Below are 54,997 nucleotides of genomic sequence, written 5' to 3'. Positions count from 1 at the left end.
GCAGCATGGAGGATGCAAAACGAAAAAAAAGGCATCAGGACCTTTCACAACATCATGTGATTTCACTCAATTTTGACCACAATCAGAAGAAAATTTCATTTTCTTTTCTGGCAAATGATATAGACATATATACTATGTTGCTCGAACTCCTCAAAAATGTCAAGGAGTGCATGTCGAATTCTCTACAAGGAGTGTATTTTTGGAGAATCCGACACGGATGCAGCATCGAAAGTGAAGTTACACGCAACTTAGCATATATTCAACAACAATGAAAGCCACCAACTTGCTTAAATATACTATCAAACAGTGTCTTTTCTGAAAGCAACATGGTACCAGAAACTGGAGTGTATTACTGAAAATGAGATTCTTGATTTATATACTCTATGTACAATATACACTGCGTATAAGGTGATTCATATATGGTTAGTACTAGTGAACAACTAAAAGAAAACGAGACGAAAAAATATTCCTGTATATCCAAAATAAAATAAGATGTATTAGTTATTATCGATTAAGATGATGGATCGTTCCTTTGCTTGCGCATCCGTGCTCCCCAAGACATACTGTTACCGGATTCTTTGTGCATGCTTCTTCTCTTGAGCTCTGATAGCTGAGACTGCCAACGATTTTTCCACTCACCTTTCTCCTCCATTGACTAAAGCATAAGAAAAAACCCGAATTAACAAAGAGGATAGCAAGAATTCAGAAACAAAAAGACATGTCATAGAGCATACAAGCAAAGAAAAATCAATTACATGAATGTCAAAGAAACAGAGTGGTTGTCTGAGAAAAATCTTATGTATGCACATATGAGTAACAAGTTTTGATGAGATAAATGAGGCAGAAGGTCAAACAACTTGTGATCATTTAAACATTGGAATCTAAGCTAAAGAACATCGCATATTAAAGTCTCTTGGAACCAACCAAGATTACACGCGAAGTAGCTTTGTATTTCAGAAAAGGAGTAAAAAAAAAGGGCACAGACTGAAAGGCCGCGTTCTGTACTATAAGAGAATCTAGTTATTGAAGTAATTATAGAACAGTTATCATCATTTACATGAAAAAAGTTAGTTCTATTATTCGATAGATTAATAGAAAACAGAAGTTCCATTCACTCCTCCTGTCCCAAGAATTAGAAAATTGAAGTATCTCATACTCAGACGAAAGACAATTTTCCTTTAAGATTCCACTAATTGAGTTATTCCATGAAACAGTAGACTGTCTCATACACTATCAATGAGATCTATCATGATAACATTCATTTAGTCCATCAAATGGACAAGACAGTGGAAACGCCAAAGATTACAAGTATCAACAGTGCAAGGAAACACCACCATCGAACACCATACTATATATGAGAAAGATCAATAACTAAACCATCTGTTCCTAATTTCCAGCAGTTCTATCGATCCCAGTAGATGCATGTAGTTGACTAGTTTCTGCCTAATGCTAAAGTGGACGCCTCAACAAAGTTCTTTTGTTGGTTATATTGTGCACTCATCCGACCAAATGGCAAACCTACTTGAGTTGACCCCGAGAACGATCATTTTAAGACTTCCCATGCCTCAGGCATCTAGATACCAACAATTTAAAGACAATTGTTTCAGACTACTTTCCAAAATATTCCACTAATCTTTACATTATTTCTTTTTTGAACTCAACAGTTAGCCAAATATACTTAGATTCTACTTTCTTGAAACATGTAGGCAAATTCTTATCCTCAGCATATAAGCCTTTATGATGTGGATAAGTGTCATAACCTTGCGTATGAATCCTAGTATAGGCGACACCACTAGGTGATCTCTCCAGCAGAATCCCAGTAGAGTTCACACTATTAGTCCCATCTGCCTTAGCCTCAGTGGAGAGAGAGAGAGTGCAGCACACACTCCGTTGATTAGTCGAGGTGCATACAAGCTGCTCGGACACCACCGGTATAAAGAGAAGCTAAACTAGAACAAATAAAATAAAAACAATATGCAAGTCCTCACTGGATAGATCTTCAGATTTGCATACTCTACTATGCCTACTTTTTTTCATTGACCTTTCTTTATGTGCAATAACCCTTAAATCATTTTCACCTATTAGCATTTGTATTTAAGCATATAATACCCCAATCATGCCTAACCAGACCAAATTATAAATGAAACCCCCAGAATTGAAGTTTATTTCTTATATAGTCACTCAACTAGTAATAATTAGTATTTCAAAAAATCACTTTCTTCTTCTTTATTTCAAATGTTTTACAACAAAGAACGTGACTTTTTAAGATAACTATTAAACTCCCTACAATTGCACACAGTAGCACATACTCCGTCAATTTTAATATGTTTATCTGATTTTGACTTAGACTCAATCTGCACGGAGTTCAAGAAACTAAAAAGCTGTTAAACTAAAGATATTCAGAATATACTAAAATAGCATTTAATCATGTGATGGTAATCATATAAGCTAGAAAGTTAGAATTAAAGAAGAAACATTATTATTATTTTAAACTAACTAAAAAGGAGAGTAGGAGGAACAAATTTAATAGAAAAAGCAAAATTGCCCTCAAATTGAGCATTTTTTCATGCATTCAATAATTCACAAATTGAACAAACTTTCAAGAGAAAAAAGAACAAACATACCTCATCAGTTTGATAACGCCTACGAGAAGAAAAAGCAAAGTTAATTCCTTTAGCCATATCTCTATCATACATAGCTCTCATTCCAGGATCCGATAACGTTTCATAAGCTTCCTGAACCCGAATAAACCTCTGTGTATACTCCTCAACCCGATCCGGTGGCGAAACATCCGGATGGTACTTCCTTGCTAATTGCTTGTACGCTTGCTTGATTTCCAACAACGACCCAGTTTCCGGTATACCCAGAAGATCGTAAAAGCTCTTATCTGTATCAGTATATGAAACGACATCGTTTAGGTTTGATTTAGCTTTGAATGACTCAAATTTTGTCTTCAAAACTTGATGATTCGAAGTATAATTAGGGCAAAATAGACGAGAATTTGGGGAAATTGTGCGTGGGTAGGTAGGGAAAAGGGGAAAGCGAAGGTCGCTTGTAGGGATTACGCCATGGGAGTTGCAGCACATTTTTTCTTCTCTTTCTACGGAAGATTTTGGATTAAACTTTTTTTCAATGTGTTTTCTTGGGTTTGAACTTTGATCCACATAATATGTATATATAGTGCATAGACAAAAAGGACAATATTGTCATTTTGAATAGGAAAACATGTTTAACTATACGCGGTGAATAAGCGAGTTGGATTGAATTTAGGCGAATTAAGATAAATTATATTAATAAATAAGTGAGTTGATGATCCGCATAAAAAGTTATACGAGTTGATCAACAAAATAATTATGTATATATTTAGTGTATCGATATATGATATATAATTATACATCAAAGATATGTATAAATTATGTTTATACAATACTTAATACATTGGAAATGTTCATTTTTCTTTTTCTCAAAGTGTGCTGCGAACAGTTTCCTAGGGAGTGGAAAAAGAGACTTGAAGTGGAGGAACAAACGAAGACAAACAATAATTTAAAATATCTATTATTATAATTTAACTCAAATTCAAAAATTCTGATTAAAATTGAATTCTTATTTTATTTTAAATTTATATTTTATTTTATTTTTTAAAAAAGAAGAAATAAAGACAAAAATTATAAAATACAGAATCGAATACTCACCAATACTATGAAAATTCAGATACTCAATTGATGGTTCTACCAAATTTGAGTTGGTATTGACTATTGAAGAATCTTTGTAGAGAAATATTTTTGAGGAAAATCTTTTTATTTTTTGTGACTTAAAATTTTGGGAGAAACTTCTTGGAACAATTTTCTAAAGCAATATTTTTGAAGATAATATACTTTTTTTTTAATAACTTAGAAATTTCAAAAGCAAGTTTTTACTATAAAAAGTATACCCTGCCAAACATTACCAAATAATTAAAACAAATTAATAATAGTATTACTTAGACGTAAGTGTTTTATTTTCCTGTTTCGTTCGTTTGGTCATGGATAATTTTTACTTTATTCAAAAAAATAAATATTAAAAACTGTTTGGACATAAAATTGTTATAATTTGAAAAACTCCAAAAAGTTATTTTCATAATTTTCATTTTAAATTATTCACAAAAATTCAAAAATAATTTTAATCTGTATTCATATTCGAACACATCTTTCATTTTCAATTATCATATAAATACTTTTTTTCCTTTCAAATTTCACAATTTTATGTCCAAACACACACCAATGACTTGAATTTTTATATTATGTGCATTGCCAATGGTTCAAACTAATATTTGTTCAAAATATCCGAATCCTTTGATAGATTAAGGGATTTTAGTAATTACTCATCTTAAACGTGATAAAAATTTATTAATATTGATGTTTGTATCAAATTAATAAATGCATAATATGTGTTTATAAATAATATTTCAATTAATTATAATTAATATATATATTCTCGCTTTATTAAATCTCTTGATCATGATACGTTAATAGGATTTAGTGCAACAATTAAACACCTATGCACATAGCTTGTAAGAAACTAAGTATATATTGATAATTTAGTTTATACTAAACTTCAATTAACGTAATTGTGAAAGAAGATGACATGAATTTTCTTTCAATACGTAGTATACAATTTGGTTATGTGAAAAAGCTCATTTAACTAACAAAAATATCATATGGTATCTTATAAAAAAAGTTAGAGATAGATTTTTTCTGTCAACATTTTTTCATAACCCTTAGTTTTTTAAGTAGGGAGACATGAATATATATATATATATATATATATATAGGTAAATTGAAGTGTATTTCTCAAAGTACATGAACTAATGCTTTTTTTTCCATTTATGTTCAAAGATATGATGATATAATTTTCTTTATAATCAATTTCTCATGTTATATTTTATTTCTTTATAATAATAATAATTTTTATATAGCAATACAATATTTACAAAATTACTCCTATATAATAATTATATTCAAATATTATGTTTATAAAAAATATATTATGTATAAAATAAAATATTAAATGATCATTTTCACTAGATTCATTTTTTTTACAAAAAATATTACATAGATAATCAATCAATAAAACACAATTTTTTATATAAGATATAGGAAATCATTTCTCGTTTAGATGGCTGTGAGAGTGAGGTGGATAATTAAGCAGGTTGTTTGGTTGCTAGTTGAAATTATGTAGAAATTAGTAATGCGAGAATTAATGATATAGAGTCTAGTTATTCATGTATTATTTACTTCTTCTTTTATCATGTACAAAATAATATGAAGATTTTTCATAATTTATGCATATATTAATTTTACGAAATTATAAACGCATAACTGTTGAACACCATATATATTTGGTGTGCTAAATTTAATATATAACCTCTAAAACACTACCAAATTTTATATATAGCGTCTAAAACATTACCAAACATTATACTAATTATGTTAATAATTTAAATATATGATGAATAATTTGTTTTCCTAACTAGCGACCAAACGACCCTCACAACTTGAAGAAGTTATTAATTAGGTAATACAACTAATCAAAGATATGATGTTTAGTTTTAACTTTTATAGATTCATTCACCTAATCAAATTTAGTATTTATCATAATTTTTTTTACTTTTAAATAGGTTCCATCCGTACTTTTACCTTCATATCTTTATATAATATACTTGTCAATTTAGGAGAAATAAAAAAATATTATATTAGTCCGTCGTTTTATTAAAAGAATTTAGGATACTATACAGTCTATACGAAGTCGTTGTCATAAAAAAATTACTAATTATGCTTGATGGTCAATTTGGAATTCATAAATCACAATTTAATTAACCTCATACTCAATCTGTTTCAAATTATTTATCGTCCTAACTAAAATATGTTTATATCAAAATACTTGTCATTTTAGAAGTTCAAGAAAAATTAATTATTTTTTTCTCATTTTACCTTTAATATTCCCCTCGTTCATTTTTTACTTATCCAATATATATATATATATATATATATATATATATATATTTATCATTTTATCAATTACTTCTTAAAGGATATGTTAAACCAAAAATGAACGGAGATGTACTAGAGTAGTAATAGCTCTTACAATAACAATAACATATTCAGTGGAATCTCACGTAGTGGGGTCTGGAGAGAGTAAAGTGTACTCAGACCTTACTACTATCTCGAGAAGGTAGAAAGACTGTTTCCGAAAGACCCTCGCCTCAAGTGCCTCAAACAATAGTAATAGCTCTTGAAGACTATAAATATATCTCAATTATGACATATTAATAGATTAGATATTTAATAAAAAAAATTATATCTCAAAACATAAATAACGATAAAACAATCAAACATCTTTTTTTTTTAATTAATATTTTTTTAAAGACATGTAAATGAAAAACACAACTAATATTTTTGTGACAGATAGAGACATAGAGTAGCTATCTAGCTTCTCAAAAGCCATGTGGATTTAACATTTTGAGATTTGTATTAAGTAAAACTTAACTTTTTGGACTTTTATTTTAACGCCATGATTTTGATATCCTTAATTTATCATTTTTTTGATTCGTTTAATCTAAAGCTAGATTTGTTTGTCACATGATATGCAATATTTTTTCTTGATAAAAAAGTGAAAAGTAATTTACGATCACAAATCGAATTGAATAACATTTTAATATTGAAATTGTCTTATACTTTATGGTTAATTAGCCAATCAAGCATAAGACAACCTATATTTCTCACAAAAAGTAATTTTTTAGAAAATATATTTTTTAAAAATAAATTAATTTTAAAAGTTTGGTAAAAAAATTATTAATGAATATCAACCCCAAGTCGAGTTGATATTGTTTGCTTGTTAAACATTTTTTTTATATATAATTAAAGATCTTGTTGGGGCATGCAATAGAGATAGGGTGAATATTTATCTGCATCCGGTGTTACATTACATTAATGTTATTTATTATAATTAAATAATTTTGTAAAGTAAACATATACGTTAGTTAGTCATAATTAAGTGATATAAATTCAAACACATATTATTCATCTATTAATTTTATGTAAATCGCCGATGCAAATATATATATTTATTGTTTATCAGTATAGATTTAGTGTGTAAACACCAAATGCTTAGGTAAGTTTTTACCCCTATTTTGTCCATATTCATATTGGAATATATTCTAAATCAAGTATAAAATATTTTCGTCATATTAAAAAATGATGCAAAATCTTCATCAAATCAAAATAGGAATTCCAAAAAAAACAAAAAAAGTGAGCAGAATGTACGCATATTTATTTGTTTAACGTGACAAATGTAGTGGCAGTTTTGGAATATATTCTAAATTCAATATAAAATATTCCGTCATATTATAAAAATGATGCAAAATCTTCATAAAATCAAATCGTTTTCCATAAAAAAATAAGATACACATTTTCATTTGTTTAATTTGGCAACTGTAGTGGAAATTTTAGAATATATTCTTAATCAAGTAGTATAAACTATATCGTCATATTAAATAATGATGTAAAGTCTGCATCGTCATTTTATTTCTTCAAATGTAGGTTAATATATCCATAGCCTTTTAAATTTGTCAGCAAATTTTATTCACATATTTGATAAAATACTCTTTTTTTACGGACTTAAAAAATCAAAATGACCCGGAAATTAAATTGATTTTTCATCAAAACACCAACACCCCTATTTGCAGGTGCAAGTAGTCGTGCATAGGGACGAAGTCAAGAAGGACCAAGGGGTTCATCTGAACCTTTTTCGACAGAAAATTACATTGTTTATATATATATAAAATTATTTTTTGTGTATATATATTATAAGTTGAATTTCGTTAATTCTTTATATATATTTACTTTTTTATATTTTGTGTTCTCTTAATAAAAATCCTGACTCCGTCAGATCGTTCAATTTCCCATGGAATTATGTCGATTTCTTTAGTTGTATTTTTAAAATTCCCCCTCAGCCCTCGTTATTGAATGAAAACAGCTAATAAAAATATAAATAATATTGCTATATAAACAATAAGGTTAACTAGTTAGTCAGAACTTTGAATGCTTTATGTTTACGTCTTCTCTAATAATTTATTTTTTGAAAACACAAAAGCAATTGTATTAGGTGTTACTTCTATTTAATTAGTTAAACACTTAATTGACCTCGTGGTTCATTCCCTATTGACATTATTGATGAATTGAAAATTGCAACATTCTAATTACTTAACTATTAAATGAGAAAAATGTAAGATTCAAATTACCAAATACAATTGCTTTTGTCGTTTATTTTATGTTAGTACATTTTGTTTCTTAATTACTTTTTATGTGATTCATCGTTTTTATAAAAACGTAAATTTATTAGCTGAAACATATATAGAGTATTCATAATTTTTTTCAAAAGTTACTTGCTTCTGTTCATAATAAATGTATTTTTGGCCTTTTATTTTGGTCCCAAATAAGTGTCTATTTACATAATAATAAGATATTAATTTTTTTCATTCAACTGTTACATTTACACCTATATAGATAAATGAGTGTTTACGTAATTAAAAAATATATTAAATATATATTATTCGTTAGAACTGTCTAAAAGTTCACCGTGATCGATGACATGCATTATAAAAACAAATATATAAAATTAAAGGCAAGTCAATAATGGAATTAAAAAAATAAGACCTGTACAACCCAATGATTTTATTTAACATACATAATTAAGTACTTTTTATGTTTTATATTTCTTGACCCAGATTGACCTGATGAATCTTTAAAGAGAGTTTTAATTAAATATATATTTTACTAAATTAAACTTATTAATGATATCTTAAAACTCATCTATTTTTACTTTATGTAATTATTTAATACTATCTACAAAATAGGGAAAAACATAATAAAATTATTTTGATTTCATAATTTGAACAAGTAAAATGAAATATATACTTTTGGTATAGGCGCCAAGTAAAATGAAATGAAGGGGATAAGAGGGAGCTATTCAGATGGTAAATACCCTCACTTCCTATCCAAAAATTGTGAGTTTGAGACAAAAAAACAAAAAAGGTGAAAGCTTCTACGAAGGGTAAAACAAAAAAGCTACTTATTCAACTTTGACTCACGCTTAGTATTGTGGAGGAATTGGTTGGCCATAGTGCTTGTTGTTTTCTTCATCACTTTCATAGTCAAATTTTTCTATGATCTCTTTTCTTGTCACTGTCTAAAAGCAATTAATCAATACACTTCACTCAGTAGCGCAGTTAGAATTCGTCTGCTTTTCTTTCGTTTTACAACGAAGTTGGCAAAGATTTGGAGCACATTTATGAATTCTAGAAGATCAAAATAAACTTAAAAAAAGGATGAAGTACATTAATTTTTTCATCGGATATTCAGAACCTGCATTAGAGCTTCAATTAAATTTAAATCGCATGTAGGGCTCATTTAGACTTCAGAGCACAACTTATGTTGGTGAGAGTGTATATTACTCCCTCTCTTCCTTTGCAATATATGTTATATAAATTGGGGCGAAGAAAGCCGTTATTAGTAATATATGGACTTGTGTTGTTTTGCACATACTACTAAAAGTAGACTGATAGCTCTACAATCATACTTCAAAACTGTCACCTCTCTGTATTATTGACAATATTTTCATGTCCAATAAGTATTCCAAAAACTCGTTCACCACACTTTCTAATGACTAAAGAGATTTCTAACTTTTTATGAATGAAAACAAAGATAAGCCAAGTTTCCATTTAGAAGCAAGAAATCTCGATCAATACATCACACCTAACTTCTTTTAGTAAGACCAACATGTGTGGTACAGTTGGTGAGGTTACTCTTTTTTTAATCAAAGGTCACTTTTGGGCTGGCTAAGCCCAAAAATTGGGAGATTCTTAGAACTCCACAAGAGGAGATGCAGTTTAATGAATCAGAAAACCCGGGGCGGCTCAACATAATTGGGGGTCTAAAACAAAATTTCAATTAGAGGCCTAAAATTTCAACAAACTTTATATGTATTTATTTTTCTAGCTTTTTAGATGCAAATTATTACTTAATATTTTTTCATAAATGATTTCTTTAATTTTTTTTCTATTTTAGGTAAGATTTTATCAATTTAACGTTGAAAAATATCTTTTCATTAACGCAGTCATTATTTTAATTGTTAACATAATTTATACTATAAACAATAAGTTGAGTAATTTTAGATAAAAATAAGAGTTATAAGCATAGAATTTGATTCAAGAAGTTGATAATTTGGTATACCCTCACTTTAACATGCTTGTTGTAATACTTAAAAAATCTAAGAAGAAATAAAAAAAGAGAATTTGTAATTCACTTGTTCAACATTTTCGACTATTGATTCTTATTTTTGACAAAGTATTATGTATCTTATTAAAGATTTGAAGAAAGAAAGTACAAAAGACAAAATGTAAGAATGCTAAATAACGTTTTCGTGATTTCTTCTATTTGAAAAGGTTTAGAGAGATAAATAATATAAAAAATTTTAAAAAATTATATTTTTTTATTATAAATAATAATTTTATTCTATGTAAATACTAAAACATAATTAATTTTTGATAAAAATTTGAGGCCCCCAATTTATGCCTTATATCTTCAAGCATAGAGCTGGCACTGAGAAAACCAATAAGAGCATTAGACGATTACAACAACAACATACCCTGGGAGGGTAGAGTGTACCAAACCTCACCTCTACCTCAGAGGAGAAGTAGAGAAGGTGTTTCCAATAGACCCTCGGCTCAAGACAAAAATAGCTTAGAAAAAATCATAATGAAAGTACAAGAGACAATAGATAATAATTAAAAAAACAGATAGTAGCATAACAAGCTACAACAATAATCCTGTAATTGAGCTACACGAAACAACAAATAGTAACATAAATTGAAGAACAAGAAACTACAAGATGTCACGATTCAAAATTGGCCATGAGTGGCACTTACACTTAATCTCATAGGTAGGAGAACCAACGATACAAACTCCAACTTATATTAGCAACTCAACTTATAAAATACGACAATAATACGAAAGTCCAACATACGAAGGTAAAAAACAACAATCCACTAGGGTCGATTACATATCATTCCCAAAACCTGAAAGTCATCACTTGAAGGACATTTAATTCTAAAATACTAAGTCTGAAAATATCAAACACCATAATAAATAAATAACTTAATGTGTCCAAAAACTATGGACATCATGCCATGCTCGAGAGAATCCAACACGAGCTAGAAGGAATAGCTCACCCTGAAACTTGATGTGCTGGACACTAGCTAAAGCTGAGGTTGAGTCGAAGTCGATGGAACACTCGTTGCACTCCACAAAATAATTAAAATAAAGAAAAGTACAAATAGGGGTCAGTACAGGACAACATGTACTGAGTAGGTATCATCGGTCGACTCAAAATAAAAATCAATTTGCATAAAGTAATAGCGGGAAATCAACCTTAGCACTTAACAGGTGGCAACTAACAAGATCAATACCAAGTGACAATACAATGAACCATTACATAATTAGTCAACAAAATCAAAAGTATACATGAGGACCCATGCCTCCACACCACGACCTTTTGGAAAATGAGTTATTTGAGATTGGATAGTATTAAGTCATTTTAATATATTTTCCTTTAATATTATCGTGTCGAAATGTGACACCCGATCCAAATATATCGCGTCGAAACGTGACACCCGATCTAAATATACCGTGTCCGAATGTGACACCCGATTCAAATATACTGTATCGGAATGTGATCCAAATATACTGTATCGGAATGTGACACCTGATCTAAATATACTATGTCGGAACGTGACACCCGATCCAAATGTACCGTGTCAGAACGTGACACCCGATCCAAATATAATTAATTTATCATTCTTTATTATCACATTTCACTTAATTAACAATATTCCATCAAACTTTCTTTATTCAAGGCATCACTTTTGATAGGACAAGTTCAAAATTATGGATTTCATGGTTTTGGGATTGCAGACCAATCACAACAACATATCCACCATTCAAACCACAACAATTAAATGCATAGTAAACTTCACACATTACTCAATGACTATCCATCGCTATTAAGAGTCTATCTATGATATAGTTTTACACACATCCATCTCAGGACTAATTACACTGGAAAAGTTGACTGTTTCGATCTGGACGATGATCATGATCCTCATGGTATGAGTGGTTGGGATTGGTAGGTATGGTGATGATAAATATACACTCTCTTGCTTAGTTGTTCAAAATTTGAGTTCTTAGGTCAGAAAAGGATGTGTTCCTATAGAAATTCCTTCCGACTAGGTTGTTTTTATCTTTCCTACAACGTCTACAAACATGCACTTGGATGATTATGCCTATGGCAATTAACAGGATGACTAGTATGTTTTCAGAGTTCTATTATGACCCAAAGTCGAATGAAGAGTTCGCAGTGCTTGAAAGATTTTCATGTCAAACCCAGGCCGGCATGAATAACAATTGAATCTGGTGGACATGTATGACAATATGCAAAGCTTTATCAATGCTTTGTACATTCTTTAGAGTTCCATGGAAAATTTATTGGATATGCTGTTGTTATTATTTCTGTATGCTGAGTTGATGTGTAAAGTGCCTGTGACCTCATCAACTCAACTTCCGATTGGTTATTCATGATTGATGCCAATTATAACCATCTCTCCCTTTCTTCTTTTGGTTTAATTTACTAGTAAATCCTGCTAATTGCACAGGATGGGGTAAGCACATTACTACCATCTTAAGTGCCACAACCCACATGTTTTTTCAGTAAGAATGACAATCATTTGGAACACTTGCTTTCTTGTTTTTATGGTTTCTTCTATTTAAATTTTGACCTTAACTTAGTGATGGCTTCCTGCTTTCCTCTTTTCGCCTTTATAGCTAGTGCGCAGGCAGCCATTTAGGCTCTTAGGTCTTTTTATTAAACTTCAACTTCATGAAGTTGCACATTCAGCTACTGATACTCTATTAATTAACTTCCTCACAACATACCAGTATCATCTCACCCTCACTTGTGAGGGTGGTGCGTACGCAGCCTTACACTCGGCTCAAGTAAAGCATAATAAAATCACGTATAGAAATGAATAAACAGTAATGCAGAAGAGAACAGCACACAATACTATTAACTTCTCCGCTAGTAAATATTAAGTTATAGTGAAAACACAAAATCTCAACTATTTATATGTGATGAAAGTTTTGACAATGAGAGTGCAGGCTTAGTAAAGTAGCTTATGTGAGTAGGTAACAAAAAGCCCCTATAGAGGGCACTCCAACTTCTAGAGGAAATCATTTGTCTTGAGAGAAGGAACTCCAAGTCCCTCGTCTTTTGTTTTTATCTATCCACCAATTGTATCATCTGTCATATGTGTTTCTATTCTCTGTTATTATATTTGATTACCCTGAAAGTTACATCACAGAAAACATTTGCTAGTTGATGAACCATTGATTGAACATAAGATCATGATCAACTTTCTACTGATAAAAAAAAGATCATAATCACTTTTATGTCGCTCAAAGTTTTTTTTCCTGATACAGAAATTCCAAATGTTGTTATTTTCAACAAAACAACTGACGTTTACAGGGGTATACATATTCAAAAAGTTGGACAACGAGGACATGGGTAGACCAAACTTCAAACGTAGGATATATCTAAACATTTTTGCAAAGTTTTGGGGTATATACGAGCCTTTTCCCTGGTACATATTTCATTTAACTTTTAAGGGATATAAGTGACCGATTGCATATGGAAGTGTAATACCTTTTGTTTCCCTATTTATTTTGTGATAGCAAAAGCAAAAGAAATCACTGAGTTAGCGGCGAGTTATGAAATGAAGTTTCTAACGACAGCGTTGCGGCGCACAACCTGCCATGGTACCCGCCGTCTCCGCCCTTTCTCCACGGCGGCAGCGGCGGTTGAAGAACAGGATACTACTGGCGGCGGCATCACGATGAAAGGTGTAAAAATATCCGGCAGACCTCTATACCTAGATATGCAGGCAACTTCTCCGATGGATCCTAGGGTTCTTGACGCTATGCTTCCTTACCATATCTCCCGTTTCGGAAATCCCCATTCCCGAACTCACTATTACGGGTGGGAATCGGATCAGGCCGTTGAGGTGGCCCGAGCTCTAGTCGCCACCCTAGTTAAAGCTTCTCCAAAGGAGATAATTTTCACCTCAGGTGCTACTGAATCAAACAATATCTCCGTCAAGGGAGTTTTGCATTTTTATAGAGAAAAGAAGCGACATGTTATTACTACTCAGACGGAGCACAAATGCATTCTGGATTCTTGCCGTCATCTACAGCAAGAGGGTTTCGATGTAACTTACCTTCCCGTTGAGTCTGATGGACTTGTTGACCTAGAGAAGCTTCGGGCTGCGATACGGCCTGGTCATACGGGCTTGGTATCAGTTATGATGGTGAATAATGAAATTGGTGTGATTCAGCCTATGGAGGAAATTGGGAAAATTTGCAAGGAATTTAATGTTCCTTTTCATACTGATGCTGCACAAGCTTTGGGGAAGATTCCAATTGATGTAGAGAAGATGAATATAAGTTTGATGTCGTTAAGTGGGCATAAAATTTATGGACCGAAAGGTGTTGGAGCTTTGTATATGAGGCGTAGGCCAAGGATTAGGGTTGAGCCCCAGATGAATGGCGGTGGACAAGAGAGAGGAATTAGGAGTGGGACAGTACCTACTCCGTTAGTGGTGGGGTTTGGGGCAGCTTGTGAACTTGCAATGAAGGAAATGGAATATGATGACCAGAGGATTAAAGCTTTGCAGGAGAGGTTACTGAATGGTATAATGTCTAAGATTGACGGGGTTGTTATAAATGGAAGTGTTGAAAGGCGATATGCTGGGAATTTGAACTTATCTTTTGCGTATGTGGAAGGTGAGAGCTTGTTGATGGGGCTGAAGGAGGTTGCAGTGTCAAGTGGGAGTGCGTGTACCAGTGCAAGTTTGGAGCCCTCCTATGTGTTAAGGGCGTTGGGAGTTGAAGAAGATATGGCCCATACGTCAATTCGATATGGAATAGGGAGGTTTACTACTGAGCAAGAAATTGATCGTGCGGTTGATCTTACAGTCAAGCAGGTTGAGAAATTGAGGGAAATGAGCCCACTCTATGAAATGGTTAAAGAGGGCATTGATATAAAGAGTATACAGTGGGCACAACATTAGATTGATTGTTACATGAGCATGTGGAATGAAGTTGGTCCAGGTTCTTGTTCAGAATATTTATAACATGTTCTTGAGCTTCAAGGCTATTTTTATGAGTTAAGTTTCTGCAATAACACACTCTCGTCCACTGTAAGTTGACACTGTAATTGTGTATGATATAGCCGCTGAGTTGCTTTAGTGAGAGGATGTAGCATCTATTTGGTAAAAATTATGGGTGTTTCTGCCCTTGGATTTTGGTTTCTAATAGTCTGCTTGTGACCATTGAAAAGCTTATATGATTTTGACCCAATTGTGTTTGCATGATTATGTTAGGAAAGTTTATGGTGTTTCTGATTATTTTAGGAAATAATTTATGGTGTATTTACTGCACTCAATGATCTGCACTCGCTACCTCTACTATACACATCAGGATATGAAAAGATTGGACGATTGCTTGTGACATAGCTAGGACATTTATCATCTTGTCGTGGTTTGAACTCGACAGGGTTATGTCCTTTTTTCTTTTTAAAAAAAAACTAAGCTGTTTATTCGACCTAAAGTTTACCATAAAACGCTGTCTTTTGAAGCTGGTTTAGTGCTAAAAATCCCAGTGCAATTTTCAAGAGAGTTCAAATCAATTCAAACTCGTCAAACGGTGAACAGCCAAGTCCACTTTACATAGAGAGAGGGAAGAAATGAGAGCCAACAAAGCAAAGAGTGAGTGAAAAGAGAGAGAAAGGCAAAGAAGAAAGCACACAAAGTTTGTGTGTAGTCCACCATTAGCATAGCATACCTCCATTGTTCTTGTGAAGGGATAATTAACTCAAAAAAATGATCAATTTCTCAAGAAAAAAGTGAAATCTTGGATTTTGTTTTTGTAGACTTGTCAGTTGTGTGGTAAAATCAAGAATGGCGAGTCCTGGGTCAGGGATATTGGCTTTGACTCTGGTGAATCACCCCTATCTCTGCACTTAAGGTAGTGTTTTGAAAACCCCTTTAACAGATGAAGTCATATGGAAGAGACTCCGTGAAGCTGGATTTGATGAGGACTCTATTAAACTCAGAGACAAAGCAGCTCTTATTGCCTATATTGCCAAACTCGAAACTGAAACTGAGGTCTGTTCACTCATTTATTTACATTTTGATTGGTTAATTATGTACCTTCCTTTTTTGGGGGTCGATTTTACTGTCCTATGCGCTCATTGTTTCTGTTGAGGGATAGTTCTGTTCTGTTAGTAGACGCCAAAAGCTAAAATCCTTAGCTTTGTTCATGCGGCTTAGCATTGTGGTGTGTTTGTTACAGCAAAATATGTTCTCCTGGAAAGTGGTTTCATCGAGGAAACATGTTTTCCAGTATTTGATTACCTTAAATTGTAGAAAATGAAATAAATTTTCACGGATACATTGTTTATGGAAACCATCTACTTCTATACTAAATGCATCTACAGTTTAATTTGCCCAAGTTCCCTTCAAGTAATGTTCTTTCCGCCCCTTTAGGAATATTAATTTGACTGAACAGATGGACCAATCCTAAAAAGCTAGGGGTTCTGCTGTCTATTTTTGTCTTCATTGCACCCGAATTTTTTCTATTTATTTGCTAACTTGGTTCATGATTGCATCTCTATTCTGGATGTAGCTGTATGACCATCAATATCAGATGGGGCTTCTCATCCTGGAAAGGGAGGAGTGGCTTTCCAAGAATGAGCAATTTAAAGCAGCTTCTGTGTCAGCTGAACTCTTGTACAAGCGTGAACAAGCTGCCCGTCTTTCTGATATGGCTGAAGCTAATCTGAAGAAAGCTCTTGGAATTGAGAAGGAATGTGTTGCAAACATATGATTACCTCGCTTGTTTGTTTCGCCAAGTTCTTCCATTATCTTGCTGACATTTTTTGTAAGCAGATTGAGAAAGCATTGCATGAGATGCGAGCAGAATGTGCTGAAGCAAAAGGTGCCTGTGAGAATAAATTGGCTGAAGCACAAAGCATGATGGGGGATGCTCAGAAGAAGTATGCTGATGCAGAGGAAAAGTTGTGTAAAGCAGAATCTTTGGAAGCAGAAGCCAGCCTTTATCATCGTACTGCAGAAAGAAAATTATGTGAAGTTGAGTCACGAGAAGATGATCTTAGGAGACAGACATTATTATTCAAGTCAGAGTATGTGCTTAAAGTTTATTTCGAGATGTTCTTCTGTTTGTAGTGTGGTTTGATGGGTGCTGAGCTCATGTTTCCATAGTAGTTAGGTTGTCAAAAGACCATTCTGGTTCAACTGCTCTCATGTGTTGTATTTTGTTCGCTAAGATGCTATTCACTTTGAGCTCGTCAGGACTGCGGTTCAATGGCAAAGGTGTACAATCCGTGATGTGTGGTTGACCCGCGTCATGGATTTGAATCCTGCTATCAATCAAGTCTGTTATTTAAGTGGAAAAGGGTAGAGGAACGGGCCTATTGTTCTCAGATTTTGAACATTAGAAAGCGGATTTCACTATTCTCAGGAAAGAAAAAAGATGCTATCCTCTTTGAAGTAAGATTTTCAGGATTGACTGCGTTATGAATTTTGGATAGTCTGGTTAGAAGGAAATCATGGATGCTTTTTGAGGATAATAATTTACCTTTGTCTTATGTATAATTTAGGTGTTCACGAATATGTACTTTGGCATGGAAAGACTGTTTTAAATAGTTTTAACTGTGGACTGGATTTCATAAAAGCAGGGTAAAGTCTGCGTATATCCTACCCTCCCCAGACTCCACTTGTGGGATTACAATGGGTATGTTGTTGTTGACAGGATTTCGTAGATTAGTTGCTTAAATTAAGGGAATTTAATTCATAGATATTTTGGGTGTATTTTTTTATTTTTTTTTGTATTTTGGGAAGGTTACTTTCTTTACCCACTTGGTGTTAATTTTTATTAATAGAATTTCTTATCCTAATAAGAGGGATTATGCATTCATGTTTATTGACACTTAGATATGTAATTATGTGAATTTTCCACACCAAAGGATCAATTTTGTTGTTCCTCTCAACTAACAGAAGACTGATCATATCTTTTGGGTCGTGTAGGTAGGAATGAAGATATCCTCTATGGAGGCACACTTGTGCTATTATTATCCTCATGCACATGATTAAGTTGCTTTCTTTTGATCTGTCAGTTGTGAAGCTAAAGAGAGAGATACATATGGAGAAACAATCTTTATCTGAAAGGCTGAAAACTCTACAGCGGTCTCAAGAAGAGTTACTTGATGCTCAGGCTTTGCTCGATAAGAGTGAAGATTTTATATTTAGCAGATCTCAAGAACTGAACAGACGTGAGAAAGACTTAGATGATGAAAAATCAAACTAGGAAAATGACGTCAAATCCCTGAATGAGGAAAAACACTATCTGGAGGTGAAACTGAAGTCTCTATCAGCAAGATAGGAAGTGAGCCTCTTTCTTTGGTTGTCTCATAATGTTTTGCTTATTATGTATATGATTTTTTCCTGATGAAAGATATTGAGGAATTCATTAATCAATTCCTGTATGTATCATAGTGCATAATCAAAAGGGAACACAAACTTAACAAGAAAGAGGAAGCGCTACTGCTATTACATGGGAAAGTGCAAAGCAAGGAGATTGCAAGTTTTGGCACAAAAGAAAACTATAATTTTATCCTTCACTTTTTGATCCCTTTATCTTCTTACTATGATGTACCATACAGGATGGCGTTAAGCAGGTTATGGCTAATCAGGAGGCCACATTGGTAACTAAGATATCTTCTATCGAGGCAGAGTTGGAAACAAAACGGAAATTGGTGGAAGATGAGATCCATACCAAGAGGCGGGCTTGGGAGTTGAAAGATATGGATATTAAGTCTCGGGAGGACCTAATTACTGACAAGGAATATGATTTGGAGAGGCAATCAAGAACACTAACTGAGAAGGAGAAAGAGTTGGAAGACAGGGTACATGTGATCGAGGAGAAAGAAAGAAACCTCCAAGCTGCTGAAAAAGAGGTAAGAGTTGCAGGGAACAGTTCTGCAGCAAGAAAGGGAAGGGATCAGCAAAATGAGAAATGATCTTGAAAAGTCTCTGAAAATGCTGGATGAGCAAAGAAAATGCGTTGACCATGAGGAAGAAAAAGTGGAGGCTATGAAAAATGAAACTCAATGGTTGCTGATTCTGGAAACAAGGCTAAAGCAAGAGATTGATATGATTAGAGCAGAGAAGGAAGAAGTTGGAAAAGAGGCAGATCGGTTGAAAGCAGAGAAAGCTAAATTTGAGACTGAATGGGAGATAATCGATGAGGAAAGAGAAGAGTTGCAGAAGGAAGCTGAATGTGTGGCTGAAGAGAAATTGGTCATTTCTAAGCTTCTTAAGGATAGCCGTGACAGCCTGAAAGCAGAGAAAAATGCAATTCAAGAAGAATATAAGCAAAATCTGGAGTCACTTTTTCGTGATCGTGAAACGTTCATGTATGAGATTGAGAGTGAACGTGCAGAATGGTTTAACAAAATTCAGAAAGAACGCGAAAACTTTTTGCTGGATGTTGAGATGCAGAAAAAGGAGCTAGAGAACCGCATTGAAAAAGGGCGTGAAGAAATAGAAACTGACCTAAAGGAAAAGGAGAAAGCCTTTGAAGAACATAAGAAAAGAGAACTTCAGGATATTGCATCTCTCAGGGATACTCTGGAAAAGGAATTGGAGCATGTTGGCTTGGAGTTGAAGAAACTAGATGCTGAGAGAAAAGAGATCAATTTGGATCGTGAGAGAAGGGATAAGGAGTGGGCAGAACTAAATAATGCTATTGAGGAACTTAAGGTGCAAAGGCTGAAATTAGAGAAACAAAGGGAATTACTTCATGCTGATAGGAAGGAGATTATTGCTCAGATTGATCAGCTGAAGAAATTGGAGGATGTTAAGATCGTATTGCCACACCCAAAAAGTTACATTCTGGTCTACCATCCAATGAACTTAAACCTTCCGCAAAAAGATTTTCGAAGCATGCCTCAGTTCTGGATTCTTGTCTGGATGGGAATTGTTATAATGGTGTTAGAAAAGATATTTCTTCTATCACGAAAGAGAATGAAAATTCATCTTCAGCTCTCTCCAATCCATTCTCATGGCTTAAGAGATGTGCTGATACGTTGCTTGACCGTACACCAAGTAACAAAAGGCGGAGGGAGGATGGGGATTTTATATCTCAAATTCTCAATTGACTGAGAATGGTGCCTCGAGGTATTTCTCTGCTCTTAATAACTGACATGTCAAGTAGCACACACTTTTCTGTTATTCCACTTCCCCTTCTGTATATCATTAAATAGAAGTTGAATATTGGTTTGTTGACTTCATTTATTTTCTGGTTCTTTCTAGTCCATTATCACCATCACCAGAAGCACCAGATGTTGAACATCTGGAAGTACCACCTGACCAAACTCCCATTGCTGCAGAGGAAACCACTGTGTATATTGATAAAATTGTTACAGTTCATGAAGTGACGGAAATCAACGTAAACAAAGTCATGGAAGGAAGTCCGGTAAGCTCTATTCTCTTCATGATGATATGAAATTATCAACTTTTGTAATTTTATTTATGGAATATTTTCTGTGTTTGCACTGCATTTATTTTCAGCATGTATCCTCACTGTCAGTGTACATGTGATGCACTGACAGATGTCAATTGGGAACCTTCATAGATAACACTTAACAGGTCCCCACATATATCGAGTCAATATATATATGGAGTCCGAAGGGTTGGGAGTTTTCTTTGGGGCTTGAGAGGGCAAGCCTTATTTTGTCATATGCACTAAAAGTAGGTGCATCCTATTTTGAGTTATCATTACTTTCTAAAAGTAAGCTGTCTTACATCACACCCCTTAGTCTGCGGCCCTTCTCGGGCCCCTTAGTCTGTGGCCCTTCCCCGGAACCCGTTTAGATGCGGAGTGCTTTGTGCACCAGGCTGCCTTTTATTTTTCTTTTAAAAAGGAAACTTTCCCTATGATATCCAATACCTTTTAAATTTCCAACTGTAAAGATGTTATTGTGGGGCTCATTTTCTCACCAATGAAATTCGAAATCTTTCACAAAATTTCTAGTTTTTCCCTACTTCAAACATATTTAAGTACCATAAAACTCGAACTTGCGTGCGCACAGTTAAATTAGGTCCACTTAAATTGGGAGGAAATTATGGTAAATACTCTGCTTTCTTTGGATTGAAGATGCTATATCCTAGTTGTATCGGATTTTTCTGTTCAATTTTAGCTTTTGAATTACCGACGCCCCCCTCCCTTGTCACCCCAACATACTTTTTTTTTCATGTTCTATTCAACACGAATCATAAAAGCATACTTCTGCAGGAGACTCTCTCTGGGGAAAGTGGCAGAGAGCTTGGGAACAATGGTAGCTTGGATTCGGATTAAAATGGGAAGCCTGAAGGCAGATCTGGAAGAACTAGGGCAACAAGGAAGTAGTGAGATCGCCATGTGTAAGAAGAGTAGCAGTTGAACCTCTAATTTGCTGTTTGTTTTCTTCAGTTCAAAACTTTCAGGCTTCCTACAAGAATTTTCAAGCTAACGACTGATCGTGACTGGTGGTATGCCCTGTTTGGTGACTCGTATGTGCTTCCGAAACATGTAAATGTCTCTGGCTAACTCATATCCTTCAAGTATTTTGTAAATAGTAATAATATGTACTCTTTAAGTAGTTGTAGTCTTTATCAAAGAGCTGTGGTTGTAAGTAAAGATCATATCAAAGTGGTTTGTGTTTTGGCATCCTCTGAGATAAAAGTTATTAATTGTGCAACAATCAAAATAACAATGGTGGAATCACAACATTTTACTAGAGTAAATCACCAAATTTGGGGTAAAAATGACTAGTTTATACATGGAAAGATACATATGAAACACACAGATATACTTGACACTCATCATGGATGAATGATCAACGATAAATTTTAGATCGCAAGTGTCTTGAAAACTTCCAAGTCAAAACATTTTTTCATCAACTGATCTCGTTAGCCCAATAAACCGAAAATTGGTTCGGGTTATTGGTTTGATCTGAATTTTGCACAACCATAGCCTCGAGTTTCCACCATAGATGTACAACTTCCATCTTCATTTTCGCTCGATATTTGCAGAATATTCCTTGCAAAAACTGTTGAAATAGAGGCCAATTCTATGGGCCGCGGCGGTGCTTTCAATATGATTTTTTTCATTTTGAGCGTTCGAACTCAACATCTCGATATATGATTATCAATTTTTGTTGTTAACAATGACTAATTATATACTGTCAGCACTAACTAATTGTATTTCATTCTAAGTGAATTTTAATAATAGAAATTAAAAATTAAAACTTGGTAAGAATTGAGCGGATTGAGTTATGATCCGCATTTTAGTTCAAGTAACTTTTAATTCATATTAACCTCCAAATTCATCTCATTCTGTTCATTTGACACCCTCGAAATACGGGCTAAATATTTGTCCACGCCTAGTAATGTTCATCGTTTCAATTGGAACGATTCAGATCGAACCAAATTAGTGAGAACGGAGGGAAGGGAAGGGGGTACTTAACTAATGGGATTTTTGTAAATTACCCTAATAAAATTCGCTTGATTTCATAAATTGAAATAACTATATTTGATATAGGGGCTAATTAAAATAAAAGAGAGAAAGTGCAATACTACTTATTCAACTTTGACTCACAATTAGTATTATATTTACTTATATAATCTTCTTAATTAAGTTTAAAGTAGGCCATCATAGGATTATACACAATTTCTTTAGCATTTGTACCAAAAACAAAGTCAGCATGTGCATAATCTTCTCTGTATTCCACCACAAGTTTGTCTGGATCATGATTTTGCAATTTATCCAACAAGGTCTTCACATCATTCACATCAGAAAGATAATCTGCCCCTCCATAGGCTAAAAAAAGAGGGATATTATTTGGGATATTTGACATTATGTATTGTGGAGGAATTGGTTGGCCATAGTGCTTGTTGTTTTCTTCATCACTTCCATAATCAAATTTTTCTATGATCCCTTTTCTTGTCACTGTCCAAAAATTACAATTAATCAATACATTATCCTAGGTCATTGGATTATTCAAATAAGTCATAATTTTTTTTGTGATTTTTCCATGTTATAATTTTCGTATCAATTTGGTCGATTCAGAATGGATCGATTAAACATTCCATTAGGTAACTTGATATTGACTTTTTTGTGTGATATTCATTCTCGTCCGAGCAGTGGCGAAGCCATAAAATTTGATAAGAAAAATCACGATTTTATAAATATATAAAAAATAATCTTTGATTTATATATACAGTATAATTTTCTAAGAAGGTGTTCAATCAACCACTCTATTCTGCCATTGATTGCAGCTCCGTTCAAAGACGTATATGAAAAAGAATTGCTCATAAATTTTTTTAGGGTTAATTTTACGTATGCTTCCTGAACTTTTCGATCATTTGTATTTTATGAGCAATTCACTCAAAGTCAAATTTTTCACGTTCAATTATGACGTGTCACTCTTTAAATTCCACGTCACAGAATATGAAAAAGAAATCCACAAAATAGATTTTCTTTTGTCTTATTTTCTTGAAAATGTTTGGGTATTCAAAATTTTGCACTATGAAAATTTCTTTTATTTATGAGGTGGAATTTTACGAAGTGACAAGGTGATAACGTGGCGAGTGACATGGCATAACCTGGCGTCGAAAGTCAATTTGACCTTCCGATCATTTGCATACTATTAGAGAAATTCACACATGGTTTGATTACTTTAATTCGATTAAAAAAAGTTGTTACTTCATTGTTATTGTAGTAAAGTTAAGTGATCATACGTTAAATTAGTCCGAAATTTCAATTTTTTATGTGTATTCATGATCTGCATTGAAATTAGCAAACTTACTTTGGGCTATATGGACCATGTTTTTGGTTGATGTTGCTTGTGGCTCATGCTCAAGAAAAATATCAGTTCTTGAAGAGTTCAAACAACAATTTGGGCCTACCATCACAAATAATAAAAATTACAAAAAGAAAATGAGAATTTGACATAAATATCATATTCCAAAAATGTATATAATTTTTGTATATTAATGTATGATATACGCCAAATATATATTTTTGATACAAAATAGTTTTTTTTTGTATATTTGACTAACGAATATAATTATTTTTAGTCGATCGATCATATGTGTAATTTATTCAAAGAAATGGAAAAGATTGAGTTGGTGAAGAATTTGGATATACCAGTAAAAGAAGTCATCAAGTCACTGCAATTGTTGCCTGGATCTTGGCATATTTTCTCCAAAAGTGTGACAACAGCCTCTCTGTTTAATTCAGCCAAAAGTCAAATTCCAAATGAATTTATAAGACATGAAATGTGTATTTTTGATGTGAGATAAATAGCTACTTATAAAAGAAGGAGAAAATGATCAAAAATACTCCTGAACTATTTAAAATACGTAATCTCTACCCTCAGTTATGAGTTTCGCTCAAAAATATCCTCATTATTGGTCAACTAGCTCAAAAATGCCTAACAATTGCTAGTGAACCTATTTTACTTTGAACTATTCGAAATAGACGATTGTTAGAGAACAAAAGAAAGTGAACCTATTTTGCTCTTGAACTATTCGAAATAGGACAACTTTTGAGCCAAAATGTAACAGAAGATTCTTTGTTTGTTTGGTCAAATTAATTGGTGGAATATCTTACCCTCTTGGATCAAATTCATGGACTCCCAACCAATACAAACCCTGTAAAAAAAACATAAAAAAGGAAATGTTTACCAACCTTTATTGAAGTGTAATTAAAGTTACACTAACTAAGCGTCTGACTATAAAAAAACTTGAAAAAAAGAAAAGAGTTTCTGAAGTTTGTATTTGGATATGCATTTTATTTTACAAAAATCGAAGTTTTGGGAGTGGAAGTGAAATTTCACCAGAAAATCCAAAAACTGATCTAAATCAGTTTTTGGAATTTGATTTTTTTTGAAGATAACTTTTTAAAAACTGATCAAATTTTATGAACAAATAATATTTTCAATTTTTTGTTTGTTTGATAAATACTCTCAAAATCTATGGCCAAACGGGAGGATTGAAATAAAATGTAGGGATTACATAAATCTCATAGTATTAAAAGCTAATTACATCATATCACTATTATTTTCTAAATTACAAAAATCTCTTAAATTTGGTGGAATCTGAATACATCCCAAAAATATCCCGATACATCGTATCTCGATGGGATATATCACTTTACGTGATGTATCAGGACGTAAAGTGATGTATCCCATCGATACATCGCATAAAGTGATGTATTCGAGAATAAAAGAGAGTAGGGATTTTTATAATTTTTTCAAATGGTAAAAATTTTTAGAGAATATGATAAAATAAGTTGTGTATTTAGATAATTTTTTCAAATAAAATTAGCCCTTTTAATTTACCTCAGCTATAAAATCTTGAGAAGCACTTTTTGCAAGAGGAGATTTTATCTGGCCCAAATAAGCAATTGGGCTTAACAAAGCTGCTGATCTCAACATGTCTACTAGCTTATTTTCTGAAATTGCTGCAAATGCAATCAAAGTCCCCTGAGACCTCAAAAAAATAAAATAAAAACATATTAATTATCTTTCAAACATACTATTATCTATTTGTGTAAAATTCACATTTTTGAGAGTGTTAACTTGATGGCCATCATCAAAATTTTAATTTATTGCACGAAAGTAACATAACTATTAATTATTATTATGGACAAAAATAACAACTTTTTGTACATTACTCTGATTATCCATTAGCCAATGTCAAATTTGGATTTTCGAGGTTCGACTAATAATTTTTCCAGACTAGGAATTTTAAGGGATAAAACTCACACGTAGCCACTTCTCAGTTTATGGAATAAAAAAAATAATTATTTCATTTTTTTCATAAATTTCAAATTCTACGAGTGAAACTCCGTGACAATTGACTATTCTTTAAAGATGGGGTTGAAAGTGGCCAATAAACACTATGATAAAAATTAGTTTCATGACTTTGGTGTGGAAAAAAAAGTGTAATTTACATAGATTATATAGTGTTAAAAGTTAATTACATTATTTACTTACTTTTTTTCAAATTACAAAAATTCCTTAAAATTTATGGATTTCGGATACATCAGCAGACATCCAGATACATAGGGAACGATGATCCGAGAGGGGATAGAGATGTATCAAAGAGGGGATAGATCATCCAGATACATAAGGGAGGGATGTATTCGAGAGGGGGATATAAATGTATCAGCGAGAGGAGAGTGATGTATTCGAGAGGAAATATTTGAAAATTTTGAGATTATAATAAAATAAAATATGTATTTAGATAATTTTTCGAGAAAAAAAATCACTCTCTGAAATGAACCCCATTTCGTACATCAAGAAAAGGCTGTGAGAAATGCTATTTAAAAAAAGGGGGCAAGAAAATCACCAAAGAATGACCAACATAGTGTAATTTTTGGCCAGTTTGATCATGAACATGTTTAAATGTAGCAGGTAAATCAAAATCCACCAATTCATCCCATGACCATTCCCAATATTCCTGTAAAAAAACATATTAAATTATAGAAATTGTTGTTTGGCTTCTTCTTTTTTTTTTAATTTTTAAATAATAAATATGAGATAATATATAGTGCAAATAATATATTAATGAAACTGAACTGGATCTTGAGGGCTAAGTGATGTATGTCCTTGGCTATATTTAGTTCCCCTTGTATTTGCAATCCAAACATCATAACCATCATCTGCTAGAATGAAAGCTAATGATTCATCTCTAGGATTTAGCAACCATGTAATTCCATCCTGTAATTAATCGTAAAAAAATAACGTCTTAGATTAACATTTTGACTATTACAGCAATAATAACATATCAAATGTAATATCACAGGTGAAATCTGAAAAAATGAAGGCTTAACTTCGTTAACACTACAAGAAATGCATTTTTTAGTGACAACTTTATGGTTAAAGTACCTCAATAATTAAGGCTCTTCATGGAGAGTACTCAAACAATGAAAAGTTTGTTAAAATAAGTGATAGTTATAGTAGCACTCGATCTTATGGTCGCCATGGAAAGTAGTCGCTAGTCCGTAACTAGAGCTAGAGATTTCAACTTGAAATCTCAAGGTAAATTTTGAACCCTTTCAATCACTAAATCAACTTCTAATCTTACGTTTAGGAGGTTCAAAATCAATATATATACATAAATTTTTTTTAAAAAAATACCTAATATATACCATGTAATTTTTTGCCGAGAGAATTGAAATCACTATCTTCTAGATCCTGTCCTGGTGTAACAATTGAGACTTTTGACGGTGACTCAAAAATGATAAAGTTTGCAAAAGAAATGATAGTTCTAGTAGCGATTGCCACAAATTTTTTTTTAGCATTTTAGTGACGGCCTACGTACTAAATTTCGCTTTTCCACCAATGATAAAATTTGGTTTGGAAAAGCATTTGTCGCGATCTATCAGCTGTCATCACTAAAAGTCTTATGAGCTGACCACAAAAAATAGGTGTTTGAACATGATTTGGTTGAGATGAGGAGAAAAAAGGATGAAGTAATATTTGAAGTTATTGAAAATAAATAAATATTTGAAACTTGGAGCAACGGTAAAGTTATTCCCATGTGGCCTATAGGTCACATGTTTGAGTCATAGAAGTAATTACGAGCGTACTAATGCTTGATTAAAGTAGATTGTCTACATCACACCCCTTAAAATGTGATTCTTCTCAAATTTTGGGTGAACGTTGGATGCTTTGTGCACCGAATTTCGTCCCTTTAGTCAATGTCAAGCAAAAGAATATGAGTATAGTTAAAATCAAAGTGAAGAATTTATTATACCATTAATAGTCCATGTTGTAGAAGAACAGGTGGTTTAGTTGCTGCCTTTCCAGATATTCCCTTAGGTATCCTTTGTAAACTCAAAATATAACCATCATCTGTTATCACCTAAAAGAAAATAACCAAATAAAAAAAATGCCCAAATGTATAATATAGTCACCAGTACACAATTAAAAAAATGAAATTAGCTATGAGTTTCATCGAAAATATGTCGTTAAATTACTCGTAGCTAATAGACAAATCTGATATTTCATCAACTAAATAAAACTAGCAACAAATTTTGTTGTTTGGTTAAAAAAAAGTTTCATCAGTAATTCCTCTTTGTTTAAGTAGTACACCAATTCTATAAGGGATCATTTGGTATGGAGATGAGATAGATAAATTTATTCCATTATATATATGAGATAATTTATTCCGTCGTTATAGTACATATCATGGAATAAATAATCTCAAATCTAACTAATAACCCAATCAAACACAAGATAAAATAATCTTTTATTTTATCCCGTGATTATTATCCCTTATCTCTCGTATCAAACGAGCCTTGTGCGCAAATTATAGGGTATTGAACATACTTTATGTTCTTCACAACCATAGCCTTGAGTTTCCACCATAGATATACAAATTCCATCTTCATTTTCACTCAAAATTTGCTGAATATTCCTTGCAAAAACTGTTGAGACAAAGAAAATAGCAACTACTAAACTTGTTGTAATTTGTTTTCTCATCAAAGCCACATATGTATAGAAACTTACAAATTTTCTTAATGCCAAAGTTTAATTTGTTTCCCTTTTTATAACTAATTTGGAAGTGCCAAAATAAGAAAGAACAAACAAAAAATGGTATAATGTTAATTTCAAGAAATGGTATTTGGCAAAAGCTTCTCTTTTCTATCATATTCTTGTCTTTTTACAACTTATGATTTTTTTTTTTCCATTTGTATTGGAGTTCGATTAAATTTAGATTTATCAATTTTAAAGGTCATCTATGAGAGTATGATTTTTTTCATTTTCATGACTTGAAGCTGAGATATCATCACAGTACAATCCACGTTGATTTTAAAACTTCACGATATATGATTAGCAAGTTTTGCAAAATTTTGTTGTTAACAATGACTAATTAGATACGGTTCACACTAGCTAATTATATTTCATTCTAAGTGAATTTTAATAATAGAAGTTAAAAATTAAAATCATTCTTCATTGACCATATTAGTAAGAATTGAGCAGTTGATTATGATCAATATTTTAGTCCAAGTAACTTTTGACTTCACTCATATTAATTTTCAAATTCAGCTTAATCCGGTTAATATCTTTGAAATGCGAATTAAATATTTTCCCATTCTTAAGGTGCCCTTTGGCCCCAAATATTTTGGGAAAAACTTGAAAAAAACTTGGAAATTAGTATTTGGCCATATAACTTGACAAATATATTTGACAAACATCCCAAGTTCTAATATTTGGAAATTTTTAAAAATTTAAAAATTACCCAAACTTTTATATTTTATAAAAACATCCATAATTTTTTAATTTCAATTAATATTTATCTACCAACTTACTCCATTAACGTTGCCAACCAACACCATTAAATAACATCTCTATCTATTAATAAAAGAATAGTTTGTTACCAACTCCTCCGAAAAAAATAGTTTGAGTGACAAGATTGAGAAAAAAGAACAATTTATTTTTAATGTGATTAATGTATTTTGCTTTTGTCCATATTATTATTTTGTTAATGATTGTTATCAATTATATTATAAGATTTTTTTTAACAAAACATGTTCATTATAAAATGATAACACAAACTTAAAGGTATTTTAAATAATTTTTTAAAATTTACAAATATAAAATAATATATTTTGAAATAGTCAAATATTCTTAAAAATAATTATAGCCAAAATACATAGTGAAACTTTATCCAAAAATAACTTGTCATACATATTTGAGAATTTGAAGCCAAACACTAATTAACAGTGTTTATAATTTGAATGAAAATCAGTTTAAATCGAATCAAATCAATTTTCTTTTGAATTTGGTTTGATTTTAATTAAAATCCAAAACCCGTCCAGACATAATCAACGCTTCACACGAAGTTACATTTAAATATTTCTCTCACGCGCCTCAAAAATGTCTCAAATCCGAATTCCGCCCCATTATATTAGCATCTCCTTTTTCCTTCCTTTTTAATATTTACATATCCATTTTTTTATGCTTTTTTTTTCTTAACCCTAGCGAGAGAGGAGAAGAAGAAGAAGATCGCTGTGTGTATATTATATACAAATATATATATATATATATATATATATACATATGTATGTATATCGCGGGAGCAAATCTCTACAGATTTACAGAAGCTCAACGGTGGATTGCATCTGATTTGAAAGGTGAAATTTGTACTTTATTTGCTTGGATTTTATGTACCTGATAAATCAATGATATAAATTGATATAATACTTATTATATACATATTTGATGTTAATGCTCTTGGATTCTTTTATTTGTTGTATTCTGTTGTCGAATTTTGTTAGGCGGTGATCTCAATTTTGTTTTTTTTCGGTAGGAACTACCGAACTAGATTTGTTGTTTTGTTGTGTATGTGGTAAGTTTGGAATGATGTTTATATGAGGTGATTTATGCTTATTATGATCAATTTTTGACTATTTCAATGAATGTAGAATACGTGAATAGTGAATTAATGGAAATTTTTGTTGGTGGTGATCTTAAAGTTTAATTCCGGTAGGAACAGGATCTGTTTTGTGATAAGTTGGAAATGAGGGTTTATATGAGGTGATTTTTACTAGTTATTAGCAATTTTGACTATTTCAATGAATGTAGAATACGTGAGTTAGTGGACAATTTTTTTTGTGGTGATCTTAAAGTTTAATTTCGATAGGAATGGGATCTTTCTTGTGATAAGTTTGGAATGATGTTAATATGAGGTGATTTTTGCTAATTATTGTCAATTTTGATTATTAATGTCGAATACATGAATTAATTGAAAATTCTGTTCATGGTGATCTTAAAGTTTAATTTCGGTAGGAAGGTATCCATTTGTGTTAAGTTGGGGAATGAGGGTTTATCTGAGATGATTTTTGCTAATTATTATCAATTTTGACTAGTAATGTCGAATACATGAATAAATTGAAAATTCTGTTCATGTTGATCTTAAAGTTTTAATTTCGGTAGGAAGGTATTCAGTTGTGTTGGGTTTATATGAGGTTTGGAGTTGATTTTTGCTGACAATTATTACCAATTTTTTGGCTACTTCAGTTAATGTCGAATACATGATTTAGCGGACAATGAATTGATAGTTAGTTTTGAAGGTAGCCAGATAGTTCACAACACCACTTCCTATATACACTTATCTTTTAGGAGTATATTTATGCACTTGCTCATGATCATGGTTAAGATATCAAATCTAACAGAGAATACTTGTGGGCATGAGTTTTACGGGGACAAATTCCTTGAGGTGAAGGAGTTGATGATATATGTTGGTTTTCTACGAGTTCAGCCATTTCTAGCAAAGTATAAAGGACACATCCTTTGTCAAATTTGGGATTTGGATGAAAGATAGTGCAAAGTTTATGCACCAATTATACATGTGAGAGAAATTGACTAATATAGTAAGAATTCTCAGAAATAGTTCTTTGAAATGTCATTATCTACTTTAAGATAGAAATATAGTTGGGAAAAAGATTTTCTTTCAACAATTAAGCCCCTTACCCTTGAGAGGAAGATGCTAGCCGAGATGGAGTTGGGTGTAAACATAGAGTTCTATGGCGCTTGTGTTGCCAAAAAACATCAAGGCATAAAATTAGTGATACATATTATTTGTGATTTCCCGGGTCGATGTGTGACTTGTGATCATGTTTGGAAAAGTAACCTTCAGATGCTCTTTTTGATGAAGTAAGTAGATTTCATTAACAGCATCAAGCAGATGCGAGAGCAAAAATCACAAAAGCGAGATTGAGTCAGTTCATATACGAAATATTAAGCTATAACTAGAGTGTTTATACAATCAATACTAGCAGGCACCATTAACAAGATTTTCATGATGGCTTTATTAACTTTCCATGAATACCAGCTCTCATAAACTTCCGTGATATGCTGTGAGGCATGATCCAGACTAGTACAAAAGTTGAGAAAAACACACTCCACAGATCGTCTGCTGTTTCAATTGTACTTGAAGGAGCAAGTGGTTGACACTTTCTTAATTCAGTTGACATATTCTTCATAAAAAAAATTAATTCAGTGGACACATAACACCTAGTAACCCTTCAGATGCTCTTTCCACCCACGTCGAATTCCCCTGGCTGGTTCACTGTTTGGAAGGTTATGTTTTAGCAGGATGTCAAAGAAATTGTTTGATATAGCTATAGCTTTATTATAGCTTCCTCATCTGGATCATCGTCTAATTCTGACAAAGCCTTTTACAGTCTTTTCTTTAAATCACTCTTTGGTGATTTCTTTGACGAAGAACCTTTCTACAAAGGTTGTTGAGACTCCTTAGGAGCTGGAGACCATCCTTTGATAAGAACTTCCTTTGATAAGTATATGATCCCGTCAAATTCAGCAACAACAAAGGTCCAACTTATAATATAAGGAATTATTTTTGAATAAAATATTTACACATTTGAATGTGTTCTGGAAGGGTAGAAATGCCTTGATCAATTTGAAATTGATTAAATCTGTCAAGAAAAAGTTTTGGTAAAACTTGTCTGTTACCTCCAAAATAGTTCCACCATTCATAGAACCATCTAGGGATAATGGTTTTAGTAATTTCTGGGCTGTATTTTACAAACCATGTGTGAGATGATGGCCGTAAATACAAAAAGTTAAACCACACATTTTTATAATCATGCCAATTAAAAGTTTGGGGTTGATGCTCCCTGGAAAAATTGATAGGAGTATGCAAATGGTCAACCTGCCATTCAAAAGGTGTCAAAATCTTTTTAATAGTAAATTTTGAATAGGTAATGCTATCCGGATCATTTTTATCAACAGGTTCATGTTCTCTTTCAATAGAACCAGTATCAACAAGGATAAATTCATAAAACTTCCTTGTCTTGAGGGGATTTTTCAGTTTCCACATAATTCCTGCTAGTATACAGGGGCTTGAGCAAGTGTTTAACTTCGATATTCCTTGTCTATAGCAAGGATTGGTGAGACCTGCAAAGAAACAAGATCAAATTTCTCTTTTTCTTTGGCTTTTGAATTGGAAGTTGTTGGTGGTGCAACTGCTTCGGCGAAACTTTCAGGAGTTTTCATAGTATGACTGTCTTTGGTCTGGGTTTGAAAAAATCTTTGTTTTCCTGAGTGAGAGTAGGAACTGGGCTTTGTAGAAATGGTTTTTTCAAAACTAGGAGGTTTGATGAAGAGCTCGAGGGCAAAGGAGGATATGCATCGGAGTTATAGGAGGCAGTTGAGCCAAAGCCAAATATCTGTTTTGATCATTCAGAGCTGGCCTTATGTCAAAAGGTTTAGCTGAAGGGGTCTTTGCTGCTCCTCTTCCCTTGAAGGGACTGCTTGATGATGGCCTTGTTGCCGGTCTCATGTTTTACCCTGCAAAAATTCTCTGGTTAGAAAATCTGGGAGAGAATTGTCTTCTTCCTTGAGATACTCAATTTGAAAATCAATGCCGGATAATAAGGCCTGCCATCTAGCAAATATTTGCTTAGAGACTAGATTTTTAACATCCTTTTGTTAGATGTCTTTAGCAAACTTACAATCTACTCGAAGTAGGAATTCTTTGTTGATCAAGTCATCTTAAAACTTAGTGACACATAGAACTATAGAAAGGACTTCCTTTTTTACAGTACTATAGTTCTTTTGAGCAGAATTCCAAATTCTAGAAGTATGATGAATTAATTGCTCAATTGATTCAGGGGATTTTCTTTGTTTAAGAATTCCTCCATAACCAACATCAGAAGCATCAGTTTCGACAATCATAAAATAGTCAGGGTTAGGAATGTCTAAACAAGGAAGGTTTTTAACCATTTCTTTGATCTTTATAAAAGCAGAGGTTTGATCTTTACCCCAGGGGATAGGGGTTTTCTTCAACTTGTCATAAAGAGGTTTGCAGATCTGTCTGACTTTAGGAATAAAATCTGCAACATAATTAAAGCTTCCAAGGAACCTTTGCAACTGAGTTTTATCAGTGATCACATCTGGAAATTTGTCAGAAAACTCAATGGCTCTGCAAATAGGTTTACAAGTGCCTTGGTACAAATCATGGCCAAGAAATCGGATTTTTTGTTTGAAAAAATTTGATCTTTTTGCACTGACAACAAGATCATTTTGCTTAACAATAAATATAAAACTGCTTTCAATGTCCCGTTTGGACAATATGAATGGAATGTTATGCCTTTTGGGTTGAAAAACGCCCCTTCTGAATTTCAGAACATTATGAATAATATTTTTAATCATATCAGCCATATATCCATTGTTTACATTGATGATGTACTGATATTTTCTGAGGACATTGATTTTCACTTCAAACAAATATTAAATGCCTCTGCTTTCTGTGATAAGTAGTTAGATTGGTTTAAGCATGGAGAATGATGATACTACATGCTTCTTTGTTGTGGAAAATTGTTTGATGATTCTGTTTTCCAGTCTCTTGCATCTGCCCTTTGTTGATAGGCCATAGACATAGCCCAGATTGCTATGAAGTTTACTAATAGAATCCAAGATGTGTGCATGCCATGTACTAAATTGGTTTAAACATGGTAAATGGACTTTTGATTAAAATTTTGTTAAACTAAAATTGGTAAAACCTTTTGTTCTTGATGTTATTTGGGAGGACCAGAAAAAGCTTGTATTGGCTTAGCAAATATAATCTCGTTATTCTTTTTTTTTATTAATTGATTCGTTAATATTGTTCGTGCACATATTAGCTATTCAAAAACTCCATCACAAATGCCGTATTGTCTCTATATTTGGTATTGTGGATTCTCTTCCTCGTGTAGTGAAGTACTGAGAATTTGATTTCGTGGTATGACAGTAATTAATGAGACATGCTTTGACTATTATCATTACACAGAAAATTGGAGTTGTATCTTTGTCAAAGAAATATTGCAACTGCTCACTAGGTGATTATTTCATCACAGGTACATATATATTTTGAAAAATGGCAGATGACATTTCAAGCTTTTGGGGTCCTGTAACATCTACCAAAGAGTGGTGTGAGCTAAATTATGTCCGCTCCTCCTATATTGCAGAGTTCTTTAATACCATATCAAATGTCCCATGCATTATTTTGGCTTTGATTGGTCTTGTGAATGCCCTCAGACAGCGGTTTGAGAAAAGGTTCAGTGTCCTTCATATGTCAAATATAATACTTGCTATAGGGAGCATGATATATCATGCCACGTTGGGGCAGATGTAAGCACTGTCTCCCATATTTCTCATTTCTTTTATTATATAGTTGGTTTATTGTTATTTATTACCCACATTGGAGCATGAAGAAGGGAATCTGTTATTGACATGAGTACCTAAAATTAGTCAAATGATGAGAATCTTATTCGGTCTCATTCACTACATCGAACTTTCTAAGAAGCTAATAGAATGTTATAGGACTATTGGAAGCCTAAATCTTGGTAAAAAGAAATTGACCTTAATACCTATTTATTTATTTAACGCTGAGAAAAGATCGTTTATTGTCCTTTTTGGTAAGTAAACTTGATAATAGATAATTAGGATGAGCTTTTCTCTTGTTGCATCTTGTCTTGAAAAGAATTCATATCTGTATATGATACATTTATTTGATTCTTTTTGGCCATCTCCTTTTTGTTTCTCTTCAAACCATGTGTATTGTTTGACTTTTTCCTCTTTAAATCAATCCCCCTCCACCCCCCACCCCAAAAAAGAGGCCACATATGGTTTAGAAAATCTATCGACCTATCTCTAATCAAATAGGTGTTTCCATTTTATACCGAAACAAAGTACAAAAGCTACATAAGGGAATTGTTAGCATTTCAACACTGAACGGTGTAGCTCCATTGGATTTAAATATTGCATAAATGATTGCCCATAGTCTCATATTTGTTAATTTGCTGCATAACAGGATAAAGCTGACTATTAACCAGATACCAACTTGACCTTCTTTAGTATCCCTCTTGCTTGTTGTGTGAATGCTGCCTGATATTAAAGTTTCGGGTTAGATAAAACTATATTTTTCCTTGTGCATACAGAATGGATGGGAAACAATTGTCATATATCCATAATGTTGGACAATACTTGCTCATATGTGCTCAACTTTGATCGTTTTTCTAATTTATTATGATCCATGATTTAAATTGATAGGCAACAGCAAGGTGATGAGACGCCCATGGTCTGGGAAATGCTTCTATACATTTATATCATTTATTCACCAGATTGGCATTACAAGACTACAATGCCCACATTTTTGTTCCTTTATGGTGTAGCATTTGCCATTCTGCATTCGCAGATTCGCTTTGGTATTGGTTTCATGCTACATTATGCACTATTGTGCCTTCTATGCATTCCTCGCACATATAAGTATTACATTCATACAGAAGACAGATCCGCAAAGCAGCTTGCAAAGTTATATGTGGCCACTTTATTAGTTGGAGCTGTCTGCTGGCTGTGTGATCGTCTATACTGCAAGCACATTTCACGCTGGTACTTCAATCCCCAAGGTCATGCACTATGGCATGTCCTTATGGGTTTTAATGTGTACTTCGCAAATACGTTCTTGATGTACTGTCGTGCTCAGCAAAGAGAATGGAATCCAAAAATCAAGCACTTCGTCGGATTTTTCCCATACGTAAAGATCCACAAACCAAAAGCTCAGTAGCACAAGTTATTTCTCCGGACTCAGCCTGTAAGAAAAAAAAACGTCACATGAAATGGCACCAAAGATCAAGTGCCAGCACTAAATTTTGTCTTCTCCATTTTGCAGATATGTAAATGAAAGTTTGAATTAGTTTTGACTGGTTTTGGGGTATTGATCAAATTTTTTACTGTAAAATTAGTGGTCTACTGATGTACCATATATTTATACTTTTCTAGAAGGCTGACATGACTAATAGTCTTTTTTCTAATGTTTTTGCAATTTAGTAAATGTTATAAATATGGTTTATTTTGCTATTATGCAAGTGCCCACAAAAGTGGTTTTAAGCTCATTATCTGGCGTAGCACATCTGTATAATCAAAGAAATGTTTAATTTTTCCTGCTTATGTTGCAATTGTATATTTGGTCAAAAATTTTGAGAAAATGGAGAGGCCATGGAATATGGATTAGATCTAGAGGTAATGCTTATGTCTCTTCATTATTGATAGCGCAAACCCCTAGTTACAGGATCTAATCATCTGCGGAAAATAAGAAATTTCATATATTTTGAGTCAAAAAATCTCGATTCAAGATAAATGTGAGGAAATGGTAGCCTTTTAGGATCCACTCTGGCATTTGACATAGCAACAATGTTTGGTGGCTAGAGTGAAATGAAAGCATTTTTTCACTGTCAAGTGTCCCAAAGTCAGTTATACAGTAAACTTTTTGCCATATTTGGCTATGGAAGAACAGTCGATGAGTCAATTTCCTCAAATCTTCTCAGCAGTAAGGGAGAGAATCCTAACCAAGTACACATTTTCGAATTTATTCATCAAAACAGTCCTACCAATAACACAACACTCCGACCAAAAAAATTTGAGAAAGAAAACAATTCAAAGTTGAATAGAGTCAACAATAGCCTCAAGTGCCTTTTTCTCCAACTCTTTCTCATCAATCCATATGGAACTTTGTCGTCGTAGAAGATCATTTTTCTCTTTCTTCTTCTTAGAGAAGTTCTTCTCCCTCATCCTCCAATATTCAAGCTTTTCCTGTCTTTCTTTAAGCTGCAAACGTAAAAATTAAAGCACAGAATATGTTACTTATACTTATTGAGAATATTTGCAAGCAAAGCTATATGCACTTAAGATGTACTCAATGCTATAACAGACTACACTCTTGCACCTACTTTACAGTTGAACCTGCTAATTGAACTGCATGTATAGTCTCTAAAAAAGCGAGGAAAAAAGATTACTAATAACGTTCTTAAAAGCATGCTTGAGGTGCATTAGAGCCCTTAAACAAGACACAGATCCCTAGGTACTTCGCTTCACTTGAGGAGTGTTTTAGTAAACAAGGTCCAACAAATGTACCTCATCGTGTGCATGGATCTGTCTTGAAGAGGTGGCACTATACAATAAATATAGCTTACAATGTGATATATTAGAAGTATTAAGGCATGATTATGAATGTATACATGAGTTAGAGGCTCTACATAAATCATCCATGCATCAAAAGGTTATATTAAGCATTTGAAAAAAACACTTTGCTAGAAGGAAAACAATCCCCCTTGCTAACCATTGAATATCTACGTTTGAGTGGCTATTAGATGAGAATATACAGTCATAATCTAAATTGGACGAACATGAGAGAACACAAGTAACATTTAATTGGTCTGGATTTAAAATAAAGAGTAGTAGTATTAAGAAGTCAAAAGAAAGAAGAAGAAAGGAATCCCATCTCAATACTTGTGTTGTATAACATAATTTACATCTTCCGATACCAGGCTAATAAGAAATGACACTTTCAGAATGGATAGGAAAAGGAAACCAAACAAGTAATATAGGATTGAGAGAATTCAAGATAGTCAAGGACTAAGCTATAATGACAAAATATACCTTGCCACAATGAATTACATATTACGATGATTCACTCTTTCAAACTCAAACTGAAGTCAAATAAAGATAAAAAGGATAAACGACTTCCTCAAATATCAGTGGCTAGTCAAATTTATTCATCATGCACTTAGTTCAAGGTAAAAAACAGAGTAAAAGAAAATACAGATGACAAGGCACATTTACTTTCTGTAGATTAGTATTGTACCTATATAATAAATATTATGGCGGATTCAATGAGCTTTTTATCATCTCAGAAAGAGTCCTGTTGGCTCAGTAAAAGAGCTTATGGGTGAATTTCATCAAGCATTATGCTTACAGTCCTAGCATTCTCTCAAATTCATTTCTCTTCGTTTCAATTCAGGTATTTAGTCTAGTGATGGCTCTGTAGTTGCAGGAAGTGCAAGTTGCCCTATCAGAAAAGATAGGTTTGGCAAGAATTCATCAAGCAGAAACTACCGGTGCACTTCAACATTTACCATTCTTACTGGTTTAGCATCATGTATGACCTTTGCAGCCTGCTTCTATTCGATTAATTCAGTTGAGATAGCTCTACAGAGGCAGGCATTATATAAGCATCTTCAAGTCGTGTGAATTAAATAACAAGAACCATGAATGAGGACTTGCATAAACAAGCAGCAATTGGTGAATTTCAGAACCACTCTGCTTATACTTTTAGCATCTTTTAACATTCATCTCCAGTGTCCTTTGATTGTATCCAGGTATTTTCGGTATCTTAAGGCCCAAGGTACTTCAGTCTCAATGTAGCTCCATAATTATCAGGACTAACGAAATTTGCAGACACTCGGAAATTTAACCATTTACCAATGTATATAACAAGTAAAACTCGTGATATTTGAGTGATCTTATAAATAGCTAGGCACGCAGGTTGATAGCCAAGTTTGAATTCACCACTTTTTTGTCCTACAAGTTAAGCTTAGGGTTTGATTAGGTCTAAGGGGGTGGCTCAACAAAACCTGAGCACAAATCTAGAGGTTTAGACTGAATGACCTCTGATCTTAAAAGCCCAATGAACAAAGGTTTTTCACCAGCCTCCAGTTCATATGTTATCAAGTAACAGAAAAAATTGTAAATAACCAGTGTTATTAAAAGCAATAAGGTCCATGGAGCTTGAAGCAAATAAGTGTGAAGTGAAACACATGTTTTCTATGTGAAGTGCCAAATTTATGGAAAACTAAATATACCACATATATATATGGATTAAAATAACTTATATCAGCATCCAATATACAATTATGCCGCTACTATTCAGTTCCTCAAAAGTTGAGATACAAAGAACAAACATCTCATTATTTGAGCCAGAAATTGTTCTGAAGTGATAGCCCCTCCATTCACATCACTCCTTGTTTTAAGCGACAAAACACATGCATAATGAGTTATCTTTGATCTTGTCCAAATGTTATATCGAATTCCCAGGCATAACTTCAGAACTCTTTCACATCCCTTGTTTTGTTAATATTTTCTGCAACTCTATGACTTACATGCATAACCAAAACTCTTTTTTCTAGTTTTATTTATGAAACAAAGCTTCTTTGAAGACATTCAAAGCTCATAACATAGGATACCTAGAACTTGACACGTCCAACACATTAATCAACTTTGCTTGTCAGTATTTATCAGACGCAAGAACAAGTCCAGATTCTTATTCTCTGCCTTTTTGTGGTTCTTTAAGAAATGTGATATATCTTCATACTTTTAACCTCAAAAGAAAGTATCTTATGGCACTTCTCAGTAGCACAATTACAAGTAAATGAAAGCCCTAAGTCTGCCTGTATCCAACAATCGAGTGATCATACAAAAAATATTGACTATTAGTATATTACCTTATTCGTTTTCATTTACACTACATCCTAAACCAAGACCGGCTATGTTATATGGGGCGGAGTGTTGGCCAATTAAGGTCTCTCACGTCCAAAAGATGAAAGTAGCCGAGATGAGAATGTTGAGATGGATGTGTGGGCATACCAGGAGCGACAAGATTAGAAACGAGGCTATTCGGGATAAGGTAGGAGTGGCCTCAGTGGAAGACAAGATGCGGGAAATGCGACTTATGTGGTTTGGGCATGTGAAGAGGAGAGACACAGATGCCCCAGTGAGGAGGTGTGAGAGGTTGGCCATGGATGGCTTCAGAAGAGGTAGGGGTAGGCCGAAGAAATATTGGGGAGAGGTGATTAGACAAGACATGGCGCAGTTACAGCTTACCGATGACATGACCTTAGATAGGAGTGTGTGGAGGACCCGCATTCGGGTAGAAGGCTAGTACATAGTCGCGTTATCCTACCCTATTAGTAGGCGCATTAGCGCACTATAATTTCCTTTGTGGAGGACTCAGATTAGGATTAAAGGCTAAGTGATTCATCTTTTGCACCATAGTAGTTGTAGTTCTGCTCATTGTTTATTGCCTTTTGATTTCTGCATTGTATTGTTGTTTATAGTTGTGGCGCCGTTGTACTTTGACTGTCTTATCTATCTTATCTTATCTTATTTATTTATTTATTGTAGTTATGCTTCTTTCTTCCCGGACCACTCTACCACGACTTTCCCTTTTGCTATTCCTGTTTTCATCTTGTTTTCTATATGTTTGCCCCTATCTGATCTTTTATCTTGTCCTCTCTTAAAGCCGAGGGTCTTTCGGAAACAGCCGCCCTACCTTTCAAGGTGGGGGTTAGGTCTGCGTACTCTCTACCCTCCCCAGACCCCACACTATGGGATTATACTGGGTTTGTTGTTGTTGTAAATCCTAAACCAACTAACTAGAACTTCTAATACTTGCATAGACTCCTCACTGATGGCAATTAAGAAAAACTACCATCACCCAGTAGCTACTTCAAGCAGTAAAAATCACAACAACTACTGCTACTACATCTCAATCTTGACTAGTTGGTCCGGCTTTATGAATCCTTTACATCTATTTTGCTCCATTTGGGCCTATAATATTTGAAGGTTGCCTAGCGGACAAAGCAGTGGGAGATTCAGCATGAGTTTTGCAGGTTTCCAAAAAAAGGTTTTGTGGGTTCTTCAACACCAACAGTTTTCAGCCAAAACCCTCTGTGTGTGTGTGTGTGTGTGTTAGAGAGAGAGAGAGAGAGAGAGAGAGAGAGAGAGAGAGAGAGAATGAACAACAAATATAGGTAGATTTAGATATGTATTTCGAAACCCATTTGCCCAACTCAAAACCAACGAGATCCAAATTTTTAATAAGTCACTTGATTGAAGAGTTGGATTAATAATGTTGGGAACAAAATTCTCTATCACAGTATCGATGAGACTAGCTGAATTCTCCCTGTTTGCCTAAACCTTGGGGGGGCAAAATACCTAATATGTGTCTTGGTGAGAGGTGGCAGTCATGCAGGTGTAGTTGCTTGTGAATTGGCACATCACCTTATAAAATAAGACATATTGCAAAGATTTATCATAAGGCGACTAGTTCGAAGCTGACCATCAACCAACCATAACTATTCTCCTATACTCAGACTTGGAACTGACAATTTGAACCAAGAATTTACTAAAAATAATAACAAATAAACATATACTGCTTAGTGACAGCTTAAGCAAGCTTTTAGTAATGCCTGCAACTTTTATAGAAGATCTATGGAGAAACAACAGATGCAAGAGTGAAGTGAAAGTCTCTACAAACCATCTACATAGAAAATAAATATCAGCATTTGGAAACATGCTAAAGGATGAGACAACAATCCTAGATTACACATCGAGTGTCAAAGTGTTGGCTAGTTAAGATGAGAGTGTGAATGGTTTTAGTTTTAATCAGAAAAAAAATTGAAAGCCTCAAGTAACATTTGATTTGCTTGTATTTGTACAAGGAAACATAGTATTTAGATGTCAAATAAAATGAGAAAACTCATCATTATTGTGTCGAATAACGTGAATTAATCACACTGTTTCAGAATGGATAGGAAAAGAAAGCTGGAGACATAATTTAGGACTGAGAGAATTCAAAGAAGTTATCCAAGGACTAACAACGACGCAAACTAACTTTTTAATCCTTGCCTTAATGAAATGCACAATTTGACAATCCATTTTCTGCAAACTTGCTTGTATAACAAATAAAAATACAGGATAAACGATAACCTCAGAGGCTCAGATATCAATAGCTAATCATATTACAGCAAACGTTGACTTATTAGTACAACAATTTGAGTTCACATACACCAAAATTACCATGTCACATATTCCACTTTAACAGGGGAAAATGTTCAAAAAATGGTTTCCAGTGAAGATATTTTCCCTGGAAATCATGTTCATCCATACCAAACACAATATTAGGACAACAAAAATCGGTATATTCAAGTAAAATCATAACAATGTAAGTACAAAAACTGAAAAAAAATTCAAATTTTCATTAACATACCAGGGTTTTGCGGAATTCCTCTTCAGCAGCCTCTCTTTCCTTCGCCTTCGCTTTCTTCTCAGCAGCTTTAGCAACCTTGCGTTCCTCATTAGCAATCCTCTGAGCCTCCTTTTTAGCTTCATCTTTTCTCATCTTCTCAATCCTCTGAAGCTCCATTTCTTGTATGTACTCTTTCCTCACCTCCTTCACTTTCTTCGCATATTCACGACGCAAACGGGCGAGTTTAGCCTCCGCCTCCTTAGGATCCTTAGGTGCTGTCCATGAATTCAGGTAGTCGCTCGGTGGAAGGAACTGGTGGTTACGCTGGTGGTCGGTGTGATGCGATTGTACGGAGGCGTTTGTGGAATCGGTGGCGGTGGAAACTGATCGGAGAAAGTAGTTTAGGGTTTGGGCCGCCGGGGTTTTACGGAGGAGTTGCCGGTAAAGCGACATTTGTATGCTTCTTAGTGATGCAACAAGTAGTCACCACTAATATAAGAGAATTAGCATGTTTGGATTGAGCTATAGCTTCTAAGTTTGAAAACTGGTTTAAAAAAAAAATAGGTCACAAATTATTTTTGAGACTTATTCTAAATACAAAATAATTTTAAGTTGGCCGGTTAAATGCTAAAAAAAACTGAAAATAACTTATAAGTTGATAACTTTGATGATGGAGTCTTGTTAGACGACTATATGAGTCAAGACGAGTTAGACGAGAAGAAATAATGGAAGTTGAAGAAAAGAGAAGCTGCAGGTGCAGCAGAAGAAAGAAAAACAGAGAAAGTTGCAGAGAAGAAGAGGAGAAGGGAGAAGATTACATTGCTATCCAAAATGATCACATTATGCATACACACTCACCTTTCATGTGGTGTGAGTGAGTTGTATTTATAGAGTTAGATTAGTTAGTTACAAGTCACTATCAACCTACAACTAACCTCTAACAAACTTCAACTAACTTCAACTAACTTCAACTAACTTCAACTAACTTCTAACAAACTATTAACCATATCTAACAAACTATTAACCATGGTAGCTTGCATATGGTTAACACTCCCCCTCAAGCTCATGGTTTGAACAAGTTCATGACTCCAAGTTCCTTCACCAGCAGTTGATGTTGGCCCTTGCTAAGACTCTTGGTAAGCAAGTCGGCTAGTTGATCTTTGGTATGTGTGAATTCTGTTTTCAGCATACCTTGGTTGATCTTTTCTCTTACAAAATGGCAATCGATGTCTATGTGTTTGGTTCTTTCATGGAAGATAGGATTGGCAGCAATTTGAATAGCTGCTTTGCTGTCACACACCATGGTTATAAGAAGCTCAATGTGTATGCCAAGTTCTTCAAACAGCCCTACAAGCCATGTAACTTCAGCAGCACAGTGAGCCATGCTTCTAAACTCAGCTTCAGCTGAGCTTCTGGATACAGTCTCCTGTTTCTTAGATTTCCAAGATATCAGTGCTCCACCAAGCTTGACCAAGTAGCCAGTTACAGATCTTCTTGTTTCCAGGCAGCTTCCCCAATCTGATTCACAGTAGGCTAGAAGTTTGTTGGTGTCTTCTGCTGGCATTAGTAGTCCAAGACCAGGGGCTTCTTTTATGTACCTAACCACTCTCAATGCAGCTTCCATGTGAGACTCTTTGGGGCAGTGCATGAACTGACTCAGAACCTGAACTGAGAAGGCTAAATCAGGTCTAGTCATGGTCAGATATAGAAGTCTTCCTACCAGTCTTTGGTACCTGCTGGGATCCTGAAGTTTGTGATCTTCATGTCCCTCATTACCTGTACCTCCAACACACTCATCATATTGTGCAGATGTAAGCTTCTGATTCTGTTCCAAGGGAGTTGCTACAGGTTTAGCTCCCTCTAGACCACACTCAGCTATTAATTCAAGAGCATATTTCCTTTGAGACATATGGATCCCTTTGCTTGATCTGGCACATTCAATCCCTAGGAAGAATTTGAGCTCTCCTAGATCCTTCATCTTGAACTCCTTCTGTAGGTCTTTTCTGGTGTCTCTGATGATGTCCTGGTTACTACCAGTGATCAAAAGATCATCTACATATACCAGCACAATAAGTATATCATGCTTATCATGTCTAGTGAAGAGTGAGTAATCATAGTGACTTTGATGGAATCCCAGCCGAAGTAAAGACTGTGTTAGCTTAAAGTTCCACTGCCTTGGTGCTTGTTTGAGGCCATATAGAGACTTGTGAAGTTTGCAGACTTTAGTGTTCTCCCCCTGTCTAGCAAACCCAGGAGGAATGGTCATGTAGACATCCTCTAACAAATCACCATTAAGGAAGGCATTGTGAACATCCATCTGATGTATGAGCCAACCCTTTGAAGCAGCAAGTGCAATAATGGATCTCACAGTAACCATTTTAGCCACAGGGCTGAAAGTTTCCCCATAATCGAGCCCCTCTTGTTGGCTATACCCCTTAGCAACTAGCCTGGCCTTATACCTCTCCACTTCACCTGTAGATTTGTATTTTACTTTGTAGATCCATCTACAACCAATAGGCTTCTTACCAGGAGGAAGATCCACCAGACTCCAAGTGTTGTTGTCCATCAAGGCATCTATTTCCTCAAGAAGAGGGCTCTGAGATAGCTGAGAATGTCTTGATGCAGGAGCTGTAAGATGAAGACAAATGTTTGTAGCTAACAAAGTCAGAAACTGGAAATAGACAAGAGTGGCTTTTGGACTTAGTAACAAAATCCTGAAGCCAGATAGGAGGTTTGGTTGATCTGGAGGACCTTCTGGTAGGAGCTGTTGTGGGAGATGGAAGTGGAGAATGGATTTCAGGAGTAATTGGTAGCTGAGAGTCTTGAGAAGGATCATCAGGTGACAGGCTAGTAGGTGGAAGATCATTATCAGGTTGTACTAGAGTTAAGACAGGAAAGATGGGATTGGATGAGGTTTGAAAGTCTTTAAAAGGGAACATGTCTTCTTTGAACACAACATGTCTGTTCACAAAGAAGGACTTAGTATGTAGATCATACAGGATATATCCCTTTTGAGACAAGGAGTATCCCATAAGTGCAGCAGGTATAGCTCTAGGAGAGAACTTATCAGTAATGGCTGGACAAGTGGCATAACATAGGCAACCAAAAATTTTGATATAAGAGAGGGATGGAGGATGTTGATACAGTATCTCAAAGGGAGACTTATAAGATAACAGTTTAGATGGAAGTCGATTAAGGATATAGACAGCTGTGGTAACACATTCTCCCCAAAATTGCAAGGGTACTGATGCCTGGAACCTCAAGGCTCTTACCATGTTTAAGATAGTTCTGTGCTTCCTTTCTACTACACCATTTTGCTGAGGAGTGTAAACACATGTGGTTTGATGACAGATTCCCAGAGTTGATAGCATGGACTGAAAGGCTGTGCTCATGAATTCAGTCCCATTATCAGTTCTAAGTACTTTAACACACGTTGAAAACTGATTATGGATTTGAGCAAAAAAATGTCTCATCACAACTATAGTATCAGATTTAGCTGTGAGAAGAAATAGCCAAGTGAATCTGGAGTAGTCATCTACTACAGTAACAAAGTATTTCATTCCATTATAAGTAGGTACTCTATATGGTCCCCAAACATCACAATGCACCAAGTCAAAGAGTGCCTTTGAAGTGTGAATGCTTACAGGAAAAGGAACTTTTGTTTGTTTTGCTAATGGACACACTGTACAAGGTGAGCTGTTAGAGATATCTACTCCTGAGAGACTAGGGGACCTTCTTATTACATCAATGGGAGCATGTCCTAACCTGCTATGCCACAGTGTACTTGACTCAGAACTACTACCATATACAACACTAGTAGTAGAAGACACTTGAGCTGTAGAGGTACTGCATCTCCTCTGAGTAGAATCAGTATGGTGAAAGCCTTCCTTGAGGATGTAGAGTCCTTCATCTTCTCTACCAATCCCCTTGACCTGTCCACTGTAGAGATCCTGAAAGACACAAAAATCAAGAAAGAAGGCTGCCATGCATTGAAGCTCCTTAGTTAGTTGTGACACAGATAAGAGGTTGCATTTGAAATCAGGAACAAAGAGAACATTGTCAATAACTTGATCTCCAAAGACTTTTGTGCTGCCAACATGAGACACTAATGCAACATTTCCTGTTGGTAGTAGTACATGCCTTCTTTTAGGCTTAGACACTGAGGTATAATTTTCTAGTGATGACAACTGAGATGTCATATGGTTAGTGGCTCCTGTGTCAACTATCCACTCCTTATTTACATATTTGGACACTAGAGTTGACAAAACTCTACCTGCTGTGGCTGCTTTGGCTGAATGCTCTCCACCAGTGTCACTGCCTTTAGTTAGTAACTGCATTATTTGCTGATATTGTTCTTTTGTGAAGAAAGCTGCAGGTGACTTGTATGCTGCACTAGGCTCTTCATTGTGTGATAAGCCTGCACTTTGAGCAACTGTAACTTGATTAGCAAAGGAACTAGAGCTAGGTGTAGAACTACCAGTTTTCTTCTTGGATCTCCAGCCAACTGGATATCCTTTGACTTTGAAGCATTGCTCCTTAGTGTGACCTCTGTAGCCACACACCTCACAGGTAATAACAGGCTTTTGTAGTTTCTGAGAATTGAACTGAGCTTCATAGTGACTTCTAATTGGATTACCACCACCTCCACCAGGTTGATGACCAGAGTTCCCATTACCAAAACTATGACCACTCCCTTTTTGGCTAAACAATGCAGTACTTTCCATCAGTTTAGGCAGGGGTGATTCATAGTTAGTGTGTGCTATGTTCCTTTGACTTTCATGATCCATGACAAGGGAGAAGGCTTTGTTAAGAGTTGGAGTTGGAGACTGCATCAAAATTTGTCCTCTAACTGCAGAGTAGGTTTCATTTAGTCCCATTAGGAACTCTAGTAACCTTTGATACTCATAGTGATCTTGAAACTTCTTAGACTCAGGGCACGAACAACCTGGACAAGGCATAATTGAATCATATTCATTCCACAAACTTTTGAGTTTTGTATAGTAATCTGAAATTGATATGGTTCCCTGACTTAGACCATGAATTTCTTTATGGAGTTGATACACATGAGCTCCATTTATCTTGTCAAATCTTTCCTTTAGATCACACCAGACTTTGTGTGCATCTCCTCCATACACCACAGTTCCCAGCAATCCTGGTCGAACTGCATTCATAATCCAAGAGAGGATTACAGCATTACACTTCTCCCAAGCATCAGACAACTCAGGTCCAAACTTAGACTTAGGATATCTACCATCAATGAATCCAAGTTTACTCTTGCCTATTAATCCAATTCTCATTGATCTACTCCAGATCGCGTAGTTCTCTAAACCAACTAGTTGAAGAGAAATTAATGAGCTACCTGGAGTATCATTTTGATGCAAGAAGAGAGGATGATTGTGATCAATGTTTGGTATTACTAGCTCAGATGCTGCTGTGTTTGAGTTGAAATTCTCAGCACCTCGTCTTCCAGTTGCAGCTTCACTAGCTTCATCTAGATTCACCATTGAACTTTCTTCGAAAACTGAGAATGCTGAAATGCTGAAAATTTACTGCGACTCAAACTCCTTTCAAGACGAGCACCTGCACTTCTCGGTTTCCAGTTCTAGAAACTTACCAAATGCTCTGATACCATGATAACTTTGATGATGGAGTCTTGTTAGACGACTATATGAGTCAAGACGAGTTAGACGAGAAGAAATAATGGAAGTTGAAGAAAAGAGAAGTTGCAGGTGCAGCAGAAGAAAGAAAAACAGAGAAAGTTGCAGAGAAGAAGAGGAGAAGGGAGAAGATTACATTGCTATCCAAAATGATCACATTATGCATACACACTCACCTTTCATGTGGTGTGAGTGAGTTGTATTTATAGAGTTAGATTAGTTAGTTACAAGTCACTATCAACCTACAACTAACCTCTAACAAACTTCAACTAACTTCAACTAACTTCTAACAAACTATTAACCATATCTAACAAACTATTAACCATGATAGCTTGCATATGGTTAACATAAGTAGCTTATAAGTCAATTTAAATGACCTCAATATCTTATAATCAATTTTTTTAAAGTGAATTTTGTAGAAAAATAATTATTATTTTTTGGGGGGAGGGTTTGATATCAAATAAAAAAAATATTCTACTTATTTTTTTTCAAAAATAAAAATAATACAATATGGACACACGGTTGTATAAACTATATTTGTATATTATTTTTTTTGCTATATTTAATATCTATTTTTATGAATGATTTGGAAAGCTAGAAACGAGTTAGGTCAACAATATAGATTTTTACTATCCAATGTCCTCAATTCTAACTCATTTTTTAATTCATATTCATTATATTGAATTTTCTATATTTTTTATTAACTTACAGATCGTGTTAATTATTGAATTCACATGAATCTATAAATTTTAAATTTTATTTATTTCTATCTTCACATTACTTGTCTTGATCTTCAACTATTTTATTAAATATTTATTATCTTTCATTTTATGAGACGTAGAAGAATTTAATAAATCTCACATTCAATAATTTTGTCTAGATTATACCCTCTCATTTTTCAATTTATTTATCTAAATTTTCACTTGATACATAATTCAAGAAAAGTAAATAACTTTTTAGAACCTTGTCGTCTTAATAAAAATATATGAAAAATGTATCAAATATTTTCTAATCTTGCAGCATTAAACATGTCAAGTGAAGTTGTTGGGAATGATAATGAAACTCCAGATTCGAGCTCACCATTAATGGCGAAACCTTCAACCCTCACAGAAAAGAAATCAAAGGAGAAGACTTCTAGTGTTTGTTCAACTGAAAACACTTTGAGAAGTCCGAAGTGTTTTGATTCAACTTTGTACAACAATTAGATAAGTGGCACACATCAGACCATCAATGAGTCTAAATATAAGAGAAACAATCAGAGCCGTCCACCTTAACACATTCCGGATGCTTCTCAACAAACACGTGAGAAGCACATGTTTATCATAGAAAAGAATCAAGTTTGTTATTAGGCAGTTATGTGTATAGCCAATAAAAAATAGACAAATAGGATAGATTTATTTTATTTCCTTAATTGTCAAATATTCTGATTTTGTATAAATATGGACATACAGTGTATAGAGAAATACAATGAGAAAAGCTTCTCAAACTGTTTTTCATAATTTCTACATGATATCAAAGCGCTCTTAATCAAATCTCCTTCATCATTTCAATCCTTCTTCTTGTTTAAGCAATGGAGCAACCAACTACAGGAGCTACTACAACAACCCTTGTAAGAAGCACAACCTCCATTGATTCAAATCACCCATATTATCTTCATGCATTGATGCTCCTGGTATGTCACTGATCAACAACCCTTTTGATGAAAGAAGATATCAAGGATGGAAAAGATCAGTGTTGATTGCCTTGTCAGCCAAGAATAAATTAAGATTCATCACTAAATCTAATGCAACACCTTCAGTATAATCATCAGATCTAAAAGTTTAGAGTAGATGTAACGATATGGTGACATCTTAGCTCTTAAATTCATTGTCAAGGAAATCGCAACAGTGTTATCTACTCAAGAACTGCTAAGGAACTGTGGATGAGCTTGGAGCACAGATTTGGTCAATCCAATGGTGCAAAGTGTTATCACCTACAAAAAGAACTTAGCAGATTAATAAAGGGAACTAACAATATTACAGGATATTTCACTAACTTGAAAATACTGTGGGATGAGTTGGATTCACTGAATTCTAACATAAAATGAACTTATGTGTGCATTTGTGAAGGGAAACATAAACTGGAGAAATCTTTGAAAGATGAAAGACTTATATAATTCCTTATGGGTCTAAATGACATATTCATAGGCTAGGGGTAACATTCTCATGATTAACCCTTTGCCTGACATTAATCATGCATATTCTTTACTTTTACAAAATGAAAATCAGAGAGAAAGTCATATGAGTCCCCCTCTTTCCTCTGATTCTACTGCTTTTATAGCTGGTAACACAAATCAGTATAGATGTGGTAAGCAAACCCAAAGATCTGTAGTTGGACCTCAGAGATCTGGGAGTTCATACCCTAGATCTACCAATATTCAACAACCACAAAAGTTTCAGAAGCAGAATTCAAAGTTTAAAGAAAAAAGGAAAAAGTATAATCCTAATGTCTCATGTACTTATTATGGAAAACAGGTCACATGGAAGATGATTGCTATAGGCTTATAGGATTCCTAGATGATTTTCAGTTCACTAATGAAAACGTTTTTCAGGGACAGATTAGTGGGAATGGAGTTCTATTCATGGAGGAAATATATAACAAACACATCAATCATGAAGCTTTTGTACCCAACCAACACTACAATAAGGAGCAATACAATCAATTTGTTCAAATATTCAAACAAATGAAGATGGAAGAGTCAACAAATAATAATGTTGGACTTGAGATAAATACAAATGTAGTGGCTGGTACAATTTCAAAATACATTAGCTCATGTTTTTCAGTTATAAACCCAAGCACCTAGATCATAGATTCAGGTGCATCAGAACATATGTGCTACAATTCAGATATTTTTACATCTATGTCTCCTCTTAAAACTCCTTTATCTATTAATCTTCCTAATTGTCATACTATTCATGTCACTCATATAAGAACAATATCTCTATTTTCTGATTTTTCTTTACAAAATGTTTTATATGTTCCAAGTTTCAAGTACAATCTTATGTCTGTGCAAAAATTTTGCAGTCATTTTGAATGTAATTTGTTTTTTCACATCAAATGATTGTATCATCCAAGGCCTCTTAATAAGAAGGCCAGAAGTTTTTGGTGAAGCACAAGAAGGTCTCCACCTGATCCAGCCTAATGTCAAAGCATCTATTTTCAATTCTAGCAAGAATGTGTCCATGATGTCAAGAAATGTTCCTAGTTCAGTTTTTTTTTCAGTTCTTAGTAATTCTGAGTCTGTTTCTAATTCAAGTTCTACTATTTGTACTAGTGCATTTTCTAATGTAAGGTTGTGGTACATTAGATTGGGACATTTACCTTTCTCATCAATGAAGAATGTCAATTTTATTTCAATTCTTTCTATTTCTGATTGTTTTTGTGATGTATGTCCTAGAGCAAGACAATCTAGACTTCCCTTTTCAATAAGTCAAAAATCTACTACATCCATATTTGAACTAATTCACATCGATACATGAGGACCTTCTAAAGTACCTACCTATAACAACTACAAGTATTTTTTCACTATATAAGATGATTATAGCAGATGTACTTGAACTTATTTATTGACAACTAAGAGAAATGCCTTTTCAATTTTACAAAGCTTCTTACAAATGGTGGAAAGCTAGTTCAATACAAAGGTGAAAATAGTAAGGCCTGCTAATGCCATGGAATTGGGCAAAAATGTGGAAGCTAGTAAATATTTCACTTCTCAAGGTGTTATTCATCAAACATCTTGTGTTGCTACCCCTCAACAGAATGGCATAGTTGAGAGAAAGCATAGACATCTTTTTGAGATTGCAAGAGCTCTTTTATTTCAATCTCAAGTCCTTCTAGATTATTAGGGAGAATGCATTTTTACTGCTACATTTCTGATCAATCGAATACCATCTAGAGTTTTACATAGTGACACTCCTTATCATTTTATTTTTGAAAAATTATCTTATCAACATCTGAGGTGTTTTGGATGTTTGTGTTATGCAAATACTTTGGCTCATGGTAGAGAAAAGTTTGATCCTAGATCAAAAACATTTGTGTTTTTAGGGTATCCCTGTAACCAAAAGGGTTACAAGCTTTTGAATTTGGACAGCAAGAAGTATTTGTTTCTAGGGATGTTTTCTTCTATGAAGCAATTTTTCCTTTTGCAACAACCCTTAACACCCTCCACCCCTATTTTTTTCCAATTCTGCCAATCAGATGTTTTCTGATCCTAATCCATTAGAAAACTCCAATCCTGTTCCACTTCCATCTACTACACTTTCATCAGATCATACTCATATATCTTCCCCAAATTCTTCTCCTCCTACTTCTCCTTCACCTCTTTTACACTCACAAACTCCTATTTCTCTTCCTCCTAGAAGATCTGATAGAACAAACAAAGGTAGTCTTCCTATTCATATGAAAGATTACATTTGCAATAGTATTTTTCTTAATTCAGTCACTAACTCTTCTTTTGTTGTTCTTTCCCAACCTAGTATGTTCTCTTTTGATGGTATTTTTTTGTCCAATAAGATTATTCTCAAGTCAATTTTAGAAATTACAGAGCCCTCTAGCTATTTTCAGGCATCTATTCATTCAGGTTGGACAAAGGCTATGAATGCAGAGCTTGCAACATTACAGTCAAATCATACTTGGGATGTGGTTCCACTTACTAAGGACAACAAAGCACTCCCTTGTAAATAGGTCTACAAAGTCAAACACCATGCTGATGGATCTATAGAGAGGCTAAAGGCAAGGTTGGTAGTTAGAGGTGATATTCAAAAGGAGGGCATAGATTTCAATGAGACATTTTTTCCTGTGGTTAAAATGACTACCATCAGGTGTCTCCTGGCTGTTGCAGCTAAAAAGAATTGGCCAATCTTATAATTTGATGTGAATAATACCTTTTTGCATGGGGATTTGCAAGAAGAGGTATACATGAAATTTCCAGCTGGTTTAGATCCTTCCCATCCTAATTTGGTTTGTAAGCTTAGAAAATCATTCTATAGTTTGAAACAAGCCTCCAGACAGTGGTATGCAAGGCTTGTAGGTGCTCTCAGTGTCAAAGGGTACACTGCCTCACTCAATGATTACTCTCTGTTTTTTAAACGTAATGGAGATTTGATTTCTATGGTGGCAGTATATGTTGATGATATTCTTATTACAAGGAGTGACACTACAGAAATTCAAACATTCAGAGATTTCCTTCATGCAGAATTCAAAATAAAAGACCTTGGACATATGCATTATTTCTTGGGGATGAAAATATTGAGGGAGGACCATGGGATAATTATAAGTCAACAAAAATATACTTTGGATTTTCTCTAAGAATTTGATGTCTCTCATTTGCAGTCGGTATCCTCTCTAATGGATCCTTCAAATAAGTTATCTGCACAATCAGGAAACCTCATGTCAGATCCTACCATCTATCATCATCTTATAGGAAAATTGAATTATTTGACTCACACAAGGCCAGATTTGTGTTTTACTGTACTGACACTTAGTTTATGCAACGACCATGTGATAGTCATTTTACAGTAGGATTACGAATTCTCATGTACCTAAAAAATAGCCCTCCCTAATTTTACTAGTCCTTGTACACTCCGACAACCTAGCAGCTATTTATATTGCCCGTAACCCAGTGTTTCACGAGAGGACAAAACATGTCGAACTTGACTGTTACTTTGTTAGACAAAAATACCTCTCCGGTCTTATCTCTCTCTCATTTGTCCCTTCAAAGGACCAATTGGCGGGCATTTTCACTAAACCACTTTCTGGACCTTCTCATCATCATCTTCTTTGCAAGTTGAGTCTCACTTTGCTCCCCTCCACCTTGAGGGGGATGTTGGGAATGATAATGAAACTTCAGATTCGAGCTCACCATTAATGGCGAAACCTTCATCCCTCTCAGAAAAGAAATCAAAGGAGAAGACCATCAATGAGTCTAAATATAAGAGAAACAATCAGAACCGTCCACCTCAACACATTCCGGATGCTTCTCAACAAACATGTGAGAGACACGTGTTTATCATAGAAAAGAATCAATTTTGTTATTAGACAGTTATATGTATAGCCAATAAGAGATAGACAAATAGGATAGATTTATTTTATTTCCTTAATTATCAGATATTTCGATTTTGCATAAATATGTGCATACAGTGTATAGAGAAATACAACGAGAAAATTTTCCCAAACTGTTCTTCATAATTTCTACAAAAGTAAAAAAGAGAGTCGCCAA

The 54,997-nt window shown here is 34.0% G+C and overlaps 5 protein-coding genes and 1 pseudogene across 5 annotated transcripts; 3 read left to right on the top strand and 3 right to left on the bottom strand.

Moving 5' to 3' along the window:
• Nucleotides 1-347: 347 nt before the first annotated feature.
• LOC129880961 (chaperone protein dnaJ 20, chloroplastic-like) lies at nucleotides 348-3,143 on the bottom strand. The gene is made up of 2 exons (XM_055955240.1): nucleotides 2,625-3,143; nucleotides 348-655 (listed from the first exon to the last, which is right to left on the bottom strand). The coding sequence occupies exons 1-2, from the start codon at nucleotides 3,084-3,086 to the stop codon at nucleotides 512-514; spliced, it is 606 nt and encodes a 201-aa protein (XP_055811215.1). The 5' UTR covers nucleotides 3,087-3,143; the 3' UTR covers nucleotides 348-511.
• A 10,617-nt stretch (nucleotides 3,144-13,760) lies between these two features.
• On the top strand, nucleotides 13,761-15,530 carry LOC129880960 (cysteine desulfurase, mitochondrial-like). The gene has a single exon (XM_055955239.1). It carries the CDS (start codon nucleotides 13,862-13,864, stop codon nucleotides 15,212-15,214), a length of 1,353 nt encoding a protein of 450 aa, XP_055811214.1. The 5' UTR covers nucleotides 13,761-13,861; the 3' UTR covers nucleotides 15,215-15,530.
• A 163-nt stretch (nucleotides 15,531-15,693) lies between these two features.
• LOC129873671 (protein CROWDED NUCLEI 4-like) lies at nucleotides 15,694-21,932 on the top strand (annotated as a pseudogene).
• A 961-nt stretch (nucleotides 21,933-22,893) lies between these two features.
• On the bottom strand, nucleotides 22,894-33,297 carry LOC129873663 (triacylglycerol lipase 2-like). Its single transcript, XM_055948798.1, has 10 exons — nucleotides 33,162-33,297; nucleotides 28,606-28,703; nucleotides 28,031-28,138; nucleotides 26,851-26,991; nucleotides 26,621-26,731; nucleotides 25,609-25,752; nucleotides 24,879-24,919; nucleotides 24,414-24,493; nucleotides 24,073-24,168; nucleotides 22,894-23,213 (listed from the first exon to the last, which is right to left on the bottom strand). Exons 1-10 carry the CDS (start codon nucleotides 33,295-33,297, stop codon nucleotides 22,894-22,896), a joined length of 1,275 nt encoding a protein of 424 aa, XP_055804773.1.
• On the top strand, nucleotides 30,192-37,175 carry LOC129880959 (alkaline ceramidase-like). Its single transcript, XM_055955238.1, has 3 exons — nucleotides 30,192-30,413; nucleotides 35,139-35,412; nucleotides 36,334-37,175. The coding sequence occupies exons 2-3, from the start codon at nucleotides 35,159-35,161 to the stop codon at nucleotides 36,845-36,847; spliced, it is 768 nt and encodes a 255-aa protein (XP_055811213.1). The 5' UTR covers nucleotides 30,192-30,413; nucleotides 35,139-35,158; the 3' UTR covers nucleotides 36,848-37,175.
• Nucleotides 37,176-37,485: 310 nt separating this feature from the next.
• LOC129880958 (protein PXR1) lies at nucleotides 37,486-43,627 on the bottom strand. The gene is made up of 2 exons (XM_055955237.1): nucleotides 43,106-43,627; nucleotides 37,486-37,887 (listed from the first exon to the last, which is right to left on the bottom strand). The coding sequence occupies exons 1-2, from the start codon at nucleotides 43,535-43,537 to the stop codon at nucleotides 37,717-37,719; spliced, it is 603 nt and encodes a 200-aa protein (XP_055811212.1). The 5' UTR covers nucleotides 43,538-43,627; the 3' UTR covers nucleotides 37,486-37,716.
• Between the last annotated feature and the right edge of the window lie 11,370 nt (nucleotides 43,628-54,997).

Source organism: Solanum dulcamara, chromosome 2 (assembly GCF_947179165.1).
Source record: "Solanum dulcamara chromosome 2, daSolDulc1.2, whole genome shotgun sequence".
NCBI classification, from domain to species: Eukaryota; Viridiplantae; Streptophyta; class Magnoliopsida; order Solanales; family Solanaceae; genus Solanum; species Solanum dulcamara.
The sequence above is the reverse complement of the archived record's forward strand: the minus strand, read 5'-3'. Positions and strand labels throughout refer to the sequence as shown.

Coding starts and splice junctions, on each gene's coding strand:
- LOC129873663 (XM_055948798.1), bottom strand. CDS start 33,297: ATGAAAACTCCTGAAAGTTTCGCCGAAGCAGTTGCACCACCAACAACT. Junction 26,732..26,850: donor CACTTAGCCCTCAAGATCCA/GTTCAGTTTCAT, acceptor GTTTTTTTACAG/GAATATTGGGAATGGTCATG. Junction 23,214..24,072: donor CATGGTCCATATAGCCCAAA/GTAAGTTTGCTA, acceptor ATTTTTGGACAG/TGACAAGAAAAGGGATCATA.
- LOC129880958 (XM_055955237.1), bottom strand. CDS start 43,537: ATGTCGCTTTACCGGCAACTCCTCCGTAAAACCCCGGCGGCCCAAACC. Junction 37,888..43,105: donor AGGAATTCCGCAAAACCCTG/GTATGTTAATGA, acceptor TTACGTTTGCAG/CTTAAAGAAAGACAGGAAAA.
- LOC129880959 (XM_055955238.1), top strand. CDS start 35,159: ATGGCAGATGACATTTCAAGCTTTTGGGGTCCTGTAACATCTACCAAA. Junction 35,413..36,333: donor CATGCCACGTTGGGGCAGAT/GTAAGCACTGTC, acceptor TTAAATTGATAG/GCAACAGCAAGGTGATGAGA.
- LOC129880960 (XM_055955239.1), top strand. CDS start 13,862: ATGAAGTTTCTAACGACAGCGTTGCGGCGCACAACCTGCCATGGTACC.
- LOC129880961 (XM_055955240.1), bottom strand. CDS start 3,086: ATGTGCTGCAACTCCCATGGCGTAATCCCTACAAGCGACCTTCGCTTT. Junction 656..2,624: donor GGCGTTATCAAACTGATGAG/GTATGTTTGTTC, acceptor CTTATGCTTTAG/TCAATGGAGGAGAAAGGTGA.